A 69,753-nucleotide genomic window follows, 5' to 3' on the forward strand; every position below is an offset into this window, starting at 1 on the left:
CCCTCCAACAGTGCGGCGCCCCCCCACCGGCACTGTGAGTCACAGCCTGGATTATGGGGCTCAAGTCACATGAATGGGATTCATACTGAGAACTGTCGGCTTCCATCACGATAGCACTACATCCTGCGCTGCTTCTGGGAATGGGGAATGAGTGAGGGACGGTGGGGCACAACTGAAATGTTGGTTAGATAATGACGTAAACGCACGTCTGCTTTTCAGGTCACGCGGGGAGATTGTACGGATGAGAATTATACCTGCCACTTCTGTCAGAAGACCTTTCAGTACCAGCGCATGCTGAACAGGCATCTCAAGTGCCACAATGATGTCAAACGTCATCTATGCAACTTCTGTGGGAAAGGCTTCAATGACACATTCGACCTGAAGAGACACGTCCGAACACACACGGGTAAGGGAGCAGTCAGTCCCCTTTTCATTCGCTTGTCACTTTTCCTATTTGTGAAGGTGCCCTGGGTGTGTGCACATGAAGGATTTCGAGTTCTGGGCCCTCAGGGGGGAGATATTGCCCCTGGAGGGGGGCTCAGCGCAGATTCCCCAACATGGTCCCGGGGCTGAAGGGGTTAAATTACGAGGGTGGGTCACACAGACTGGGCTGGTATTCCCTCGAGTGTAGAAGGTTAAAGGGGGGGGATCTAATCGAGGGGTTTAAGATGATTTAAGCATTTGGTAGGGTCGATAGAGAGAAACTATTTCCTCTGGTGGGGGAGGTGGGGGGGAGCGGAGCCAGGCCGTTCAGGCTGATGTCAGGAAGCACGTCTTCACACAGAGGGGAGTGGAAATCTGGAGCACTCTCCCACCAACTAAAAATCTGTCAAGGTTGGGGGTGAATGGGAAATGTCACTGAGATTGATAGATTTTTGTTGGGTGAGGGGATTAAAGGTTACGGAACCGAGGTGGGTGGATGGAGTTAAGATACAGATCAGACATGAGCTGACTGAATGCAGGAACAGGCTTGAGGGGCTGAATGGCCTCATTCTATTCCTACATTTCTAATAACCGTCCCCCCCCCCGACGGTTGGCTCTCTCTCTGTCTGGCTCTCTCTCTGTCCATCTCTCTCTCTTTGTCTGTCTCTCTGTGTGTGTGTGTCTCTCTCTCCCTCTGTCTGTCTGTCTCTCTCTCTCTCTGTAACTGTCTCTCTCTGTATCTGTCTCTCACTCTCTGTCTGTCTCTCTCTCTCCCTCTCTGTCTCTCTCCCTCTCTCTCTCCCTCCCTCCCTCTCTCTCTGTCTCTCTCCCTCCCTCTCCCTCCCTCCCTCTCTGTCTCTCTCTCCCTCTCTGTCTCTCCCTCTCTCTCTGTCTCTCCCTCTCTCTCTGTCTCTCTCTCCCTCCCTCTCTGTCTCTCTCTCTCCCTCTCTGTCTCTCTCCCTCTCTCTCTCTCTCCCTCTCTCTCTCTCCCTCTCTCTCTGTCTCTCTCCCTCCCTCTCTCTCTCTCCCTCTCTCTCTGTCTCTCCCTCTCTCTCTGTCTCTCCCTCTCTCTCTGTCTCTCCCTCCCTCTCTGTCTCTCCCTCCCTCTCTGTCTCTCCCTCCCTCTCTGTCTCTCCCTCCCTCTCTGTCTCTCTCCCTCTCTCTGTCTCTCCCTCTCTGTCTCTCTCTCTGTCTTTCTCTGTCTCTCTCCCTCTCTCTGTCTCCCTCTTCCTCTCTGTCTCTCTCTCTCTGTCTTTCTCTGTCTCTCTCCCTCTCTCTCTCCCTCTCTCTCTCTCTCTGTCTCTATCCCTCTCTCTCTCTCTCTGTGTCTCTCTCTATCTCTCTGTTTCCTTTTACAATGCACCTCAAAACTGACCTCTGACTAAAATGCTCTCGTATCTCTTTTGTGAGTTACCATCTGATGTTATCTGAATTTTAACTAGGTTAAAGGTGCTTTCCATAAAAGTCACTAACAGCTGCCATTCTCTGAGCAGGAATCCGTCCATATAAATGCCACCTCTGTGATAAGGCCTTCACTCAGCGCTGCTCACTGGAGTCGCACCTCAAGAAGATCCACAGTGTCCACCAGTCTTACGCCTACAAGGAGCGGCGCACAAAGCTCTACGTGTGTGAGGATTGCGGCTTTACAGCCGAAAGCCAAGACGGCCACATTGTCCATGTGAAGGAAATGCACCCAAACAGCCCGCTGCTGCGAAAATCCTCAAAGAGGGTGGCGGCCGTGATGGAGAGCACCTTCAGCTCACTGCTGGACAGCAAGAGCACATAATCCCCAATCCCGCCCGCTGTCGTCGCAACTTACCACCTGCCGACAAGTCTGTCAATTCGGGACCTCTGAAAACCATCGTGCAGGGCACCAGCTTGCAGATTCACCGACCAGTGTACCTCGGCAGGACTGACATCGTATTTGCACTTCTGAAATTATCCCCAAAATCTGCGTCCACCCAATCTCCCTCCGGCTTGCAGTCCCGCTGGGGTACAGAGTTCCACAGTCAGTCACTCGCTCGAGTGTCACCAGAATGCGAGGAGGCCATTCAGCCCTTCCAAACCTGTTCTGATGCTTACTACGACCGGAGCTGACCTTTGTCTCATCTCCCATCTCAGTTCTGTGATCTCTACCCCAGCAACAATCTATTTTGAAATCTCCCCTGCCTGAACCCGGGCCTCAGCAGCCAGGGAGGGCAGCGAGCTCCAGGTTTCCATGTCTACCATTCATGTCAGCCCAGGCAGGCTATTCGACTGCGCGGGCATCGCTGCCCGATCCTGCCCTCGCCTAGCAACTCCCCATTTACAGGAGGAGTCGCTGGTTGATTGACCCACTGATTGCTGAGACACTGAGACATGACTGAGATCAGCTTTAACCCATAACAGACCGGGGTCGGAGGAAACTACATCCTATCACAGCCTGGTCAAATCCTGGAGGCAAAATGCACTTTTCCTTAAATGGAGAAATATACAAAATAATGTACATTCTTTATCTTATTGCTGGCTTGAAAAAGGTGCAAAAAAATGTTGTGGGTGATTTGTATAATTTTTTTAAGTACCCTGGACGCCACTCCCTGCTTGTAATATAATTGTTGGGATTATAGTTTGGGATAATCATGTATCAGGTTTTTATGCTCTTCCATTAACACTTGAAGCTAGGACAACTTGCAAGAGGTTTTTTTATAAACTGTGTATAGGAGGAAATGATAGTTTACAATACAGGTATTTTACTGAGATAGTTAGTTCTTTACGAGGAATGAAGCGACTCCATATCAGACACCCGCTGTCCCATCAAACACTCCCAGGACAGGTACAGCACGGGGTTAGATACAGAGTAAAGCTCCCTCGACACTGTCCCCATCAAACACTCCCAGGACAGGTACAGCACGGGGTTAGATACAGAGTAAAGCTCCATCTACACTGTCCCCATCAAACACTCCCAGGACAGGTACAGCACGGGGTTAGATACAGAGTAAAGCTCCCTCTACACTGTCCCCATCAAACACTCCCAGGACAGGTACAGCACGGGGTTAGATACAGAGTAAAGCTCCCTCTACACTGTCCCCATCAAACTCAAACACTCCCAGGACAGGTACAGCACGGGTTTAGATACAGAGTAAAGCTCCCACCTGAGAGGGTTATTTCTTTGTTTCAGAAAATTCTGAACTTTGACCTTGAATGGGGTGGGGATGGAGGTCAAGGAGCGACCTCAGAGGAACTGAAGCTTATAAGTTTATGGGAAACCAGGATTTAAGACTTCAAGCTGAATTTGGGACACCCAAATAACTCGCTCTTTGCGATAGAACAAAAGAGTCAAATGGTTTCAGGCACAATTCCGATTTTTAAAATATATCATACTGAATTGTAGTTTCCCGAGAATGCTCACTATCTCTGTAACCTCCTCCAGCCCCTACAACCCTCCCTATCTCCGTAACCTCCTCCAGCTCCTACACCCCTCACTATCTCTGTAACCTCCTCCAGCCCCTACACCCCTCCCTATCTCTGTAACCTCCTCTAGCCCCTACAACCCTCCCTATCTCTGTAATCTCCTCTAGCCCCTACACCCCTCCCTATCTCTGTAATCTCCTCCAGCCCCTACACCCCTCCCTATCTCTGTAACCTCCTCCAGCCCCTATGCCCCTCCCTATCTCTGTAACCTCCTCCATCCCCTACAACCCTCCGAGATCTCTGAGCTCCTCCAATTCCATCCCCTTGAGTATCCCCCGATTCCCATCGCTCCACTATTGGCAGCCATGCCTTCAGCTGCCTGGGGCTTAAGCTCTGGAAATCCCCCCCTCAACCTCTCCGCCTCTCTCCCTCCTCCTTTAAGACGCTCCTTAAAACTGACCTCTTTGACCGAGCTTTTGGTCACTTGTCCCTAATATCTCTGTATGTGGCTCGGAGTCAAATTGTATCTGATTGATGCTCCTGTGAAGCACCTTGCGGATGTTTTATAAATGCAATATGTCTTTTACATGAACAATTGTTTTGCAATTTGAGGAAAAGCTTTTTAAATGTATTTTTAAAGAACTATTTTGATGACCATTTACTACTGGGCCTTGTGGATCAAATTTATTTTTATAAGGGATTCATTGCAGATCTTTGAGAATAGCCAGCGAGATGTAATAGTTTCCAAGGCAAAGGACACAAGTCGGGGTTAGAACTGGCCTCCATGCACGGGGCCAGGGAGAGTCAACTACCCAGTGACTCCTGCTGGTGGGATTCAGGGTGTGCAATCAGGGTGTGCAAGTCGATAATAGGCCCTGAGCCAGTCAGTTTAATTTCGGTGGCGGGGAAGTTTCTAGAAACAATTATTCAGGATACAGTTAATAGACGCATGGAAAAATGTGGGTTGATAAGGAAGAGCCAGCATGGATTTTTAAAGGGAAATCGCGTTTAAGCTAATCTGCTGGCGTTTTTTGAAGATATAACAGAGAAGGTTGATGAGGGTGATGCTGATGGTGTGGTGTACATGGACTTCCAAAAGACATTTGACACAGTGCCACACAACAGGCTTGTGAGAAAAGTTAGTGCTCATGGAATAAAAGGGACGTTAGCAACATGGATACAGAATTGGCTGAGTAATAGGAAGCAGAGAGTAATGGTCAATGGATGTTTTTGGGGCTGGAGGAAGGTTTGTAGTGGAGTTCCCCAGGGGTCTGTATTGGGACCCTTGCTTTTCCTGATATATATTAATGAACTAGATCTTGATGTGCAGGGGACAATTTCAAAGTTTATGAATGATACAAAACTTTGAAGTATTGTAATCTGTGAGGAGGACAGTGCAGAACTTCAAAAGGACATAGACAAGTTGGTGGAGAGGGCAGATAGGTGGCAGATGAAGTTCAATGTGGAGAAATGTGAGGTGATTCCTTTTGGTAGGAAGAACAATATAAAATAAAGGGTACAATGCTAAAGCGGGTGCATGAACGGAGGGGCATGGGTGTATATGTGCATAAGTCATTAATGGTGGCAGAATGGGTGGAGTGAACAGTTAGTAAAGCAAATTGTATCCTGGGCTTATTAATAGGGGAATTCATTACAACAGCAGGGAGGTTATGGAGAGCTTGAAAAGATACTAGTTAGGCATCAGACTGGAGTATTGTGTACAGTTCTGGATGCCACACTTTAGGAAGGATGTGAACGCATTGGAGACAGTGCAGAAGAGGTTTACAAAAATGGTTCCAGGGATGAGAAACTTGAGTTATGAAGATAGATTGGAGAGGTTGGGACTGCTCTCCTTGGAGAGGAGAAGGCTAAGAGGAGATTTGATAGAGATGTTCAAAATCATGAGGGGGCTGGACAGAGTAGATAGGGAGAAACCGTTCCCGCCAGTAAAAGGATCAAGAACGAGAAGCAACAGATTTAAAGTGATTTGTAAAAGAAGCCAATGCGATGCGAGAAGAAACTTTTTCACACAGTGGGTGATTTGGGTCTGGAATGCACTGCCTGGAAGTGTGGGTGGAGGCAGGTTCAATCGAGGTATTCAAGAGGGCACTGGATGATTATCTAAATCGAAACAATGTGCAAGGGTATGGGGAAAAGGCAGGAGAACTGGCCTGTCATAATTCTCCTTTGGAGAGCTGGTGCAGACACGATGGGCCGAAAGGCCTCCTTCTGCACGGTAACAATTCTGTGATTGTGTGAGTTGTCAGTCCCTCCTACCCCACCTTCCCCAAATAGCAGGCTGTCACCCATTGTATAGGTGGAGCAAGAGAAGGGGACAAAGAGGGAGGTGGGCAGACTGAGTGTTCACTGTTAGAGGGCCAGTGCCTGGGTGGGGAGGGGTGTGCCCGCCTGGTCCAGAGTAAGTGCTGAGGGAGCGCTGCACTGTCGGAGGGTCAGTACTGAGGATGTGCTGCACTGTCGGAGGGTCAGTGCTGAGGGAGCGCCGCACTGTCGGAGGGTCAGTGCTGAGGGAGCGCCGCACTGTCGGAGGGTCAGTGCTGAGGGAGCGCCGCACTGTCGGAGGGTCAGTGCTGAGGGAGCGCCGTACTGTCGGAGCGTCAGTGCTGAGGGAGCGCCGCACTGTCGGAGGGTCAGTACTGAGGGAGCGCCGTACTGTCATAGGTGCCATTTTTCAGGATGAGACATTAAACAGAGGCCCCGTCTGCCCTCTCGGGTGGGGGTAAAAGATCCCACGGCCATTATTGGAAGAAGAGCAGGGGGGAGTTCTCCCCGGTGTCCTGGGGGCAATATTTATCCCTCAGTCACCCTGTCAAAAAGCTCCAAATCCCTCCCACTTCATCTTCTCACTCCTTGGATTTGGCAGTGCACACAATGGCTGCAAGATTTACTGATAATGACAACAGTCACTGTAATTGGCAATAACACATGGGTCACAAACTGAGGATGTGCTTAGCGCTGATGGTGTGCTTTTTAACATCTGTTCTTCCCCAGCAAGGTAGTGAAACAGTCAATGCTCAGGGAAATGTTTGAAGAAGATGGAGTTTGAACCCTTCCTAATAACGCTGCCCTGTGGCACTCCCGTGGATTGGCAGGAACTGTAAACCTGAAGACTGAGTAGCTGTGCTCTAATATTCTACTGCACTTGTTTTCATGAGAATCAAGTGTAAAATAAAGTGAAAGATGCACCTCGATTGCTGTGTTGCACAAAGGATTCTCAGCTGTATTTTCAAATCCCCTCCCTATCTCTGTAACCTCCTCCAGCCCCTACAACCCTCCCTATCTCTGTAACCTCCTCCAGCCCCTACAACCGTCCCTATCTCTGTAACCCCCTCCAGCCCCTACAACCCTCCCTATCTCTGTAACCCCCTCCAGCCCCTACAACCGTCCCTATCTCTGTAACCACCTCCAGCCCCTACACCCCTCCCTATCTCTGTAACCACCTCCAGCCCCTACAATCCTCCCTATCTCTGTAACCTCCTCCAGCCCCTACAACCCTCTCTATCTCTGTAATCTCCTCCAGCCCCTACAACCCTCTCTATCTCTGTAATCTCCTCCAGCCCCTACAACCCTCCCTATCTCTGTAATCTCCTCCAGCCCCTACAACCCTCTCTATCTCTGTAATCTCCTCCAGCCCCTACAACCCTCCCTATCTCTGTAACCTCCTCCAGCCCCTACACCCCTCCCTATCTCTGTAACCTCCTCCAGCCCCTACAACCCTCCGAGATCTCTGCGCTCCTCCAATTCTGGCCTCTTGAGCATCCCCCGATTCCCATCGCCCCACCATTGGCGGCCGTGCCTTCAGCTGTCTGGGGCCCTAAACTCTGGAATTCCCTCCCTAAACCTCTCCACCTCTCTCTCTCCTCCTTTGAGACGCTCCTTAAAATCTGACCTCTTTGACTGAGCTTTTGCCCACCTGTCCCTAATATCTCTGTATGTGGCTCGGGGTCAAATTTTGTCTGACTGACCTTCCTATGAAGCACTTTGAGATAGTTTTGCTACATTAAAGGTGCTAGATAAATGCAGGTTGTTGTTCATCCTCTATTGAACTTGCGGATCATTGCCTCTGAAGAGCTCATGTTCTTTGCATGTGGCAGCACTGACGAGCTCTTAGCTTTGGAACTGTACCCAATAAGAGGCAGTGCTGTGGAGAAGAACATACAGAAAATGAACAATATTTAAGGTGTGATTGCTCCATTCTGTATCCAGCACATCCCACAGTGAGCCCAATAAGTTTAATACTTTATCCACCTGAACAGAAGGAGGCCATTCAGCCCCTCCTTCAGCCTGTTACACAGCAACAGGAGGAGGCCATTCAGTCCCTCTTGAGCCTGTTACACAGGAACAGGAGGAGGCCATTCAGCCCTCTCCAGCCTGTTACACAGGAACAGAAGGAGGCCATTCAGCCCTCTCCAGCCTGTTACACAGGAACAGGAGGCCATTCAGCCCTCTCCAGCCTGTTACACAGGAACAGAAGGAGGCCATTCAGCTCCCTTGAACCTGTTCCTCCATTTAATAAGATGTAGAGCTGTTGTGATCTTAACTCCATCTACCTGCCCCCGTCCCGTAACCCTTAATCCCCTTACCCAACAAAAATCCATCAATCTCAGTTTCCACATTTCCAATTGACCCCCAGACTCGGCAGCTTTTTGGCGGGGGGAGAGTTCCAGATTTCCACACCGCTTTGTATGAGGAAGTGCTTCCTGACATCACCCCTGAAAGGCCTGGCTCCCATTTTAAGGTTCTGCCCCCTTGTTCTGGACTCCAACCCCCTCACCCACCCCTCACCCCCCACCAGAGGAAATAGTTTCTCTCTATCGACCCTATCGAATCCTTTAATCATCTTAAACCCCTCGATTAGATCCCCCCCCCTTTAACCTTCTACACTCGAGGGAATACAAGCCCAGTCTGTGTGACCCACCCTCGTAATTTAACCCCTTTTTAACTCTGGGGTCATTCTGAATCTACACTGCACCCCCTCCTAGGCCTTCTTTGCCCCCCTCTCCTTCCTGAGGTGCAGGGTCCAGGACTGAACGTGGTCACTCCAGATGGGGTCTCACCAGCCTGAGACCCCCCTCCACGGCAGGATTGATTTGATGTAACAAAGCTGGAGATGACCGGGTGCTGCTGCTCCTTAACCTGGGAATGTCATTCTGCTGCTGCGCCTGCACAGTGTGGAGCACAGGCTCCTGTACACGGTGAGAAGGGGCCGGGCGGCATGTCCAATGTGCTGTGGACCCCCCGCCGATGCTCATCGACCAAAAAGCTCCCCCTCATAGAACCAACGGTTTCATCTTGGCACTTGCACGGTTAAATAAACAAATAGGACACCAGGGATTTGGCAGTGCTGTTACCTGGCACCGAATCATATCTTGGCTTCTGTCGTCAGTCAGCACAACAGCCAGTGGCTGCGAGGTGGGGCTGCGACATATGACGGGCACCAGCAGCGAAGGGTACCGCCCTGATTCTTACACCTTGACCCCTCCAGCTGATCCCAGTTTAATTTAAACAGGAACCAATCTCCCCTGATAAACACACACCTCTCCTTAGCCCACGCCCCCTTGGATGATGCCACCACAGCAGCAGTGGTTGGGCATCGCTGGCTGGGCCCAGCATTTATTGCCCATCCCTAATTGCCCCTTGAGAAGGTGGGGGCGAGCTGCCTTCTTGAGCCGCTGCAGTCCGTGTGGTGTAGGTACACCCACCGTGCTGTTAGGGAGGGAGTCCCAGGACTTTGACCCAGCAACAGTGAAGGAACGGTGATTTATTTCTAAGTCAGGAAGGCACACAAAACAAAAAGATTGACAAGGACGATCCCAGAAACTGAGAGGTTAGAATGATCAGGAAAGATTGAACAGGCCGGGGCTCTTTCCTCTAGAAAAGAGACGGCCGAGGGGGTGACCTGATCGAGCTCTTTAAAATGATGGAGGGGGTTTCGATAGGGTCGACGTAGAGAAGATGTTTCCCCTTGTGGGGTGGGGGTGGGGGAGGGAGACCAGAACTAGGGGCCCATCGATATAAGACAGTCACTAATAAATCCGATCGGGAATTCAGGAGAAACTTCTTCACCCAGAGAGTGGGGAGAATGTGGGACTCGCTCCCACAGGGAGTGGGGAGAATGTGGGTCTCGCTCCCACAGGGAGTGGTCGAGGTGAATAGTATCGATACATTTAAGGGGGGGAAGCTGGATAAACACACGAGGGAGAAAGGAATAGAAGGATATGGTGATGGGGGGAGATGGAGAGGGGGAGGAGGCTCGTGTGGGGCACAAACACCGGCAGATGGGCCGAATGGCCTGCTTCGGCGCTGCGTCTCTTTTTGGAACCAGTGAACATGACCTCTGCTTGAAGGTAGCATTAGATTCAAATCTGATGTGTGGAAAGGTTATTTCAGTGAAGGAATGGTTAATCTATGGAACAAGCTCTCCAGCGAGATGGTGGGGGCTTCTAATGCTAATTCCTTCAAATCCAGATATGATCATAGCCGAACTTCATGCTCAATTGTATTTTCCTGCACTACCCCTGGTATCCAAAAATCTCTCAAAACTCTGACTTGAACATATGAGTGATTGAGCTTCCACAGTCCTCTGGGGTAGAGGATTCCAAATATTCACAACTGTCTGAGTGGAGAAAATTCTCCTCATCTCAGGCCAAAATGGCCAACCCCTTACCCTGAGGCTGTGGCACCGCACATGTCCCCCGTGTTTCAGGTTCTCCCTCTCAGCACCGACCCTGTCAAACCCTCCAAGAATTTCACACGCCTTCAATGTAATTACCTCTCATTCTCCTAAACTCCAGGGAATATATATAACATATACAGGCCCATTCTACTCAATCTCTCCCTTTAGTACAACCCCGCTCGTCCCGGGAATAAGCCATCGTTTTAACATTTCAGGTCAATGACCTTTCTTCAGGATCGCGGAACGTTCCAGATACAGCTCTGTTTGAAGCAAGGAGGTTTGAAGCAGAGCAAGAATACTGGAGAAGGTCTCTGGTCGGGAGGAGGGAAATGACAAGAGGGGTGATGCTGCACAGCAAAAGGAGATGGTAATGGGAGAGATAAAGAGAAGGGAGATGGTTTTCGGAGAAGGTGCAGTACCAATAGCAGAACCATCACCAACAGGCTGAACAATGGTTACCATACTGGATGGCTCACACAGGACACCCTGTGGCTAAAGTACAGAAAGCAGCTCAGAAAGTCTTGGATTCATATAGCGCCGCAGGACACCCCAGAGTGCTTCACAGCCAATGAAGTACTTTAGAAACGTAGTCACTGTTCTAACATAGGAAACGCGAAATCCAATGTGCCCACAGCAAGATCCCACAAACAGCAACGTGATAATGACCCAGATCATCTGTTTTTAGTGATGTTGGTTGAGGGATAAATATTGGCCCCAGGACACCGGGGAGAACTCCCCCCTGCTCTTCTTCCAATAGTGGCCGTGGGATCTTTTACCCCCACCCGAGAGGGCAGACGGGGCCTCGGTTTAATGTCTCATCCCGAAAGACGGCACCTCCGACAGTGCGGCACTCCCTCAGCACTGACCCTCCGACAGTGCAGCACTCCCTCAGTACTGACCCTCCGACAGTGCAGTACTCCCTCAGTACTGACCCTCCGACAGTGTGGGAATCTCAGTGCTGATCCTCCTCCTGGATCATGGAGCTCTGGTCTCTGGGTGGGCCTCAGAAGCACAAACGGTTGAATGAGGGTCAGTATTATTCTCTGGGGTCTTTGTGCGTATGACGTTTGCGATAGGGAGCATTTGGCATTTGACAGTTTAAGTGTTGGATGTGTGTATATAGAAGTGAATTGGGCCTGAACAGAGCATTTTCTTTTAACCGTAGTGAATTTTGCCCAGTTATTGAATAAAACTTAGAATGTTACACGCGTTGTAATCAGCACCTGGAAAAGGGACAAACAGATTGAGAATCTTTCTTCTTTTCAAACCTGTGTCTCACTGTGTACACCCATCACAGAATCATCTTTGATCTTTCTCTTTGGCAGCGAGGGGGACTTCACATCTCGAGCTCACATCCTCCCCGGGATGGGACTGGATTCAAACTCCTTCAAAAGATCAACAACAAGATCAAAGCGGCCTTAACTCAGTTAAACAATCCAAGGGGTTTTAGGGGAGTGAAAAATCAGACAAGCAATTGGCGCCAAGCCACACAAGGGAGTTTGGAGCATAATGGAGTGGGTGGGGAGGGTGGCAGATGAATGGGAGTCGGGGGCGAAGGGGAGTGAGGCAATGTTGGGAGGATTTGGGGAGAGCAAGGAAGAGTTGGAAATTAGGGGGGGGCCGGTGGGAAGGTAGGTGGTTTTGATGAGGTAGGGGTGGGGCATGTCTTTGGGTGGGTCGTGGGGATATTTGATTGGCGTGTTTATTGGAGGAGTGGGGATGTGGCGGGAGGAGGAGGGTGTTGAGCGATGAGGGAGCTGAGTGGGGGGGGGGGGGGGGGAGGGGGGGTCCTTGATGGGGAAGTTTGAGGTTGAGAGCATTAATGGGGATTTGATGAGGGGTTTTTGGGAGTGGGGTGTCGGGGGTGTGCGTGCAGGAGTTTGGGTCAGTGGGGTTTGATTGGGGGTTTTGTGGGGTGGGGGTGTTTGATGGAGGAGTTTTCGGGAGTAGTTTGATGTGGGAACTTAGATGTGATGGGGCTATTTGATGGGGGATGGGAATATTTGATGGGGGCTACAGCCTCTACAGCCCTCTGTGGTAAAGAATTCCACAGATTGACTACCCTCTGAGAGAAGAAGTTCCTCCTCATCTCTGTTTTAAATGGACACCCCCTTACTCTGAGATTACGCCCTCTGGTCCTAGACTCTCCCACAAGGGGAAACAACCTCTCAGCATCTACCCTGTCAAGGCCCCTAAGAATCTTATATGTTTCAATAAGGTCGCCTTTCATTCTTCTAAACTCCAATGAGTACAGACCCAACCTACTCAACCTCTCCTCATAAGAAAATCCCCCCATCCCCGGGATCAACCTAGTGAACCTTCTCTGGACTGCCTCCAATGCCAGTATATCTTTCCCTAGATAAGGGGACCAAAACTGTTCACAGTATTCTAGGTGTGGTCTAACTAGTGCCTTGTATAGTTTTAGCAAGACTTCCCTATTTTTATACTCCATTCTCTTTGAAATAAAGGCCAACATTCCATTTGCCTTCCCTATTACCTGCTGAACTTGTACGTTAGCTTTTTGTGATTCATGCATGAGGACCCCCAAATCCCTCTGTGCTGCAGCTTTCTGCAGTCTTTCTCCATTTAAATAATATTCAGCTCCTCTATTCTTCCTGTCAAAGTGCATAACCTCACATTTTCCCACATTATATTCCATCTGCCAAGTTTTTGCCCACTCACTTAACCTGTCTCTGTCCCTCTGTAGACTCGTGTCATCCTCACCACTTGCCTGGGGGTATTTGATGGTGTTGGGGCTATTTGATGGTGTTGGGGCTATTTGATGGGGGTGGGTCTATTTGATGAGGGTATTCGATTGGGTCTATTTGATAGGGCTATTTGATGAGGGTGGGGCTATTTGATGGGGGTATTCGATTGGGTCTATTTGATGGGGGTGGGTCTATTTGATGAGGGTGGGGCTATTTGATGGGGGTATTCCATTGGGTCTATTTGATGGGGCTATTTGATGGGGGTGGGGCTATTTGATGGGGATATTTGATGGGGCCGTGGCTATTTGATGGGGGTATTCGATTGGGTCTATTTGATGTGGATATGTGATGGGGGTGGGGCTATTTGATGGGGGTGGGGCTATTTGATGGGGGTGGGGTATTGATGGGGGTATTCGATTGGGTCTATTTGATGGGGGTGTGGCTATTTGATGGGGGTATTCGTTTGGGTCTATTTGATGGGGCTATTTGATGGGGCCGTGGCTATTTGATGGGGCCGTGGCTATTTGATGGGGGTATTCGATTGGGTCTATTTAATGGGGATATGTGATGGGGGTGGGGCTATTTGATGGGGGTGGGGTATTTGATGGGGGTATTCGATTGGGTCTATTTGATGGGGGTGTGGCTATTTGATGGGGATATTCGATTGGGTCTATTTGATGGGGTGGGGCTATTTGATGGGGGTGGGTCTATTTGATGGGGGTGGGGCTATTTGATGGGGGAGGGTCTATTTTATGGGGTGGGGCTATTTGATGGGGTGGGGCTATTCGATGGGGCTATTTGATGGGGGTGGGTCTATTTGATAGGGGTGCGTCTATTTGATGGGGGTGGGTCTATTTGATGGGGGTGGGGCTATTTGATGAGGGTGGGTCTACTTGATGCAGGTGGGGCTATTTGATGGGGGTGGGTCTATTTGATGTGGTGGGTCTATTTGATGGGGGTGGGGCTATTTGATGGGGTGGGGCTAGTTGATGGGGTGGGGCTAGTTGATGGGGGTGTTTGATGGGGATGGGGGTGTTTGATGGGGATGGGGGTGTTTGATGGGGGTGGGGCTGTTTGATGGGGGTGGGGCTATTTGATGGGGTGGGGCTATTTGATGGGGTAGGGCTATTTGATGGGGTGGGGCTATTTGATGGGGTAGGGCTATTTGATGGGGGTATTCGATTGGGTCTATTTGATGGGGATGGGGCTATTTGATGGGGGTGGGTCTATTTGATGGGAGTGGGGGTTTTGATGGGGCTATTTGATGGGTGTGGGTCTATTTGATGGGGTTGGGGATGTTTGACGGGGATGGTGTTTGATGGGGATGGGGGTGTTTGATGGGGGTGTTTGATGGGGATGGGGGTGTTTGATGGTGATGGGGGGTGTTTGATGGGGATGAGGGTGTTTGATGGGGATGGGGGTGTTTGATGGGGTTGGGGATGTTTGATGGGGTTGGGGATGTTTGATGGGGATGGGGGTGTTTGATGGGGATGGGGGTGTTTGATGGGGATGGGGGTGTTTGATGGGGATGGGGATGGGGGTGTTTGATGGTGATGGTGTTTGATGGGGATGGAGGTGTTTGATGGGGATGGTGTTTGATGGGGTTGGGTATGTTTGACGGGGATGGTGTTTGGTGGGGATGGGGGTGTTTGATGGGGGTGTTTGATGGGGATGGGGGTGTTTGATGGGGTGTTTGATGGGGTTGGGGGTGTTTGATGGGGTTGGTGTTTGATGGGGGTGTTTAATGGAGATGGGGGTGTTTAATGGGGGGCTTTTGGTGTGGGAGGGGGTCACATTGACATCATAGCCCTATGAACACGTCACTTCCTCTTCTGGCTCCGCGAAGCTCTGGTCAAACCTCCCGCCAAAAGCACCGCCCCGGTCAGCTGACCCGTCTCTCTGCAGGAGGCCGATGGTCAATCTGGAAATTTCTCTGAGATAAACTATGACTGATACCCGGCAACAAACATCCCCTCCCTCAGAAAATAAAGAAATATCACCGCCGCATTCGGTTGCTGCTGCTAAACCAAGGATTTATTCTAAATATATATATATATATTGTCTGAATCAGTCTCGAAGGAAAGATTTATCAGGTGCTGGTCTCACGGGTAGAAGAATGAGGAAAAAACAATTAATAAATACCGAAGTGGAGGTCGGCGATGGGAGGGGTGGGCGGGGAGAAACAATCGTCCATTCCACCTTAAGGAGGGGGCGGGGCTGACCCTGACCGACGCGGCGGTCGGCCAATCGGAAGCGGGCGGTCCCGGAGGACCGGTCGGGGGTAGCCAATCGGAGCGGGCAAGGGGCGGGATGCCAACGAGGCGTCCGCCGATACAAGAGAGGGTGGCGGCCGCGGCTGAACCTGTTGGACCTCCCAGCGACCAGTGGAACCCTCCCAGCTTCCAGGGCTCTGGCGAGAGCTCAGCAGGGGCAGGAATGGAGGAAAACACAGACCTGTTTGAGGGGGAAGACTCCAAGGTAAGTAACAACAACACAAATGAAACATGCCCTTACATATTTCATTTTTTTTTAAAAAAAACTCTTAAAATGCCTTTGCAGTCCTGTTTTTCTGCTGCTTAAAATGTGCAATTACGAAGTGGACGAGCTGCTCCCTGGAAGCTGCTGAGATTAATATGGAAAGACAAATCTCTTCAATCTTAACTTTTTTTTTAACATTTGGATTATAATCTAAAGCATTTAAATGTGTGTGTGTGTCCCCCACCCCCCTTTCTAGTTCCTGAGCAGTGGAACTAAAGCTGCCTCTGTCTGCTTGTTGTTACAACCATTCCACACATTATATCTGCTGTGCAATTTTTAACCAAAAGGGAAAAAAAATAATTCTGTCTCTTGTGTATTTATAAAATTGCTTTCTGGATTTGCAACGTGTCCCTTCTCATAATTGATGCTTTTCATCTCATTCTTGCCTCCCTTCCATTTATTTACAAAATAGTCTCTGCTGTGCATTTTAAAAATTGTCTATTGAGTGTGCAATTTGAAAATTATATCTGCTGGGCTATTTAAAAATTGCCCTTTGCATTTGCAATGTGCCCCCCCCTTTTTCTTTTTTGTTTTCTGATTTAATGCTTCTCACCATCTCATTCTTCCAAATGCTGTTTTTACATTGCTGCTTTTCTCTCTCTCTCTCTCTCTCCCCCCCCCACCCCATCTCTACAAATATGCAACCTCGAGTTGATTAGAATTTTATGTTTGCCCCTGATCGTCTTCCTCCTTAAATCCAAAAAAGAAAGATTATTTCGTGACCTTGCAGAAGGAGGGGGTGGGAGGAGGAGCCCTGAGAGCTGGTTGTTATGTGAAATTATGTGGGTCAAGTTGTGGAAACTGGGGCCCCAGTCTGGTAAGTAACCCAGTTCTAGATCTGCGGATTCACCTGAAGGACTGTCGTGTTGAGGGAGCTGCCCTATTTTAGAGAGAGACAATAACTCACCAGGGGCTCCTTCCAAACCCGTGACCTCGACCACGTAGAAGGACACGGGCAGCAGATAGACGGGAACACCACCACCTGCAAGTTCCCCTCCAAGTCACTCACCACCCTGACTTGGAAATATATTGGCCGTTCCTTCACTGTCACTGGGTCAAAATTCTGGAACTCCCTCCCTAACAGCACGGTGGTTGTACCTACACCACATGGGCTGCAGCGGTTCAAGAAGGCAGCTCACCCCCACCTTCTCAAGGGCAATTGGGGATGGGTGATAAAAGCAGGCTAGATGTCTATGTCCTGTGAAAGATTAAATAAAATAAAGGTATTAAAGGTTTCATATCTAGTCAGTCCCAGCGTCTTAATTTTCTCTTCTCCTCTCCTGTGGCTGAGGAGAATTTTGTAACTCGCCATTGCTTTCCCTCCTGAGTCTATACATTTGACTATGGGATGCTTCACACTTGAGTCCTATCTCATCTTTGCTGTGCATCTGGTACACATTTCTTTCCAGTAGAGGATGCTAGATAGCCTGGGCTGAACAGCCAGGACTGATTGCTGTAGTTGATTTAACACCCTCGCTTAACTCAGCACGGTTTGAGAGCCCTAGAGTCATCACGGCATAGAAGGAGCCCGTTTGAGACCATGTCGACTCTCCGCAGAGCAATGCCATTAGTCCCACTCCCCCATTCTCTATCCCTGTGAGGGCGTGCAGCTTGGATTTACCAGACTGGTACCTGCGTTCCTCGGGTTAAATTACAAGAAGCGATTAGGCTCGTACTCCCTGAGAGCTAAATGGTTAAGGTGTGACTCAATCAAACTTTTCCAGATATGAAGGGGAACAGATTGAAAATAAACAATTCATTTTATTTCTGCTGGCTGGGAGGGCCCCTGGGAAGAGGAGGAGGGTGGGGGGTGGGGGGGGGGGGGGTGCAGTGTCTATGAGTTGGAGCTAGACCCCTTCATGGGTGAGATTAGGAAACACTTTGACATGAAAAGGATGGTAGGAGTTGGAGCTCTTCCACAAACAGCAGTTAACCAGTTGTTAGTTTTAAATCTGTTGCGCTTGATGGATTTTTTTTTTTTTCCTTTCGTTACCCTAAGGGATTATGGGGTCCAGGCGGGTAAATGGAGTTGGGTTGCAGATCAGCCATGATCTGGTTGAAAAGTGGAACTGGCTCAAGGGGCTGAATGGCCTTCTGCTGCTGAGCAGCCTGTCTTGTGGTACCACATGGTCCCTGTTTGCTGGTTCTCAGTGAATGTGTCACCCTGGTGAAGCCTCTAGAGTCTGTGTTGCCCTGGCTACGATTGATATCTTGCCCTTAGACAGCGCAAAGTGGGAAGGTAAAATCGTGACTTGTGGTGCAGTCGTGAACATTCAGTGTAAACGATGTACACAGAATGCGGCCTCGTGCTTTTAATGGCCTTCTGGAAGGTTCTGTGTGGCTCCGTAAGTCACTTCCTATGCAAACTGCTCCCTGTATTTGGATACATATGAATTAGGAGCAGGAGTAGGCCATTCGGCCCCTCGAGGAATGCTCCTCCATTCAGTAAGACCACAGCTGATCTCATTGTGGCCTCAATGCCCCTGACCTACTGACCCCCAATAACCTTTGACTCACTTGTTAGTCAATAACCTATCTACCTCAGCCTTATAAAATATTCACTGAGCCTGCATCTAACACACACTCTCTGGGAAAGAGAGTTCCAATGATTCATGATGTTCTGAAAGAAACAAAATTCTCTTCTCTTCATCTCTGTCTTCAATGGGAGACCTCTTTATTTTTAAACTGTCCCCTGGTTCTCGTCTCTCCCACAAGAGGAAACATCCTCTCAGCCTCCACCCTGTCAAACCCACCCGCCCCCCCCTCAGGATCTTACATGTTTCAATAAGACCACCTCTCATTCTTCTAAACTCCAATGGGTACAGACTCAGCCTGTCCAGCCTTTCCTCATAAGATAAACCCCCACCCCCTCCCCATCTCAGGAATCAGCTGAGTGAACCTTTTCTGAACTGCTTCTAATACATTTATATCCTTTCTTAAATAAGGAGACAAAAACTGTACACAGTGCTCCAGATGTGGTCTCACCAACGCCCTGTACAGCTGCAGTAAAACATCCCTATTTTTATATTCCATTCCCCTTGCAATAAAGGACAACATCCCATTTACCTTCCTCATCACTTGCTGTACCTGCAGACTAACCTTTCCTGATTCATGCACCAGGACACCCAGATCCCTCTGTACCTCAGAGTTCTGCAATCTCTCGCTCCCTTTAAATAATACGCTGTTTTTCTATCCTTCCTGTCAAAGTTCACATTTTCCCACATTATACTCCATCTGCCAAATTTTTTCACACTCGCTCGACCTTGTTTATATTCCCGATGGCTATCGCCTATGTGAGTGAGAGACGTAGAGGGAGTTCAGCTGTGATGCACTCTGTGCTTCAATAGCTGCTTACGGCACCTGGGTGTTGGGTGCAGCAGGTAAGGCAGTAAGTGTGTGTCTGTTGTTGGGAATGGGCACAGGCCTCTGGTTTTTCTCCTTCTCCCTCACCCCCAAATGTATCTCAGCGAGTGGCCCATGTCTGCATGGATGGCTCCCAGGTGGTGTCACTGTTTGTGTGCGTCTACGATGCATTTGCTGGAAATTAACTCTGCTTTCGATCGAATGTAATTAATTTTCAGCACATGTTGACACTTGTAGACTCCCTGTGACTTTGTTTAACTAAGCAAGATCGGTTTGAGATCATCTGCGAATGTTGGTTAACGATTTTCCAACTGAGATCAACAGCAGGAGTGACGAACCTGCTCAAGATGTTTCTGTTGTGGAAACAGTGCTGGAAATTGTCAGAAGGGAGTGAACAGTCTTAATGTTCATTTTAAATAAGGTGTTTACAACATTCTCCCCTTTGGGTCTCTCAGCCCCTAGGGTTAGATACAGAGTAAAGCTCCCTCTACACTGTCCCCATCAAACACTCCCAGGGCAGGTACAGCATGGGGTTAGGTACAGAGTAAAGCTCCCTCTACACTGTCCCCATCAAACACTCCCAGGGCAGGTACAGCACGGGGTTAGGTACAGAGTAAAGCTCCCTCTACACTGTCCCCATCAAACACTCCCAGGGCAGGTACAGCACGGGGTTAGGTGCAGAGTAAAGCTCCCTCTACACTGTCCCCATCAAACACTCCCAGGACAGGGACAGCACGGGGATAGATACAGAGTAAAGCTCCCTCTACACTGTCCCCATCAAACACTCCCAGGACAGGTACAGCACGGGGTTAGATACAGAGTAAAGCTCCCTCTACACTGTCCCCATCAAACACTCCCAGGACAGGTACAGCACGGGGTTAGATACAGAATAAAGCTCCCTCTACACTGTCCCCATCAAACCCTCCTGCTCTGTGGGGTTCAGTATACCAGCAGGCTCCTGTGTTGGATGCACGGTGCAGAATACAATCAGCCGGCTGTGGCAATGATCCAATCTCGAGCCTGTGTGTGTGCTTTTTCTATGCAGTCACGGACTATGTCAGTGGATCTACAGACGGATTCATCACTACAGGTCGAGATCTCTGATGCAGTCAGTGAGAGAGATAAAGTGAAGTTCACAGTTCACACAAAGGTAAGTGTGAAGGGCAATAAACGGGTGCTGAAATATTGTGTTTACTGCGAGTGTGTGGCCCTCTAACGTAACCTGCAGAGTAACAGGAAGGGCTTTGCTTAACCAGGTCGCAACTCTCCATTAGGAGGTGATGCTGGAGCCTCGGGGAATGTTTGAGGGTTCAGTGTTTCCACTCCAGCGACTTGAGCACCACTCTCGAGGCTGATGCTTCAGTACTGAGGGAGCTCCGCACTGTCGGAGGGTCAGTGCTGAGGGAGAGCCGCACTGTCGGAGGGTCAGTGCTGAGGGAGTGCCGCACTGTCGGAGGTGCTGTCTTTCAGGATGAGACATTAAACCGAGGCCCCGTCTGCCCTCTCGGGTGGGTGTAAAAGATCCCACGGCCACCTTTGGAAGAAGAGCAGGGGGGAGTTCTCCCCGGTGTCCTGGGGCCGATATTTACCCCTCAACTAAATTCACTGGGTGTGGGGCGGGAATAAAAGATGATCTCGGTTGCTTGCTGTTTGTGGGATCTTGCTGTACATGACGGAGACACTGATTTTCATTTTTCCTCTTTGTCTCAGACAAACCTCGCTCACTTTAAGCAGCCGGAGTTCTCAGTAGTCCGTCAGCACGAAGAATTCATTTGGCTCCATGATGCCTATTTGGAAAATGAGGATTACGCTGGGATTATTGTGAGTGATTGAGACTAGAGTGTGTACAGGGCACAAAAGGGTTAAAATATTTGTGAATTTTGTCAAAGGTGACGCAAACACTCCCAGGACAGGTACAGCACAGGGTTAGATACAGAGTAAAGCTCCCTCTACACTGTCCCCATCAAACACTCCCAGGACAGGTACAGCACGGGGTTAGATACAGAGTAAAGCTCCCTCTACACTGTCCCCATCAAACACTCCCAGGACAGGTACAGCACGGGGTTAGATACAGAGTAAAGCTCCCTCTACACTGTCCCCATCAAACACTCCCAGGACAGGTAACAGCACGGGGTTAGATACAGAGTAAAGCTCCCTCTACACTGTCCCCATCAAACACTCCCAGGACAGGTACAAGGTTGAAGATGACCGAATACAATGTGTCGTCTGCCCTCTTCGGTGGATGTGAAAGATCCCACGGACACTATTTGAGGAAGAGCAGGTGGGAGTCCAATTTCCTGCCCCTGACCCTGGTGTCCTGGGACCAACGTTTATTGCCCAAAGAACCGATTGGCTGGCTTATTATTACAATGCTGTTTGCGGGATCTTGCTGTACGTGTAAAATTGTGGTCCTTGATTACAGATCCCTCCTGCCCCCCCAAAGCCGAACTTTGATGCGTCGAGGGAGAAGCTGCAGAAACTCGGAGAGGGGGACGGCTCGATGACCCGGGAGGAGTTTGCCAAGATGAAGCAAGAGCTGGAATCGTAAGCGGGAATGGGGAACGCCGGTGAAGTAGGGGGGGTGGGGTGGGGAAGGTTGTGTCCTGGACGCAGGGGCCCAAGTGTTTGCCTAATCCAACTGTGAACACCCATCCCAGCTCTTGCCTCTGTCTCCCTTCCCACTCGCCTGGTGTCTCTTGGACAGTGATGGCTCTTGGACAGCCTGCGGGACCGTCCATGGTTCCCTCGTCCAGATGTCAGAACAAGAACATTTGGGCTCTCGAGGATCCGGAAGATTCTGCCACCCACCTTTGTACGGGAGGGTTTGCCAGTGTAAGCTTTGACCGCCAGCCCTGACGCTACCTTCCCAAATCTGCAGGCCATTCGGCCCCTCTGGTGTTTCTGCTCCACTCGAGCCTCCTCCCACACCCCTCTCCACCTCCCCCCATCACCATACCCTTCTATTCCTTTCTCCCTCATGTGTTTATCCAGCTTCCCCCTTAAATGTATCGATACTATTCACCTCGACCACTCCCTGTGGGAGCGAGTCCCACATTCTCCCCACTCCCCGTGGGAGCGAGTCCCACATTCTCCCCACTCCCCGTGGGAGCGAGTCCCACATTCTCCCCACTCCCCGTGGGAGCGAGTCCCACATTCTCCCCACTCCCCGTGGGAGCGAGTCCCACATTCTCCCCACTCCCCGTGGGAGCGAGTCCCACATTCTCCCCACTCCCCGTGGGAGCGAGTCCCACATTCTCCCCACTCCCCGTGGGAGCGAGTCCCACATTCTCCCCACTCCCCGTGGGAGCGAGTCCCACATTCTCCCCACTCCCCGTGGGAGCGAGTCCCACATTCTCCCCACTCCCCGTGGGAGCGAGTCCCACATTCTCCCCACTCCCCGTGGGAGCGAGTCCCACATTCTCCCCACTCCCCGTGGGAGCGAGTCCCACATTCTCCCCACTCCCCGTGGGAGCGAGTCCCACATTCTCCCCACTCCCCGTGGGAGCGAGTCCCACATTCTCCCCACTCCCCGTGGGAGCGAGTCCCACATTCTCCCCACTCCCCGTGGGAGCGAGTCCCACATTCTCCCCACTCCCCGTGGGAGCGAGTCCCACATTCTCCCCACTCCCCGTGGGAGCGAGTCCCACATTCTCCCCACTCCCCGTGGGAGCGAGTCCCACATTCTCCCCACTCCCCGTGGGAGCGAGTCCCACATTCTCCCCACTCCCCGTGGGAGCGAGTCCCACATTCTCCCCACTCCCCGTGGGAGCGAGTCCCACATTCTCCCCACTCCCCGTGGGAGCGAGTCCCACATTCTCCCCACTCCCCGTGGGAGCGAGTCCCACATTCTCCCCACTCCCCGTGGGAGCGAGTCCCACATTCTCCCCACTCCCCGTGGGAGCGAGTCCCACATTCTCCCCACTCCCCGTGGGAGCGAGTCCCACATTCTCCCCACTCCCCGTGGGAGCGAGTCCCACATTCTCCCCACTCCCCGTGGGAGCGAGTCCCACATTCTCCCCACTCCCCGTGGGAGCGAGTCCCACATTCTCCCCACTCCCCGTGGGAGCGAGTCCCACATTCTCCCCACTCTCTGGGTGAAGGAGTTTCTCCTGAATTCCTCTATTCTCTATCTGTCTGTGTGTGTGTGTCTCTCTGACTCGTATTCTCCCTCTCTCTCTCTCTCACCGCAGCGAGTACCTGGCCATCTTTAAGAAGACGGTGGCGATGCACGAGGTTTTCCTGCAGCGTCTGGCTGCTCACCCGCAGCTCCGGAGGGACCACAACTTCTTTGTGTTTCTGGAGTATGATCAGGATGTAAGTCTGTCCTCCCCGGGGGGGTGGGAGGCTAGACAGAACAATGTGTCTCTACCATCCCCCACGTCATTTCTCCCATTGCCGAAATGGCAATTATGCTCTTGAACCACACAGTCCTGATCGCGTGGCTGGGACAGGTTCTCAAACCGGCACACAACACACCTGCACCTGTCTACATGCCTAGGAACGACTCTCCTGCTGGGCCCACAGCTTCCCTCAATCAGCATCGGGCTGAAATCAAGGTCATGGGTTTGAGCCCCACAATGCAGGCTGATGCTCCTGGCTCACTGCAGAGGGAGCACCGCACTGTCTGGGGTGGGCTGGGGGCGGGGCGGTCAGGGGTTCGGGATGAGACATTAAACCGAGGCCCCGTCTGCCCTCTCGGGTGGGTGTAAAAGATCCCACGGCCACTATTGGAAGAAGAGCAGGGGTGGGGAGTTCTCCCCAGTGTCCTGGGGCCAATATTTATCCCTCCACCAACATCACTAAAAACAGATGATCTGGGTCATTATCACATTGCTGTTTGTGGGATCTTGCTGTGTGTAAATTGGCTGCTGTGTTTCCTACATTACAACAGCGAGCACACTTTTTAAAAAAAAAAACAGTCCCTCATTGTCTGTGAAACCCTTTGGGACATCCTAAGGTGGTGACAGGAGCTGGAGAAATGAACAATCTTTCTCTCTTAACAGCTAAGTGTTCGTGGTAAGAACAGGAAGGAGATACTGGGTGGATTTCTGAAGAACATTGTGAAGACAGCTGATGAAGCACTAATAACTGGGATCTCTGGGATTAAGGTAACATCCTGACCTCGGGGCAGCCTTTGTCCCTGAATATTTTTAAAATGCTTGAGTTTGTTTCTGTTAAATCTGTAGGTAACAGGGTTTAATTGGTAAATAGAATAAATCTCCCTCTACACCGTCCCCATCAAACACTCCCAGGACAGGTACAGCACGGGGTTAGATACAGAGTAAAGCTCCCTCTACACTGTCCCCATCAAACGCTCCCAGGACAGGTACAGCACGGGGTTAGATACAGAGTAAAGCTCCCTCTACACTGTCCCCATCAAACACTCCCAGGACAGGCACAGCACGGGGTTAGATACAGAGTAAAGCTCCCTCTACACTGTCCCCATCAAACACTACCAGGACAGGTACAGCACGGGGTTAGATACAGAGTAAAGCTCCCTCTACACTGTCCCCATCAAACACTACCAGGACAGGTACAGCACGGGGTTAGATACAGAGTAAAGCTCCTTCCATGCAGCAATGTGCTGGAGATTAATTCTCTATTCAAGGGTCTTATGTGTCAAGCTGGGTTCCTGAGGGAAGTACTTGAAGCCTCTCCCTGGGGAATTAATTTTCCTAATTCAGTGATAACATTCTCTCCTCCTACAGGAAGTCGATGAGTTCTTTGAACACGAGCGAACCTTCCTAATTGAATATCACAATCGGGTCAAGGACGCCACATTGAAGGCAGACAAGAAAACTCGCTCGCACAAAAGTAGGTTTCTGCTTTGCTGTTGGCACCTCTTGGCAATCCTGAATGGTTACTGAATCTCATTGATGTTCACTCCGTGTTTTATCAACCCCTGGTCAGCGCTCCTCCTCACCAAACACTCCAGGCTCTTGGTCCTCCCAATTTCAACCCCACCTGTCCTCCCCGCCCCCAGCCATGCTGTTGAAATAGAGTTTCGTTAACCCGTTGCACAGGAAGGGAAGTGGCCATTCATTTCTCCTGGGGTCTGTTGGCTCTCCCATTCACTTCGATCACAGTTGGTCTGTATCTTAACCTGCCTTGGTTCTGTAACCCTGAATCCTCTTACCCAACAAAACTCCATCAGTCTCCGTTTTGACATTTTACAAATGGGCCTCAACAGAGAGTTCCGGATTTCCACTCCCCTCTGTGTGAGGAAGTGCTTCCTGACATCACCCCTGAACGGCCTGGCTCCCATTTTTAAGGTTCTGCCCCCTTGTTCTGCACCCGTTCTGGCCGCCCCGCACCAGAGGAATTCGGGTCTGAGAAACTATCGAATCGTTTAATCAACTTAAACCCCTCGATTAGATCCCCCCCTTAACCTTCTGCACTCGAGGGAATACCAGCCCAGTCTGTGCGACCCACCCTCGTAATTTAACCCCTTCAGCCCCGGGACCAAGCTGGTGAATCTGCGCTGAGCCCCCTCCAGGGGCAATATCTGCCCCCCTGAGGGGTGCAGGGCCCAGGACTGATCAGTGACTCTGGATGGGGGTCTGAGCAGAGTTTCATATAAACTGTAACCTAACGTCCAGCCCTTTGTATTGCAGCCGCTGAGATAAAGGGCAGCATTCCAGGAGACTTTGTCATTGATTTCTTCTTCCTGTTCGCCAGCTTTGAGTGATTTCTGTAGTTGCAACTCGAAATCCCTCTGCTCCTCCACAGCTCCCAGCGTCTCACCTTTCAGGAAATCTCCAGACTGCCTTCATCTGGTCTAATACTGAATAACCTCACACTTCCCTAGGCTGAACTCCTCCTGTCTGCCACAGTCGAGTCTGCTTCAATGCCCCTTGGCCACCCAACTGGGTGTCATTGGCAAACGTGGAGCTAACCCTAGCTATTGGTTTGCGAAAGCCGTTTTGTAAATACTGTGGGCCGCAGAGCAGAGAGAGACCATTCCTGTCCTCTGGCTCGTGTCGCTGGTTAGCATTTGTTGCCCATTCCTGTATGCCCTTAAACTGTGTAGAGGGGCAGTTAAGGGTCACCCCACGTTGCTGTGGGCCTGGAGTCACATATAGGCCAGACTGGGTAAGGACGGCAGATTTCCTTCCCCGAAAGTGATTTTTTTTACCACAAATTAGTTTCCGTAGTCACTAGTACTTTATAATTCCAGATTTATTCATTGAATTTAAATTCCACCGGCTGCTGTAGCGGGATTTGATTCTGTGTCCCCAGAGCATTAGCCTGGGCTAGTGGATTGTTCACTAGATGAGGGTGTAGTGTTAATGTCACTACACTATTGTCTTCCCCCACTATCTACAGTGAACTCTATCAGCCACCAGGAACTGAAACTGTGTCTCTCTCTCGCTCCACAGATGTAGCTGAGGATTACATTCCAATCTCTTCTGCCTTATCTGGTCTGGGAACTCTGGACTCTAACCCACTCAGCAAGTACGAAAGCATTCATTTTTTTCCCTGATTATTATGGTGTGTGATGGCTGTAGGTGGGCAAGTAACTGTTCACCCTGGCTTGAGTCTGAGGGGTAATATGTTTTAGCCACACTCCAGAGACTGAGGCAGTGCTGTACTGTCAGAGGTGCTGTCTTTCGGATGAGGTGTTAAAGTGAGGCCCCTGTCTACCCTCTTGGGTGGTGTTTTTTTTTAAAGTTTGACGGCCACAATTGCAAGAAGAGCAGGTGGCGTTCCCCTGGAGTCCTGGGGCCAATATTTATCTCTCAATCAACATCACTCAAAACAGATAATCTGGGTCATGCACAGCAAATTCCCACACAGCATTGTGATAAATTGTTATTGAGGTTCACTGAACCGTGTAGAGGGAGCTTTACTCTGTATATAACCCCGTGCTGTACCTGTCCTGGGAGTGTTTGATGGGGACGGTGTAGAGGGAGCTTTACCCTGTATCTAACCCCGTGCTGTACCTGTCCTGGGAGTGTTTGATGGGGACAGTGTAGAGGAAGCTTTACTCTGTATCTAACCCCGTGCTGTACCTGTCCTGGGAGTGTTTGATGGAGACAGTGTAGAGGGAGCTTTACCCTGTATCTAACCCCGTGCTGTACCTGTCCTGGGAGTGTTTGATGGAGACAGTGTAGAGGGAGCTTTACCCTGTATCTAACCCCGTGCTGTACCTGTCCTGGGAGTGTTTGATGGAGACAGTGTAGAGGAAGCTTTACTCTGTATCTAACCCCGTGCTGTACCTGTCCTGGGAGTGTTTGATAGGGACAGTGTAGAGGGAGATTTACTCTGTATCTAACCCCATGTTGTACCTGGACTGTCTGTTTGGGACACTTATTTTATTTGAGAAATTTGGGAGTTTCTAACTTCAAGATCTTAAACTAGTTTCTTGGAACGTGCGCAGAGGGGCTGTCATCAGAATTTGCCCATCCCGTATCCAGGCTTCCAAGAAGCACCTGGGTCTGGTTGGTGCTTTGCACTGGGGCCAAGACCACTTCGGAAGGTGCGGTCTCTGGCTATCCTGGGGGCACCAGACTGTAGACTGCTCTGTTTAGGGCAGTGTCTGCCAGACAGGCAGCTGGAGGAAGCTGCTGACTTTGAACCTCGCATTCTAATCAAGCAATGAGGTCAACTTCCCCATTCACATTTTCTCTTTTTTCTTTGCAGAAACTTCCTCAAACTTGCAGAACTTTTTGAGAAACTCCGGGTAAGAAGGAATACATTGCTCTTGTTGGTGCTTGTCTCTCGTGCCTGTATCCATGTCCAGATTACCCTCCTGTCTGACTCTCTCTCCAGCAAGTCAATGGCTTACTAAAACAATTCTATTGCTCTCTGCAGAAATTGGAAGGTCGTGTGGCATCTGATGAAGACTTGAAGCTTTCGGACTTGTTGAGATATTACATGAGAGATTCACAGGCAGCAAAAGTGAGTTTCTTCCTCCTTTTGTGACCCTCTGTGTATATTTCCAAGCACCCACACTCTCACTCCACATCCAACAACTGACTCTCACTGGGGTACAGGGTCCCCCTCCTCTCCTGAAGGTGCTGACTCTCACTGGGGTACAGGGTCCCCCTCCTCTCCTGAAGGTGCTGACTCTCACTGGGGTACAGGGTCCCCCTCCTCTCCTGAAGGTGCTGACTCTCACTGGGGTACAGGGTTCCCCTCCTCTCCTGAAGGCGCTGACTCTCACTGGGGTACAGGTCCCCCTCCTCTCCTGAAGGTGCTGACCCTCACTGGGGTATGGGGTCCCCCTCCTCTCCTGAAGGTATTGATTCTCTGGGTGTTTCTGCTCTGCATGAACCTCCTCCCACCCCATTTTTCATCTCCCCCCCCATCACCATATCCTTCTATTCCTTTCTCCCTCATGGGTTTATCCAGCTTCCCCCTTAAATGTATCGATACTATTCACCTCGACCACTCCCTGTGGGAGCGAGTCCCACATTCTCCCCACTTCCTGTGGGAGCGAGTTCCACATTATCCCCACTCTCTGGGTGAAGAAATTTCTCCTGAATCCCTCTCAACCAACTGGGATGGTAATCTGAAATGGAAATAAATGAGAAAATTCACCCTCTGAGTATTGTCGACATCTTGGTCACATAAGGAGCAGCTTGAGGCTGTACAAGTCACTGGCCATGTCGATCTGTGATTTGGTGATTAGATGAAGTGTTTGGTTATGCACTGGGCTACCCCAGTGTGTTCTGGTGTAATCGCTGTAACCACCCCCACCTCCTGCCACAATCTCTATAAGTTACTGCTTCTCCAGGGAGAAACGTGCTGCAAGTTAGATAGCGAGACTTTGCAGTGTGAGACCTGTGTGAACTTAAGAAATAGGACCAGGGGTAGACCATTCAGCCCATCAAGCCTGCTTTGCCATTCAGTACAATCATGGCTGATCATTGGCTTCAACTCCACTTTCCCGCCTGCTCCCCATATCCCTCGCTTCCCTGGAGAGACCAAAAACCTGCCTGTCCCAGCCTTGAATGTGTTCAACGATGGAGCATCTACAACACTCTGGGATCGAGAACTCCAATGACACTCAACCATTTTTGAGTGAAGGAATTTCTCCCCATCAGTCCTCAACGATCAGCCACTTATCCTGAGACTGCGCCCCCATGTTCTGGGCTGCCCAGTTGCCCTCCCTCTGCCCTCCAATCCATGTCTTTGTTACCTCCAGATGACTCCCACAGCCGGCCACTCCATAAACTTCAGCTCCTCCAAAGCTTTGCACCAAATTCCCATCGCTCCACCATTGGCGGCCGTGCCTTCAGCTGCCTGGAGCCCTGAGCTCTGGGATTCCCTCCTTAAACCTCTCCGCCTTGGTGCCTTTAAAACTGGCCTCTTTAACCAGAGTTTTTGGGCCCCAGTCTTTCGTATCAAATTTTGTATCTTATTTCACGCTCTTTTGTTGTGAAGCACCTTGGGGAGGTCTTACTCTGTTAAAGATGATCTATAAACTTTGAGTTTATTTTTGCTTAGGACCTTCTGTACCGGAGAGCTCGCTCTCTGTCCGATTACGAAAATGCCAACAAAGCCCTGGACCGAGCCCGCATGAAGAACAAGGATGTGAAGCACGCGGAGGCCAATCAGCTGCTCTCCTGTCAGAAATTCGAGAAGCTCTCTGAATCAGCCAAGCAAGGTAACTGGCACCTTGGCTGTTTCCTCTGAGCTTGTTTCTGACGCCCTGCTTGTTATTTTGTGTGTGTGTGTGTGTGTGTGTGTGTGTGTGTATACACACACTTTTTGAAAAAGGAAAGATGATTGGTTCGATGCGTTTCAGGGGCGAGCAGGTGACCAGAAAGCTGCTCCAGGGCTCCCCTGCTGGGACCATGCGGCATTGTCTGATCTCTGCCAAGCTGACTGACGATATCATGGAGTGGATCACGGGGAAGTGAATACCCTCCATGATCCCAGTAGAAAATGCTTGCATACGTACCGGGAGGGTCGGTGCTGAGGGAGCGCGGCCCTGTCGGAGGTGCCATCTTTCATGATGAAACATTTAAACCGAGGCCCCGTCTGCCCTCTCGGGTGGGGGTAAAAGATCCCACGGCCACTATTAGAAGAAGAGCATGGGGGAGTTCTCCCCGGTGTCCTGGGGCCAATATTTATCCCTCGACCAACGCCCACTAAAAACAGATGATCTGGGTCATTATCACATTGCTGCTTGTGGGATCTTGCTGTGTGTAAATTGGCTGCTGTGTTTCCTACATTACAACAGTGACCACACTTCAAAAAAAAAGCCCTTCGTTGTGTGTGAAACACTTTGGGACATCCTGAGGCGGTGACAGGAGCTGGAGGGATGGAGTTTTTTTTCCCTGTCTTTCCTCCTGCCCTGCCCCACAGTCACTCCCTCCTTTAACGCTGCCTGTGCTGCCCCATCCAGCCCTGACTTGGCATCTAGTGGGGATGGATGGGCAATTCAAAGGGGCAGATCGGGGTTTAGTCTTCCAATTTGTATTTTCTCAGGAAACTCTGATCCAAAACTCTTTCTTTTCACGTAGAACTCACAGACTTTAAAGTTCGAAGAGTCTCTGCCTTTCGGAAGAACATGATTGAAATGACTGAGCTGGAGCTAAAACATGCTAAGGTAGGTACTAGACATTGGTGCAGACAAGTCCCTGGATAACTCTAAGCTGTGTCTGTGCTGATTAGAATTACAGATAGAAATGTCGTCACTCAATTGATTGAGCTGGAACATGTTAGCTAAAGGAAGAGGAGCTGAATTCTGTGGCTACTTTCCAAAAAACACAAACCAGCCTGCGCTGGAAGAGAGATTTGCAGGATTTATGGAGGGGGTGAAAGCTGGGGAATGCGCAACTAAATTAATCTGCTCTTTTTGAAAGAGCCAGCACAGTTTGATGGGATGAATGGCCTCCTGTTTTTAAGAATCTCATTTCTGTATGCTTTGGGTGTTTTATTTCCTCTGCGCATGCCTTTCCCATCCCTGGGAGCTCCTCCAGCCCCTCTGGTTTCCATCGCTCCACCATTGGCAGCTGTGTCTTCAGCTGCCTGGGGCTCTAAGCTCTGGAATTCCCTCCCTGAACCCCTCCCCTCTTTTTTTAAGACACCCCCTTTAGAACTGAGTGGAATTTGGTCCCCTGTCCTGAATATCTCGTTGTGTGGCTCGGGGACAAATTTCTGTCTGATTTACATTCCTGTGAAGCACCTTGAGGATGTTTTTACTGTTAAAAGGTGCTAGATCAATGCAGGTTGCTGGGGTGCTGTTGTGATCTTTTGTGAAGTAACTTTTTTTATTCGTGTCTCTGCATTTCCAGGCCAACCTGTTACTACTGAGGAACTGCCTGAGTTCATTGCGAGGGGAACAGTAGCCTCCCCAGAGCTTCACTACACGGTGTTGAGAGAGGAGCAGCTTTCTGTCACCCTACCCCCACCCACCAACAAAAAAAACTTTTTATTTTTCGTGTTAGAATTGTTTTGGCAGCTGAGAAATGAAAACCAGCTGGGAGGTTGGAGAATGCAATGTGGTTCTGCCAGTCATTGGATGTGACTTTCTCTCACCCCCGCCGAGTTAGGGGTTGTTTCCTTCTGCATGTGACTGGGGAGGGAGGGTGACTGACTCCATCATTAGGGGATGTTGAACATGCAGCTTCTGTGTAGGAAGGCTGACCCTGCACAGTCCCACTCTCCCCACCCCCCATTCGAAGGGGTGTTCGTGTAGGTCGCCTGAGGGAAGTATCTCCCTGACCAGACGCTGGGTGCTGTCCACTTTTTCCAACTCTTGTTTAGACCACAACTCCTCCAGCTCACCTGATTGCGGCCTGTTTACTGAACTGCCCTGGCAGTTGATGCTAGACGACTGCAGTACTTCAGTACTGTAGGTCTACTTCGGCAACAATGATATCTTTATCCCACAATGTACCTTTTATCAGTGGGTAACCTCCGAAGACAAGATACCCCTTTTTATTTTTGCCCACCACATGGGGAACAATGGCAGATGAGCCTGTGACAAGCCCCAGCACTAGTTCTGACTATATCCAGTGGCAGTATGTGCACGGTTGCAAGTGGACTGATAAGAACTGGGAGGCCCTCTTTCTTCAGCATAAACTTCAACTCCTTGTAACAAAGAATTTTTTTAAACCACTGGAGGGGGCACTTTAGGCCAGAGTGCGGCGAGAGCTTCACTATCTAACCTTCATGCTGTACCTGTCTTTGGAATGTTTGATGGGATCAGTGTAGAGGGAGTTTTACACTCACCCTGGCAGTGGTTGATGTTTTTTTTGGGATTGACACTCCCTCAGTGATTGAAGGAACACTATGTCTGTGGAGGGAGTGGGTGCAGCAAACAGCAGTGCTTGCTGCTGGACAGTATTTGGTAGATATTGCTGAAGGTATTGTCAATTTTGTGTTGACCTGCACAAATGACTAGTAGACTGTTGTTCTCCAATCCCTTTGATATTGTTAACAGGCAAGCCTTGCTGCATGTCTAGTCACATTCAATGAAATTATTTAATTTACTAGGTCTAAAATTAAATGCACTATGTGAAAGATTAAATTCCAAAATCAAATTTTGAACACAAACTGAGCTTAAATGAAGGGAACAGTAAAGTAAGGACTTGAGCCCCAGGCTGTTGTGTAATTGTTTGAAGTCGATTTAAACTTATGTAAAGGTCTTCAATTTGTAAATAAAATATCAAGCGGAAAATCAAACCGGTGTTTGAATTATTGTGCAGTTTAATGGAAGGTCATCTTAACCAATTCAGGTTGAGTTTGTGCAGCTTTTTATCTTGATGTTTGAAGCAGCTCCTAGCAAGTATCCTTGCAGAGTGTGTGTGTGTATATATATATATATATATATATATATATATATAGACAGCTGGGAAGATGCAAGGACATCATCATGGTCTGAAGGCTTAACTGTACCTTGAGAGATACAAAAACAACCATGTGGCACATCCAGCAGGGGTGTTGTCTGCTAATATTTTTATTGGAACTGATTACATAGCAAGATTCAAAAGTGTGAAGCTATATAAACTAGCTATCATGTGTCCCCTGCATTCCATCAGCAATAGTTGACTGGCTGAAAAGAGTTTGGGGGGGAAATGTCTATTTTCCCCTTCCAAGTTTATGAATCTGCCACATCATGAAGCTTCCTTTCCAGCTCCTGTATCATTACAGCAACAGAACCTGGTTCATCCAGTACATGACTGAATTAAACAGACTGTCCCAACCATCTCCCTCACATTTAGAACTTGTTTATACAGCATTATTTACAACCTCAGAACATGGTAAAGAACACTTGTGCTGCACCTGTCCTGGGAGTGTTTGATGGGGACAGTGTAGAGGGAGCTTTACTCTGTATCTAACCCCGTGCTGTACCTGTCCTGGGAGTGAGGTAAAAGTTATACCATCAAGTATAAAACCAAATTACAAATGAAACAGGACACAAGATACCCATAATAAGTTTATTTTGATGGTTAATAATGCTGCTTCCACATTAGTAACTGTCAGGTCCATTATCCTACCCAAATGATTAACCATCTGCAAGATACACTAATGATTCACACTTCTCAATTGGCAGTCCCTAACCCCCCCCCACCCCCACACATTAATGAAAATTTGGTCACATGATACATGCAGTGAGATTGAGGTCAGCCCTCAGCACAGGAAATATCTTGTTAAAACATCAGGAATGCTTGCAAAAAAAATGTGAATGACACATGGAATGAACTGCAGAAGAACCAATCAAATCACAGAGGCCCCTGCCCACTCACTGATTTCCATCAGGGAAAGGCATTTGGAATTTTTCAAAAAGGGAGGTGCAGTCTTTAAACAACCGAGTGCACCAAAGGTGTATGAAATGAGGCTTGCATGATTAATGATCTAAAAACAATCCAGCCATCTCCATTCCTGAAGCTGAGGGGGCAGCCGCTATTTCATCCAGACTGAAGTCAGAACTCCCAACTACACCATAAGGAATCGCTGCGACAAGTTAATTTGGCCATCGGTGTTTAACAAAATCAATACCCATGAGGTCCCTCCCCAACTTGCTCCACTTCAAATCCCGGACTTGGCCATGTGAAAAAAACAAAGAATAATAATTTGCCATCAAGTCTCTCTACAGACCCTCCTAGCCCCTGATGAACAGCACTGTTTTGTTTGCTCCAGAACTTTCTATTTAGGTCCTGTCAATTACTGGTCCTGATCACAAATAGGTTAAGTAAAAGTCAGATGGGAAGTCAAAGACACATATACAAACGGAAGGTACTCCGCAAGCCAAAAAACCCACAGCACATGACTTAAAAACATGGAAGCTCAATGTACTGGCACTAGATTAGCCTTTGAGATTCAAATGCAACGACACCAGATCCCAGTTTCAATCCCAGTTCACTGCGGTCCAATAACTCTTCAATGGCTGTCACCTGCCACTCATGCTTGACCCCTGCAATGAAACAGATCAGTTTAAGATAAAGCAGCATCTTTGACACGCTCAAATAACACATGATACCCACTCTGCCCTCCCCCCGCCCTAAAGGTACCAACTGAGACCTCAAGACTCAGGCCAAAGCTGGAAGCTCCTGCGTCAGCCCAGAATGGAGTGGCCAAGCCTCCTCCCCATCTAGTAGCTTAGCAACAAGCCCAGTGTGTTTTAAAAGGATCATGAGCATTGTGGGAAGCCTTTATTGCCAGCACATGGACCACAAGGCTGAGAGGTTCCACTACAATCCACACAGGTGCCTGCACACTGCATTAAATTCAACTGTCTCTCCCATTGCTCAAAGATTTTCACAACGGTCTATGCCTCAATGGGAACGTACTGCAGCCTGATGAAGTGAGCCGTTACGTTACACACTGGGGAATCAGGCATCTAGTCGGAGTGTTCCCTCTTCAGCAGTCTCAGGTCTTTCAATGACCCAGTGAAGGTTAAAGTCTTTAGGAGCTCACATTATCAAATACTTCAGAATTAACAAGAGCAAACAGAACAGGGAGTGTGCCGTACCAGTGAATTTTTTCCTGATTGCATCCTTGGAACTGGCATAGATCATCTTCCGACTAACACTTGCTCCATCGGGAGCCCTGTTGAGAAAAACAAACTGTTAAAGGCACCTTTAACAAGAGCCTGTGTATCCAGCTTCCCCCTTCAATGCATCTATCCCATTCACCTCAACCACACACTGGGAGCGAGTTCCACATTCACCCCACTCTCTGGGAGAAGTTTCTCCCGAATCCCCCATTGGATTTACTGGTGACTATATATTGATGGCCCACGTTCTGGCTCCCACCCCACAGCACATTTTAACTCGAGCCTCCACACCGCCCCCCCCACCCCCCACCAACTCAACTATTCCTGGATTCACCAGAGAGCAACTTCCAGCTTGCCCAATGATTCAAGCCCAGAAAACACAGCTTCTCAGCACCGTCATTCAGATCAATCAGGACAGGAGGGCAGCAAGAACAGACTGGCTCTCAACCAGTTCAACAATGGACAGCTTGGCTGTCAGTCCAATCGTGTGGGGCACGTGGCACTGCCAAGCCTGCTGTATATCCGACTTAGTGGCAGCTGACTGACCAACACTGATATCCTACACCCTTAACACAAGGGAATCTGTCAGTGGCTCCTGGAAACTCATCATGTGAGATAGTCAATGATATAAAAGGAGTTTGAAATTGAATGTTGCTGCTGTAGGTAAATGTGGATTACGCTCTTAAGGACTTATATCATTCACATTTCCCATGCAAACACCGATTTGATAGACTTAAGTAGACTCTATGTGCCAATGACTGTGCAGGAAGTGGTGCCCATCTCTTTCCTCCCAGGTGTACCATTCAGTGCCTGAGGGGTCTCAGTCTCCAAAGTCAAATTTCACAAACTCCTTTTGTATCATTGACTATCTCACATGATGGAGTTTCCAGGAGCCACAGAGATTTCCTAGTGTTAAGAGTGTAGGGTATTGGTCTTGGTCAGTCAGGTGCCACTGCACCAGGGATAGGAGCAGGCATCTGTTTTCCCCTATCCTGTGCCATTCAATGAACATGGCCAGCTTGCTTACCAATGGATGAAGATCAGCTCTTCCTTCTTGGTCTCTTTTGTCTCAAAGGATGCATCATAGAGAGCATAGCAGCAATCTTCTTTTGGAAGCATATCAATAAAGGCCTGCAGAGGGTCGCAAACTGTTCCGTTCTGAACATCTCCAACCAGAATCTCCTTCCCCTCATGCACAACTATTTTCTCATTGGCATTGTCCAATCTAAACAGGACTGCCTTCTTCCTCTTCTTCATCTCCTCCTGGCTGCATGATTTTCGCACTTTCATATCATTGAAGCAGCTGACAACTTCGTCAGAGACTTTAACACCAGATGCCTGGAAAAAGATTTAAAAACACACACTTACAGCTTCAGACATTCACAAGCGTTAATGGAGGTAGAAAGCTTGCCCACTAACCCAGTATGTGATTGCTGTTCACAGGCAATTTGTAACAAGGATGTTGATAGCTAGCAGACAATTTAGACAGATGACTCAGCATGTGCTGATATGATGCATGTCAATTTGCTATCAGGGAATGCTGACAGAGCCAATACTGGCAAGAGGGTCATTTTCAAAAGTGAATTGGATGAACATCTGAGCACAACATCCACCCTGTCCAGCACCCTCCTCAACCTTCTTATTCAATATCATCTCATTCTTCTAAACTCAACCTTTCCTCATAAGCCCCTTCATCCCAGGAATCAGCTGAGTGAACCTTCTCTCAACTACAATTATATCCCTCAAGTAAGGAGACCAAAACTGCACAGTACTCAACACTGTACAGCTGTAGCAATGCTTCCCTACTTTAATACTCAATTGCTCTTGCTGGCCAGCATTCCATTTGACTATTTACTTGCTGTCCCCACATACTAACCTTTCCCACTTCATGTACAAGGACACCCAGATCCCTCTGCACCGCAGCATTCTGCAGTCCCCCATTTAAATATTGTGCTATTCTGTCCTGTCAAACTGGACCACCTCACAATGAGTCTGCAAATGTATCTCCCTCAGCTTGCTTTTCCATCTGTGTCACCAAATCTGCCTACAACAGTCAGTCCATTCACTGAGCCAGAATGTAAACAGTGGAGGCCCCAGCACTGAGCAGTATTGGTCTCCTTATACAAAGATGGATGTAAATGCATTAGAAGCAGTTCAGAGATGGTTTACTAGGCTAATACCAGGAATGGGCAGGTTGTCTTACGAGGAAAGCTTGGACAGGTTAGGCTTGTATCCACTGGAGTTTAAAAGAGTAAGAGGCAACTTGATTGAAACCTTTAAGATCCTGAGGGGTCTTAACAGGGTGGATGTGGAGATGTTTCCTCTTGTGGGAGAATCTAGAACTAGGTCACTGTTTAAAAATAAGGGGTCACTCATTTAAAACAGATGAAGAGAAATTTTTTCAGAGGGTTGTGAGTCTCCCAAACTCTCTTCCTCGAAAGGTGGTGGAAGCAGAGTCTTTGAACTTTTAAGGCAGAGGTGGTTAGATTCTTGATTAACAAGGGAGTGAACAGTTATCGGGGGTAGATGGGAATGCGGAGTTGAGGTTACACTCAGATCAGCCATGATCGTATTGAATGGCTGAGCAGGCTCGAGGGGCTGAATGGCCTACTCCTGCTCCTAATTCAGTACGTTCATATGATCCCAGTGGCACTCCAATCATTACAGTTTGCCAACCTGAGTGACCTATTCATCCCAACAGTTTCCTATTAGTCTACCCTCTATCCATGCTGATATACATCACCCTCAACACCACAATCTCTTTTCTTGTGTAGTAACCTTTCACAAGGTACCTTATCGAATGCATATTGGAAATCCAAATTTATCAAACAATTTCCCTTCCACCAAAGCCACCTTGATTCTGCCTGATTGTTTGATTTTCCAAATGTCCTGCTACGACCTCCTTAGCGGATTCTAGCAGGGTCCCGGTCTGATAAATCTCTTCTGCACCCTCTCCAAGGCCTAACAGTACAGCACCCAGAGTCAGTTAATACTGGAGTCTAACTAGTCGTTTAGAAAAGGTTTCACTGAACTTGTGTTTTGCTGGACAGCCTTCAGGAAGACAGGGAAAACAGCTGCTTCCAGAGCCACAAGACATCTCCAGTTGTTCAATTGTTGAGATAAGCTTCCATAAAAGCAGTCGTTACCCAATTCCTGCCCTAGGCTGTGCAGTAAACCCAGCCCAGTCACACCACACATGTTCACATTCCAGGAGCAACCACTGTATAGTTCTGGAATGCAGTGCTCCCCTGGATGTTATCCAGCAACATAGGAGCTTGAGTCGGCAAGTGGGAACAGGACTGAACACTGCCTGGCTAGACTTGTAAGCACCTGTGATATTGCAGATTGCCCGGGGGTGGAGGCAGGCAGAGGAAGAGAGTCACACGAAGCAGTCAAATGAACACAGTTTGGGGCGGGGGGGGGGGGGGAGAGAGAGAGAGAGAGAGAGAGAGAGAGAGGAGGAGGAGGTGGAAAGTAGTCTATTCACCATCATAGCAGATTAAACCCATGCCAAAGTCAAAATGGCAGCTGAGTGTCCTGGTTAAACAGATGCTGTATACATCAGCCTCTTGAGCAGTCCCTGATTTGACAGCTATGCTCTGGAATTCCCTCCCTAAACCTCACCACCTCTTACATGGCTCCTTAATACTGTTGCTCACTAGCCCCCCTGTCACATGACTTCCCAATAGTGTCCCAATCACCTTTCCGGGAAGTGCCTGGGCTGGCCACCTGAGAAGTTGTAAACCTCAGGAAGGACAGAAAATGGAAGTTAGCCCAAGGAATGTTAGGTCTTGCATTAGGATAGGGTTAAACAAGGCAGGGGACTGTCAATAAACAATGGGATTCTAAGAAGCATAGATAAACAGAGCTTGGAGTGTACATCTACAAATTCCTGAAAGGTGACTGGCCAAGCAGATAAGGTGGCTAAGTAGGCAGAGCCCTACTCTAAAAGCAGGGGCTAGAACTGTACCGAACACTAGTCAGACCACATACAATTCTGGTCACATTACAGGAAGGATGCGATCACACTAGAGAGGATACAGAGATTTACAAGGCTGTTGCCAGGACTGGAGCATGAGGAAAGATTGGATTGGCTGGGACCAGAGGCTGATAGGAGATACGAGGGGTGTGGATAGATTGGATAGCAAGGACCCATTTCCCTTAGCAGAGAGGTCAATAACCAGGGGGCAGATTTAAAGTTAATTGATAGAAGGATTAAGGGAAAAGCTGTGGCTCAGTTCATAGCACCCTCGCCTTTGAATCAGAGGGTTGTGGGTTCATGTCCCACTCCCGGAAACCAAGAACTGTGATTGTACTCGAAAAGAGTTGCAATCTGTGACTGTTGATAACTCGAAAGAGTTTGAGTATTCTCTCCCCTCCCCCGCCCAGAGGGTGGTGGGGATCTGGAACTCTCTGCCTGAGGGGGCAGTAGAGGCAGAAACCTTCATCGAGTTTCAAAAAAACACTGATTATGGACCAAAAGCTGGAATAGGCTAGATAACCTATTTAACCATCAGTCAGCTACAAGGAGAGTGTGTGGGGCTATAAGATTCTCCTCTTCTTTAGGCGCTAGTTACAGATTTCCGGGATTACACAACTCATTTGCTGCTTTGCAGATTTTAGAGCACAGACCAATGACAAACACATTGCTGAGTTGCCCTGCACTGTCATCTGGATACCACACTGAGGACAAAGGCTTTGTTCATAAAAATCAAACCTTTCCTTTTTTGCACAAGTAACATGTTACCGGCTGGAACAGAAGCAATCACGAGGCCGGTGAATTAGTGAGCTAGCTTCAAACAAGTTGAACTGAACTGTCTGGGCTGATGATGCACTGTTTTCAGAATGACCTTATTAGGGCAAAGTATTTGACACTTCAGTTACTGGAGTTTCGATTTCACTGGATTTTACAGCCAGCAATTCCATTGTGTGGAGACAAGTGCATCATCGATTATCACAGTCGCAGCAGTTACAAACCTCAATGATGCTTTGACTGTAACTAGCATCATTATCATCATCTAACTGCCACAATCAATTGCTCCATCAGCAGGAACTTGTTTTTAAGCAGCTAGCCAAATCCAAGTGACCCAGAGACATTGCAGAACTAAAGGGGAAACAGCACTTTCACAAGAGCCCAAGTTCCGGGAAAGCATTTATTGAAGGTTTAAGATAGTTAGCAGATTCTTGCCTAATCATACTGGGCAACTCAGAGGGATGACAATGGGTGAGGTCGGCAGTAAGGAGTTCAGGAGGAAAAGCTCCCAGCAACAAAAAAAAAAATCTGCAGCCAACGAACATTCTGCTTACTCATCACTGAAAGAACCAGAAAGGGCTGCCCCAACAAGCCCTCCAAATCTGCCAGCCCTCAGACACAGGCTCTGGTACCCTGGTACCTACCCAGCCTCCAGCCCAATCATTTGCTCTCACATCCCTGCAGTTCTTCAATCCTGACCCCACCCACGGTGCTCACAAAGGGAACCTTTTTTTTAAAAAACTGCTACAACAACACAAGACAAGGTTTCATCCACCCCACCCACCCCCTCAAATCTTTCCAAACCCACTTAATCTAAAAACACCAAACATAAACAGCAACAATGATAGCAAATCCAGAGGAAGGGTGGGGGATTTTAAGTCAACATGCTACACGTGGTAACCAGAACTGGAAATCAAGCAGGGATCCAGAATCAGGTACACAGACCAGCAACCAGCCTCCATTTTAATCAGGAGAACCTCCCGATTGAAACCAGCGGTGCAACAACACAACACCCAGTTAATTAAAAACCTCTAGGAAATGAAAAAAATAAAAACAGCCCAAAATTATCCCCATCCCTTCAGGTGCCAGCAGATCCAATTAGGCACATCTCCAACGCCCAATTTCCTTTCGCCCGTCTCCACAAAGCCAAGAACGTTAATGCAACCTCCCATCAAAAAGCCATTTTAAAATAACGCAGCCTCCATGTTCGACACAGCCCTCGCCCCAGCGGGATTGGGGGGGGGAACAATATTCTGCAACAGAAAATTAATACCATCCAGCAGATTTTGCAACAGCCAAGATTTTAATTAGTTAAAACGCACCATTTAAAAAAGCACAAAAGACCGACACCTTTTGCAAAAGGGTTTCAAAATATAAAAATGATGCAAGGCCACTCAATTGACGATGCTGGGCTGGAGGGCAATTATACAATGGTGCCGGGTATGAAGATTTTTAAATAAAAATCCAAAGTGGCAAAATGATTACTTTGGAAGATTGATCGAAACCTTGAAATCTCATCAAGATTGCAAACAAAGATTGAATATAAATCTAATTGAAGTCATCCCCAGAATAACCCAACTGCCCAGCAACATCTTATTAGACATCTATAAAAAATAAAAATTTGCCCCAGTGTGATGCACATTTCAATTGCCATTTTATCACAGGGAATTGACATAAAGGGAGGTGCAGTCAGCAGTTTTGGGGCCGGGTAGCAAAACATTTTTTTTAAACGAAAAAAAACAGTAAATTTTGTGTTAAAAACTAGAGTTAACCTTCCCGCGGGGCAAGTAACGGTGCACGGCGTGGGAGAGCGGATTCCGCATCCGCAAACGGGAAGCAAGCGGGCTGCTCAAGGGTGGGGCCGGCAGCCGAAGGAAGAAACACACATACAACCACCCAGAGGGAGGGAGGGGAAAAAAAAACATAACCGACCGCCGGACCAACAAAAGAAATGAGAGCGGGCGGCGGGAACCGAGAAATTTAACAGCGAAGACAAAGGGAAATGGAACGTTGGCCCGGGCTTTAGAACGCGGCCCGGATGGCGCGCCCGCCCGCACCCCACCCCAGCACCACCCACCCACTCAAATCCCTGGGTCGCGCATACGCAGTGGCCAACCCCCCCCACCCCCATACACAAACCCCGCGCGCCGGGTGGGGAGCGCGTGACCCCAATTCCTCTCTCCCCAAACAACTTTTGATTGGTCGGTCGGTCGCTCCCGCGGGGTTTCCCTCCCTTCTCCCCCACGGGGGTCGCTCCCGTATAAAAACCCCCGTCACCAACACCCCCCACCCCACACTCCCCCCTCCTCCCTCCCTCTTCGCCGAGTCCAACCGCCGGCGCCATTTTAACGAGCGCTCGGAGGGAGAGAGAGAGAAGCCGCCTCCGTTCATTCGCCCGCAGCCCAACCCCACCCAATCCAGCCGGTTCTGCTCGACAAGAAGAAACACCACGAATTTGAAAACAAAAAATTTCCCCCCCTCCCCAAACATTTTACCCCCATCGCCCTCAAATCCTCACCATTGTATCCCGATTTTGTTAATGCGAGGCTCTCTCGCTCTCCTCCTTCACGCGCGCGCTGCTCTCGAAGGGCAAAACGGTTGGGGAAAAAAAAAGCGAACACAAAAGGAACTTCTCTCTCTGGGTTTCGGAAGCCTTCCCCCCCCGCGCTCCGCAACCAACTGAGAGCGAGGGAACCAGAAAGAGAGAGAGAGAGAAAAGGGGGAAGAAACCAAAACGTCGCCTTCCACTCCCCTTTATAAAAAAAAAGGGAGGTTGGCTGCGTGCGCAGCTTCATTCCTCCTCCTCCTCCTCCACCCCCCGGCGGTGCTGGGGGCGGGGCCGCGAGGAGGCCACGCCCACCCCACAAAACTTATGTTTTTTTTAAATCCTTCCCCACCCTCCAACCCTAACCCTTCCAATTTAATATCTTCCTCTACCCCACCAAGCCTCTCATTGTGATAAGGTCGTTTTTGTTTTTGATTTTTTTTCTCCCCCCCCCATTCCCTCAATCCCTTATGTTTGTTAACCCTCCGCCTACAACTCCCAGGCGGCTTCGCGCGAGGTGCTGGACTACAACTTCCGGCGGGCGTCGCGGAGGTGGGAGTGGAAGCTCCACCCCTCCTCCCCCTCTCTCTCTCGCGCAAGCGCCTGGCCTACAACTCCCAAGCCCCCCTCACGGCGCGCGCGCGGGTTGGGGGGGGGGGGGTGGGGGCAGTGGATTCTGGGAAAGCGAGTCCCTCCGCCCGGGGCCGCCGTGGACCGAAGCGGGCGAGGAGACTACAACTCCCAGGATGCCGCGCGCGCGCGCCGAACGGCCGGGGGGAGGGAGGGGTTCTTCTTGTTCTTATAATTCGATTTTTCGCCTGGAATTCGGGATTTTGAGCCGCGAAAACGGAGACCAGAGGTGATGGGGGCCGCCGAGGGAGGGAAAACCGTCGAGTTTGGTGGAAAATGCGCCGATTTTAATTTTACCTCAGGATTGCAAACGGGTTAAAGTGAAGGCGGCCAATGGCTGCCCTGGGAGAGGAGCTTCTGGCCATATATGGCCAAGAGATTGCAACTGGGATGGCGTGAGCCCAAAATGAACCTGTTACTTCCTTATTAGGAAATCATGCACAGCCATTATTTATATATATATTGATATATACCCACAGATAAGAACCCCACCGTCCTGGACAGTAATAGGTGATCATCTCTGGGTGATAACATTATCATCTAATCTCATGCCAGGACCAACCTAGTTCATCACTTCCCTTCATTACTATTAATCGTATTCCAACCTTTCACTCCATATGCACCTGCTAGCAACAAACCTCCATCCTTTTTTATATTCATCACAGCAATTGCCTCGCCTTCCCTCACCAAGCCAAATTCCTCCTTCATCCAAATTCACCCTTGCCTGGATTGTGCATGGTTCCCCCGACCCCCCCACCCCACCCCCGCCACCTCCTCCTCTCCGTATCGCCCCGGAGAATGTGCACAAAAAAAAAAGATTTCTGGAACTGAGAGGGATATAATTCATCAGGAAAGGATGATCAGGCTGGGGCTTTTTTTCCCTAGAAAAGTGAAGACTTCGGGGGTGACCTGCCTTGCGAACATACGATATGCCCCTTGACGTTCAATGGCATTACCCTCACTGAATCCCCCACTGTCAACATCCTGGGGGTTACCACTGACCAGAAACTGAACTGGATTAGCCATATAAATACTGTGGCTACAAGAGCAGGTCAGAGGCTGGGAATCCTGTGGTGAGTAACTCACTTCCTGACTCCCCAAAGCCTGTCCACCATCTACAAGGCACAAGTTAGGAGTGTGATGGAATACTCCCCACTTGCCTGGATGAGTGTAGCTCCCACAGCACTCAGGCTTGACACCGTCCAGAACAAAGCAGCTTGTTTGATTGGCAACCCATCCACAAACATTCACTCCCTCCACCACCGACGCACAGTAGCAGCAGTGTGTGTACCATCTACTAGATGCACTGCTGGAATTCACCAAGACTCCTTAGGCAGCACCTTCCAAACCCACGACCACTACCATCTAGAAGGATAAGGGCAGCAGATAGATGGGAACACCACCACCTGTAAGTTCCCCTCCAAGTCACTCACCATCCTGACTTGGAAATATATCGGCCGTTTCTTCACTGTCGCTGGGTCAAAATCCTGGGACTCCCTCCCTAACAGCACTGTGGGTGTACCTACACCACATGGACTGCAGCAGTTCAAGAAGGCAGCTCACCACCACCCTCTCAAGGGCAGCTAGGGATGGGCAGTAAATGCTGGCCCAGCCAGCAAAGTCCACTTCCCATGAATGAATAAAAAAAGAGCAGAAGTAGGCCATTCGGCCCCTCGAGGCTTCCGCGTCATTCAATAAGATCATGGCTGATCTGTTTGTGTTTCAATTTCCACGTTCCCATCGACCCCTGATAACCTTTGATTCCTTTGCCTGACAAGAATCTATCTACCTCTGGCTTAAAAATGTTCAATGACCCCGCATCACCGCCTTCTGAGGCAGAGAGTTTCAAAGTCGCACAACCCTCTGAGAGAAAATTTCTCCTCATCTCTCCTAAAAGAGCAGCCCCTAATTTTAAAACAGTGACCGCTAGTTCTGGACTCACCCACAAGAGGGAGCATCCTTTCCACATCCACCTTGTCAAGACCAAGGTCTTGAAAAATGATCGGGTCGTTTCAATGGGGTACTTGTGGGGGAGACTTGACTAGGGGCCATCGATATAAGACAGTCACTAATAAATCCAACCAGGGATTCAGGAGAAGGTTTTTCACCCAGAGAGTGGGGAGAATGTGGAACTCGCTCCCATAGGTAGCGGTCGAGGTGAATAGTATCGATACATTTAAGGGGGAAGCTGGATAAACACGAGGGAGAAAGGAAAGAATAGGAGGATATGGTGATGGGCTATAGGTCCTTGTTACAAACTCGTTCCCTAGCTCCTGACTCCAGCCCTCTCCCTGGCAGATATCTGGGGCTGAACCAGACTCTTCACAACCTTGGTGTTATATTCGACCCCGGGATGAGCTCCTGACCTCATATCTGCACCGTCACTAAGACCGCTTATATCTACCTCTGCGACTTCACCTTGTCTCTGCTCATCTGCTACTGAAACCCTTATCCATGCATTTTCTACCTCTAGATTTGACAATTCCAATGCACCAAAGCCTCCACCTTTCTACAAAAAGTGCTGGAAATACTCAGCCAGTCAGGCAGCATCTGTGGAGAGAAGCAAAGTCACGTTTATCAGAATCGTTGGAAAGGTCATTGACCTGAAACATTAACTCCTTTTCTCTCCACAGATGCTGCCTCGCCTACTGAATATTTCCAGCACTTTTGCTTTTTGTTTCAGATTTCCAGCAGCCGTAGTGTTTTGCTTTTGCCCCACATTTCTGCCTTCCATAAACTAGAGCTCATCCAAAACTCTGCTGCCTGTTTCTTAACTCAAGTCCTGCCCGGGCGTCACCCCTGTGATTCCTGAACTACATTGGCTCCCGTTTAAGCAACACATCAATTTTGAAATGATGATCCTTGTTTCCATATCCTTCCATGGCCATCTTGCCCCCTCCCTATCTCTGTGACCTCCTCCCGCCCTAATATCCTCCGAGATGCCTGTATCTCTGGCCTCTTGAGCAACCCTCAGATTACCATTGCTCCATCATTGATGGCTGGAAGCCCTGGAATTCCCTCGATAAACCCCTCCTCCTCCTCCAATTTCTCTCTTTCTCTCTCTCTTTCCTCTAAAATGCTCCGAAAATCTATCGCTTTTGGCCACCAGTCCCCAATATCTACTTATTTGGCTCGGGGTCAAACATTGCTTTATAACGCTCATGCCGACTGTCTTGGGACATTTTTATTAAGTTAAAGTCACTACACCACAGAAGGTGGCTATTTGGCCTGTCAAGCCCATGCTGGTGCTATATAGGTGCTATATAAATACCAGTTGTTGTTGTGGAATGTGATGAAATAGGATGGGAGGAGGCTCATATGGAGCAGAAAGGTTGGCAAAGACCAATAGGGCTGGATGGCCTGTTTCTGTAGGCTTGATGCAAACTATAACTTGACAATTGTCGGACTTAAACTCTTCTTGCTGCTCACAGGAAATGAACACGGAATCTACTCCATGGGTCAAGATTCCAACGTTCACTCCCGCTTAATCCACTGAACTACATTAATTGGCAGACTGATATTTTGTCACACCTCGTGTGACACAATGTGAAGACCTCACAGCTGGTGCAGTGACTCATGATTCCTCAATATCGACCTGCTGCCTGACTCAACCTTTGTCAGTTTTTCTAAACAGTATACAGCGTCCCGGTGTATTTGACTAGCAACCCAGGCAGGTTCATAATCCCGCTGATGGCAAGTTAATGAACTGTATTAAATAAGTCTGGGAATGTCTGAGGGTACAAGAAGTGATTGAATAAAAAAGTTTGGATTCGACTCTCCGAACCGTTCCTCTGAATTAGCAGAGAATAAGGCCCAGCCAATTTGGTCCCTGCAAGATCCCACACACAGGAATGTGTTTTTTGTTGGTTGAGAGATAAGTATTGGCAAGGACGCCAGGAAGGCCTCCCCCCCTCTTTACATTCACCGTGATTTACACACAATCTATCGGCCATTCAGCCCTCCTATTCTGCGCCATACTCCTGCTCTCTCCGCATACTCCTTAAAGCCTTTAAAGCCCAGAAACCTGCAACTTTCACAGTTTTTTTGTATGTGCCCTCCCAGGTCTCTCTTGTCCCCGCACCCCTGTTAAAGTTGTAACATTTAGATCAAATTGCCTTCTCTCATCCTACCTCTGAACTTGAATCACTTCACACTTCTTGGTGTTGAACTGTACCTGCCGTGTGTCTGCCCACTTCACCAGCCTGCCTCTGTGTGTTCTGAAGTCTGTTACTATCTCCTGTGTCTGTGACATTTCCCGGTTTGAGAACTGTGAAATTACGTCCCGTCAACCAACGTCCAACTCATTAATAAATTATCACAAGGAGCAAGTGACCCCAGCACCACTGTATACCTCCCTCCAATCTGAAAAAACAACCACTCCTCTCCAATCTGCTGTCGCTCCACTTCCACGCTTCAGTCAGTTTTGTATCCTTCCTACCACCGTTCCTTTAATCCAACGAGTTTTAACTTTGCTAACAAGTCTATTATGAGGTACTTTATTAAACACCCTTTGAAAATCTGTACACAACATCAACCGCACTGCCCTCGTCAACCTTCTCCATTACTTCAGCAAAGAACTCAATTGAGTTTGTCAAACGCAATTCCTCTTAAACAAACCCATGCTGACTTTTATTTGTTAACTCATATTTTTTGCAAGATCTGTCTGTATCCCTATATCCCTGTCCTCCTCTTCCTGATTTAGACTCTTATTTTCCAAGGAATACGAAGTCTCCTTATCCCTCCTGCCAAAGTACTTAACAATATTAGATTTCAATTGCCATTTACATGCAGAATGGACCCTGTCATGGTCCTCCTCACTGTTAAAACCTTTGAAGGTTGTGAGGTGTCACAACAGCGGGTCATAGCCTCGAATTACTTATGGACATATTGAATTTTTAAGTAAGACATGTTTTTTTAAAAAAGGCCATACAAGCAAAAGCTGGCTGAGACTGTAAAGTAACCACTTGCTGGAAAATTCCTATGTGGATTATACTTGACCAACTAGTCCAGAGAATGGAATGTTGCACCTAAAAAGGTGTCACGGCCTACTTCAGACAGAGACACTTCAAAGAGAAAGATGCAATGCAAAAACCAAACTGTAATCTCCTGTGGTTACGGAGACAATGAAGGCTGATTACCATCTGAGCAGAAACTATCTCCTGTGACTGTGGACATGATGTGAGTTGAAAAGAATGCAGTTCTGAGTGAAAGACATGTTTGGTTTTTTTCCCCTTCCAGGAATACACAAGGAAAGGCGTTAAAAAGCCAACTGCAACCCCGGTCCCTGTGTGCTAGTTTTGGTGCTCCAGGCCTGGTGTATGAGCGTGTGCTGTGAAAGTCACTGCTGAAGAACATCAACTAGGCATCCCTGAGCTTGCAGGTAAAAGAAGTCCTCTCTCTCTCTGATTGGTGGAGGCAATCACAAGTCAGCAAAGCCACCGTCAAAAAGGAAACAGGACAACCCCCTTCAGCTAACCTGAAGAACCAAGAATATCCAAACCAACTGTTCAACTGCCAAAGTCATCTCCACCGGAATCACCCAAATTAACGGCCATGGTGTATGCCTTTTTTCTCACCTTTATTTCTGGCCTCACTCCTCATTTCTAATCTGTGAGTACGTGTTTTGCATTTTATTATTTTGTCTCACGTTTTAGTAACTAATAAATTCACTCTTTCTTTGACTCAAGAAAGCCTGGCTAAAATTGGCGCCTTTTAAAACACAAATACATCTAGACTGGGAAAAGATGTCCACCAGGGAAGGGGTCCTTTTTAAATGAACCTCGTTGCGACCAGTCGAGGGGGGTCGAACAAAGAAGGAGAGTCAGTTCATCCTTCCTCACCCGGGGATCATCGCGAAGTGGGGGAAACTCGCCAGGGGACCGGTCACAACAGAGGCATTAGAGAAGGTGCAAAAAAGATTCACCAGAAGGGTTCCAGGGATGAGGAACTTAAGTTACACAGATGGATTGAAGAAGTTTGGACCCTTTTCCTCAGGCTGAGAAATTTGATAGAGATGTTCAAAATCACGAGGGGTCTGGACAGAGTAGGTAGGGAGGAACCATTCCCATTGCCGGGAGGATCAACAACCAGAGGGCACAGATTTCTGGTGACTGGAGAAAGAAGCCACAGCGATATGAGGATAAACATTTTCACCCAGCGAGTGGTTAGGATCTGGAATGCGCTGCCTGAGCCTGTGGTAGAGGCAGGTGGAGGCTTTCCAAGCGAAATTGGATCACCATCTTAAGAGGAAAAGTTTGCAGGGCTACGAGGGAAAGGCCGGGGAGTGGGATTAGGCGACTTGCTGTTGCAGAGGTCCGGAGGGGCCAAATGGCCTCCTTCTGTGCTGCCGCCATTCTCTGATTCTAACTGGAACCCCCGCCGATTTGGCGTCATCCGAAAGTTCTGAAATTATACTTCTGATTCCTGAATCCAAATTGTTCAGGTGAATAGTGAGCAGGCGTGCTCCCAGCTCACCGATACTTGTAGAGCCACCATTCCCAGCTTTTGCCAGCCTGAGTAACTACTCTTAACCCGTTCTCTCTGTCTCCTGCCCTCCAGCCAGCTCACAATCCATTCTGAATCTTGTCCGAACACAACTTCTTCTGGGACCTTAGTCATGTGTGGTACTGTATCGAGGGCCTTTTGAAAAAAACCATGACTATTGCATCCTTACCAATCCCCTTATCTTAAAATTCTATTGCTTTTTCAAAAAATTCAATATGGTTAGCCAAGTATATGACTTCTCCTTTTGAAATCTGTGCTGATGATTTGTTATATTTTCAGTTTGTATATGTTTCTCTTCTATCATGACCTTTCCTACCACTGTTATCAAGCTATCTGGCCTGTGGTTTCCTGGACTTGTTCTGTCTCACAATTTAAATATGAGAATTGCATTAGGTGGGCCGGTGGGGGCCTGGGATTAACATCTGGTCTGTCCGACAGCTCGGCACTCCCTCAGCACCAGAGCACTGGGAGTGCCGCCATGGGTTTGATGCAGAAGCCTCAGGCAATGGGCACTTTGAGGGCAGATTTGGGTGTGGGGAATGGTAATAATAAAACAGGCTAGAGGGGAGGGAGGACACAGCTGCAAACAGAAAATAGTTAACAATGAAAAGAGTGTAGAGATGGGGAATGGATTCCTACTGATGACAAAAGGACCATTTGCAAACGGTAGGCTGGCCAAACTCACTGTTTATACAGATCAGAGATGAACACAATGCTGACAGTCTGTTATTTCCTTGTGACACAGCACACAATAAAACCTAAAACTGCCCCGCACAGATACTAGGCATTGGTCAATAGCATGTTTGTTTGAGTAGCTGAAACTCGCTGCCTTCATTCCCACTCATTGCACACATATGGGGATCTGAATGTTTACCCCAGGTCAGTCTTTCAACTGCCAGTACATGTTAGCCAAGATGCAGTGGGCCACGTTCCTACCCTCTGGCGTCAGAAGGTTGGGGGTTCCAATATCCACTGCACAGACTTGAGTCTGTAAACCAAGCTGACAATCCCTGGTGCAAGTACTGAGGGAGTGCAGCGCCCTCACAGGGTCAGTACTGAGGGAGTGCAGCACCCTCACAGGGTCAGTACTGAGGGAGTGCAGCGCCCTCACAGGGTCAGTACTGAGGGAGTGCAGCACCCTCACAGGGTCAGTACTGAGGGAGTGCAGCGCCCTCACAGGGTCAGTACTGAGGGAGTGCAGCGCCCTCACAGGGTCAGTACTGAGGGAGTGCAGCGCCCTCACAGGGTCAGTACTGAGGGAGTGCAGCGCCCTCACAGGGTCAGTACTGAGGGGGTGCAGCGCCCTCACAGGGTCAGTACTGAGGGGGTGCAGCGCCCTCACAGGGTCAGTACTGAGGGGGTGCAGCGCCCTCACAGGGTCAGTACTGAGGAGGTGCAGCACCCTCACAGGGTCAGTACTGAGGGAGTGCAGCACCCTCACAGGGTCAGCACTGAGGGAGTGCAGCACCCTCACAGGGTCAGTACTGAGGGAGTGCAGCACCCTCACAGGGTCAGTACTGAGGGAGAGCCGCACTGTCAGAGGGTTAGTACTGAGGGAGCCCTACACTGTCGGAGGGTCAGTGCTGAGGGAGCGCCGCACTGTCGGAGGGTCAGTGCTGAGGGAGCGCCGCACTGTCGGAGGGTCAGTGCTGAGGGAGCGCCGCACTGTCGGAGGGTCAGTGCTGAGGGATCGCCGCACTGTCGGAGGGTCAGTGCTGAGGGAGCGCCGCACTGTCGGAGGGTCAGTGCTGAGGGAGCGCCGCACTGTCGGAGGGTCAGTGCTGAGGGAGCGCCGCACTGTGGGAGGGTCAGTGCTGAGGGAGCGCCGCACTGTCGGAGGGTCAGTGCTGAGGGAGCGCCGCACTGTCGGAGGGTCAGTGCTGAGGGAGCGCCGCACTGTCGGAGGGTCAGTACTGAGGGAGCGCCACACAGTCGGACAGGTAGTGCTGAGGGAGCGCCGCACTGTCAGAGGGTCAGTGCTGTGGGAGCACCACACTGTGGGAGGGTCAGTGCTGAGGGAGCGCCACACTGTCGGAGGGTCAGTGCTGAGGGAGCGCCGCACTGTCGGAGGGTCAGTACTGAGGGAGCGCCGCACTGTGGGAGGGTGAGTGCTGAGGGAGCGCTGCACTGTCAGAGGGTCGGTGCTGAGGGAGCGCCGCACTGTTGGAGGGTCAGTGCTGAGGGAGCGACCCAGAGTCAAGAGTTCTACACACTGAGCCATGATTGTCACCAAACTAGCTGTTGTTCAGTCTAATGGTTAACTTCTACATTAAACCAGCTTGATGACCTTGTATATCATTCTTTATATTTGCCGATATACTCGGTACTCACAGTTTAAGCAACTTAACTTAATTTGATTAAACAATCTTCTCAATTGCGATAATAAAAGCGCGCTGAGTAAATTCTACTGGCCCCTTGATGGCCATTATAGGTATGTGCCATGACAGACTCTACCAAAGTACACTTCACTGTACATCATGCAAGCCCTGACTCGCACTCCGACCTCTGTACCCTGTGTTAACCTCATAAATTTGTGGCTTTATGACCCAAACCAGAGAGAGCCCCACAGCTCAGCAGGTTATTTGGCCCATCTGTTTGAGTGAGAGCTATCAAAATTAGTCCCAAAATTCTCCCCTCCCGCTCATACCCCACAGCCCTGCAATTTCCTTTAGTATTTATCCAATTCCCCCCTTTTGAAAGTTCCTGTTGAATCTGCTTCCACCGCCCTTTCAGGCAGCGCCTTCCAGATCACAACAACTCGCTGTGTTAAAAAAAACATTCCCCTCATCTCCCCCTCTGGCTCTTTTCCCGATTCTCTTCAATCTGTGTCCCTCTGGTTACTGACCCTCCTGCCACTGGAAACAGTTTCTCCTTATTCACTCGATCCAAACCCCTTCCTGATTTTGAACGCCTCGATTCAATCTCCCCCTTAACCTTCTCTGCTCTAAGGAGAACAATCCCAGCTTCTCCCAGTCTCTCCACATGAACTGAGGTCCCTCATGCCTGAGAACATTCCGGTAAATCTCCTCCGCACCCTCTCCAAGACTTTCACATGCTTCCTAAAGTGTGGGGCCCAGAATTGGAGACAATATTCCAGCTGAGGCCTAACCAGTGTTTATGAAGAGTAGTCATAGAGGATTGTTCACTGCAACTTCCCGAACTAAATAAGTGCAGTAGACGTCATCTAATTCTGTTAGCTGTGGCGCAACATTGCCATCTACTGGACAGTGGGTAGCTTATCTCATTTACTTCCTTTGACAAGTGGTTCTCATGTTCTTCTCTTTTCATGCCCTCTGATGACAATAGCCATACTCATTTCCTCAAGCAAATTTTAAGCTACTTTCCAAAAAGCATCAGCCCAACGTCAGTCAGAGCGACCCAGAAATCATGTCAAAGATCCCATTGTGCAAACAACAACAACTCATATTTGTATAGCACCGTTAACGTAGTGAAATATCCCAAGGTGCTTCAGAGAAGCCTTTAAAACAATGTATGACCCTGAGCCGCATGTGGAGAACTCGGTCAAAGAGGTTGGTTTTTAAGGGGCGTCTTAAAGGGGGAGAGAGAGAGAGAGGTGGAGAGGTTTACAGAAGGAATTCCAGAGCTTAGGGCCGGCCGCCAATGGTGGAGCGATGGGAATTTGGAATTAATAAGAGGCTAGAATTAGAGCACGCAGAGGATTGCGGGATTGAAGGAGCCTACAGAGAGATGGAGGGGCAAAGCCCCCTGGAGGGGTTTAAGAACCTGAATGGGAATTTTAAAATCAAGATATTGCGTGACCGGGAGCCAACGTTGGCCAGCGAGCACAGGGGGGACAAGACTTGCTCCAAGTTAAGACACGAGAAGCAGAGTTTTTGCATGATATCAATTTTTATGGAGGGTAATCATGTTAAGTCCAAGTCTCCAAGTCTGACCTTGTTTTAACCACTCCTTCATTGGCTCTGGACTTAAAGTTCTGGAATTCCCTTTCTGCCCCTGTCTCCTCCTTCGAGACAATCCTGAAAACCCCCTTGACAAGGTGACTCACATGTCTCCGTGTTCAGCAGTCTGTTCCCAGTCTGGTACTGTGTCCCTGAGCAAACAATATCCCCGGAGAAGTCCCCAGAAATTCTTCCACAAAAACCTTTAATTCCCCCTGTTTGGTGGGGGAATTCAATGCATGAGTGAGGTACAGCACAGAGTAAGTAGTATACATAAGAGCATAAGAAATAGGAGCAGGAGTGGGCCATTCGGCCCCTCGAGCCTGCCCCGCCATTCAATAAGATCATGGCTGACCTGCCCCAGGCCTCAACTCCTCTTTCGTGCCAGCTCCTCATAGCCCTCAACTCCCCGATATTTCAAAAATCTATCTACCTCCTCTTCAAATAATTTCAGTGATCTAGCCTCCACAACCCTCTGGGGTGGAGAATTCCAGACATTCCCCACCCTCTGAGAGAAGAAATTCCTTCGCATCTCAGTTTTAAATGAGTGTCCCCTTATTCTGTAACTATGTCCCCTAGTTGGAGATTCCCCCACTAGTGGAAACATCTTCTCAACATCCACCCTGTCAAACCCGATCAGAATCTTGTAGGTTTCAATAAGATCACCCCTCATTTTTCTAAACTCTAATGAATAAAGGCCTAACCTGTTTAGCCGTTCTTGATAAGTCAACCCCATCATCCCAGGAATCAGCCTAGTGAATCTCTTTTGAACTGCGTCCAATGTCAGTAAATCCTTTCTTAAATACAGGGACCAAAACAGTAGACAGTACTCCAGGTGCGGCCTCACCAACACCCTGTACAGCTGTAGCAAGACTTCCCTATTTTTAATCACCAACCCCCTAGCAATACAGGCCAAAATTCCATTTGCCTTCTTAAGTGGCCTTAGACTAAGGGGTCTGCTAAATGTCCGAATAATAAATGCATAAGAGAGACCTCTCTGTTATTATTAATATTACCATTAACTATAACTTAGCTTTCACAGCTCTATAGCTGTTCCCAAAGTTATGACGCTGATTCAAAGGCTTACGATGTTGACCACATGCAACATTCACGACTTGTTGAAAATAGGCGTTGTTAAAAAAGAAGCCTAATTACTGCTTTAACCAGCTTTAAAAGGATTTCCTGTATTTTCTGAAAAGAAACTTCTGCATTATGTTTAATCTGGCAGTCTGTATTCTCCATTTCGTGTGAGGTGTCACCAAACTTCAGAGCAGCTCAAAGAAGGTTCAATTGACTGATACCTGGGATGAGAGGGGTTATCTTATGAGGAAAGGTTGACAGGCTGGGCCTGTGTCCATTGGAGTTCAGAAGAATGAAAGGTGATCTTATTGAAACATATGAGATCCTGAGGGGGGCTGGTTTGACAGGGCGGAGGCTGAGATGTTTCCCCTCATTGGGGAGACTAGAACCAGGGGACACAGTTTAAAAATATGGGGTCTTCCATTTAAGACAGAGATGAGGAGAATTTTTCTTCTATCAAAGGATCGTGAGTCTGTGGATCCCCCCAGGGTCAGTCAGAGTCATTGGATATTTTTAAGGCAGAGGTAGATTCTTCACTAACAAGGGTGTTAAAAGTTATTAGAGGTAGGCAGGAAAGTGAAATTGAGATTATAATCAGATCAGCCATGATCTTATTGAAATCTTATTGAATAGAGGAGTAGGCTCAAGGGGCCGAGTGGCCTACTTCTGCTCCTAATTTGTATGTATGTTCACATTGTAAGGAACATATCTTTTTGTTTCTGTTGGACCGTGGATTAAAATTACAATGGCTGCAGTTTGAAAGACATGTCCACTGGAACAGGATGAGAGATATATAGAATGTTGCAGTCCTGGAACAGAGTGTGCCATGAAAGACAGGATGGTGCTGGAAAGGAGCCCTGGACCAAGGGAGCTGCCTGGCAACAACGTTTTAATTGGCTGCTGACCAGGTGACTAGGTTTTGTGTGAGGGCAGCGCAGCAGAATAGCTCCTAGCATGAAAGGGACAAGACATAAAACCTCTTTCTCCTGTGCGTGGAAAATTCCAGTAATTCCACAATAGTAGCTAACTGGCTTTTTCTCCTCATCTCTAACTTGCTCTCTCTCTGAAAACCCCTGTCAAGAGGCAATGGGGAAAATCACTGTTAGAGACATTGAAAGGCAAGTGCTCAACCAGTGAACTACAGACTGAAAGTACTGGAAGACCACATAGTGCCATCAACAAGAACTGAAAGCAATTTGGAAGACATCAATCAAAATCAACACATTGAATTCTGTCCTATTGGTGCTATTGAACTGTTTTATCCCACCCTTAAAATCCACGTTTGTGTGTCTTATGTGTGTGTGTGTGTTTGTGTATAGGGGTTTAAGAAGGGGTGGAGTTGAAGTTATTGAGTTAGAAGTTAGCAGTTCATATTTCTTTCTTTTGCCACCAGTTGAGGACAATTTGTTAACAACAGTTATTTATTTGCAGCGCACTATCCCCAGTGAGTCATGACAAAGTTTGGGGGCTCGGGTCTGGGATATTTTGGAACAAAAGACAACAACGATTCGGGTGTAGATTCACTAAGTAACAAAAACTGGAAGGAAACACTAGGTTTATACTGTCAAAAATAAGGTGGCTTGGAAACTTCTAAAGCTTTCCTGCAAGTGGAAGAGATGTCCTTGATAATTTTACAAGGGGTCCCAAAAGCCAGGTTAATCGAATTGGTGAGTAAACTCAGAGTAGGATTGCCTCCCAAAGCTAGGAAGGCAGAGATAATCGAAGAGTTGGCACAGCATTTGAAATTGGAAGTTCTCCAAGAGGTGGTTCACTGAAATGGGCTCAAATTCTATTGCAAATAAAAAAATTGGAACGAGAGGCAGCAGAAAAGGAAAGAGAAAGGGCATTCCAAAGGGAACAGGCAGAAAAGGGCATTCCGAAGGGAACAGGCAGAAAAGGGCATTCCGAAGGGAACAGGCAGAAAAGGGCATTCCAAAGGGAACAGGCAGAAAAGGAAAGAGAAAGGACATTTCAAAGGGAGTTAGAAATGGCAAAGTTAGAAAAGGAGGAAAGAGAAAAAGAGAGAGAATTCCAGCTTAAAATGCTGACAGTTAAAAAAGAGACACCAGGAGGTGAGGCAGGATATATTCTGGATCATAACCCAGTGGAGAGATGTTTAAATTTGTACAAACTCTTCCAAGGTTTGAGGAAAGGGATGTTGAAGCATTCTTCATTTCATTTGAGAAGATAGATAAACAGATGAACTGGCCAAAGGAAAACTGGACATTGCCCATGCAGAGCGAATTGACAGGTAGAGCACAGGAAATTTATGCTTCACTGTTAGAGGAGGTTTCTAGGGATTATGATGTGGTGAAAAAGGCCATTTTGACCGCTTATGAGTTGGTCCCTGAAGCATACAGGCCAAAGTTTCAAAATTTAAGGAAACAGCCTGGGAAAACTTACATTGAATCTGCAAGGATTAAGCAAAGTAGTTTTGACAGGTGGATACGAACATTAGGAGTTGGAACTACCTATGATGTTCTCAGAGAGACCATTCTCTTGGAAGAATTTAAAAACTCCTTACCTTCTGTAATAAGAACCCATGTTGAAGACCGAAGCGTTGCAACTACTAGACAGGCAGCAGTAGTGACTGACGATTATGAGCTGATCCATAAAATGTAACCTTTTTCCCATCACCCCTATAAATTTGAAAAAAGATAGAAAGCGGGAGAGCGAAAGGAAGGCAGGTAGCCAGGGTAAAGAATGGATAGCTGGGAATACTTTGAGATCTCCTCCCCAGATCAGGAAGGAAGGTGCTGAGGGTGAAGGTGAAACTCGAAGGCCTAAGTGTTTCCATTGTAATAAAGCGGGACACATTCGTTCAGAATGCTGAAAGTTGCAAGGGAAGCCCATGGGACTTATTGGAGTTCATAAGAGTGAGTCCGAAACGGGAACTCAAAGAGAAAATGCCATATGGTCTGGAGGTAAAAACTGCTATGAATGCAGGTGAAGTGAATGAGGTAGATAAGAGATATAAAGGGTTTTTGTCTAAAGGAAAGATAACCCCTTTTTCATCAAATGATGCAGCTAAACCATAACTATATTAAGGGACACAGGAGCTACTCAAACTCTTTTGCTGGAGAAGGATAGTTTTCCCTCCAGAGAGCTCAATGAAAGCTGAAGTATTGGTAAACAGGATAAGTGGAGAGTATATCCCAGTTCCATTGGACTGAGTCCAACTGGAGTGTGATTTGTTGTCTGGGTCAGTGGTTGAGGAGTGGTTAAGAAATTACCCGTGGATAGAGTTGATTTACTCCTGGGGAATGATTTGGCAGGAGTGAAGGTTATAGCTTTGCCCATAATTATGGAAAGTCTGAGAGAGGCTAAAGAGACAGAGCAGTTACAAGAACAAGTCCCTGGTATTTTTCCATCATGTTTGGTGACCAGAGCAATGGCTAAACAAAGTCCGTCACCAGAGTTCACAGTAATACCACGAGCAGATGTTGAGTAGCCGAAACTTTCTTTAAGGATGAGGATAGTTCAAAGGAAGTGTTTGGTGGGTTTTCATTAATCAAGGCTCAGAAAGCAGACCCAGAGTTAAACAAGTTAGCACAGTCAGCTCACACTGAAGCTGAGGCGGAAGGAGTTCCGGAGTGCTATTACCTTAAAAACGGAGCTCTGATGAGGAAGTGGAGATACCCTCACAGACTTGTGGATGAGGAATGGACGTTTGTTCATCAGATAGTGGGACCGCCCAAATATCGTAAGGAGATATTGCGAGTAGCACATGAAATTCCTATGGCAAGTCGTGTAGGAATATGGGAAACCCAAGCATCGATAAACAGGCATTTTGCCTGGCCAAGACTTCTTAAGGATGTAGTGCAATTTTGTAAAACGTGTCATCCATGTCAGGTAGTAGGTAAACCTCAACATGTAATCAAACCAGCACCTTTAATACCCATACCAGTTTTTGAAGAACTCTTCAGTCAGGTATTAGTAGATTGTGCAGAACCATTACCCAAAACGAAAGCAGGATATCAGTATATCCTTACAATCATGGATACGACGACCCGATTTCCAGAAGCTAGCCCTTTAAGGACAATTACAGCTAAGGTGGTAGTGGAAAAGTTAACTCCATTTTTCACTCGTTATGGCCTACCAATTGAAGTACAAGCTGACCAAGGTTCTAACTTCATGTCTAAAATTTTCCAGGACATAATCAGCAGTTTGAGTATTAAACAACTAAAGTCTACCGCCAATCACCCACAGCCACAGGGAGCTTTAGAGAGATACCATCAGACTCTCAAAACCATGATTAAGACCTATTGCCATGAATACCCAAAGGATTGGGACAAAGGATTAGATTTCTTACTATTTGCTACCAGAGATTCCCCAAATAAATCTACTGGATTTAAAAACAAAAAGCTAAAAGCTACTGCGGATGCTGGAAATCCAAAACAAAACAAAAACAGAATTACCTGGAAAAACTCAGCAAGTCTGGCAGCATCGGCGGAGAAGAAATCAGTTAACGTTTCGAGCCTTCATGGCCCTTCGGCAGAACTGCAGCATAGTTTCAACAAGGGAGAAATATAAATTGGTTTAAGGTGGGTGGGGGGGGGGAAGAGACACATTGAGGGTGTGGTGTGAGCAGATAATCAAAAGATGTCACAGACAAAAGGGTCAAAGAGGTGTTGAAGGTGGTGGTCTTTGTCTGAGAAAAGTGCTAATTAAGAATGGAAAGCAGGATATTCAAAGTACAGCTCTAGTGGGGGTGGGGTGGAAAGACTGAAGGTTTTAGTTTTAGATTTAAAAATAATGGAAATAGGTGGGGAAAGAAGAATCTATATAAATTATTGAAAAAAAAGGCGGGTGGGGGGGGAAAAGAAACGGGGTGGGGATGGGGGGAGGGGGAGTTTAAGATCTAAAGTTGTTGAATTCAATATTCAGCCCAGAGGGCTGTAAAGTGCCTAGTCGGAAGATGAGGTGCTGTTCCTCCAGTTTGCGTTGGGCTTCACTGGAACAATGCAGCAAGCCAAGGACAGACATGTTGGCAAGAGAAAGCAGATGCAACACCTGCCCCTTCACTTCCTCTCTCCTCATCGTCCAAGGGCCCAAACACTCCTTTCAAGTGAAGCAGCATTTCACTTGCATTTCCCCTAACTTAGTCTACTGCATTCGTTGCTCCCAATGCGGTCTCCTCTACATTGGAGAGACCAAACGCAAACTGGGCGACCGTTTTGCGGAACACCTGCGGTCTGTCCGCAAGAAAGACCCAAACCTCCCTGTCGCTTGCCATTTTAACACTCCACCCTGTTCTCTTGCCAACATGTCTGTCCTTGGCCTGCTGCATTGTTCCAGTGAAGCCCAACGCAAACTGGAGGAACAGCACCTCATCTTCCGACTAGGCACTTTACAGCCCTCTGGGCTGAATATTGAATTCAACAACTTTAGATCTTAAACTCCCCCTCCCCCCATCCCCACCCCGTTTCTTTTCCCCCCCCACCCGCCTTTTTTTTCAATAATTTATATAGATTCTTCTTTCCCCACCTATTTCCATTATTTTTAAATCTAAAACTAAAACCTTTAGTCTTTCCACCCCACCCCCACTAGAGCTGTACTTTGAATATCCTGCTTTCCATTCTTAATTAGCACTTTTCTCAGACAAAGACCACCACCTTCAACACCTCTTTGACCCTTTTGTCTGTGACATCTTTTGATTATCTGCTCACACCACACCCTCAATGTGTCTCTTCCCCCCCCCCACCCACCTTAAACCAATTTATATTTCTCCCTTGTTGAAACTATGCTGCAGTTCTGCTGAAGGGCCATGAAGGCTCGAAACGTTAACTGATTTCTTCTCCGCCGATGCTGCCAGACTTGCTGAGTTTTTCCAGGTAATTCTGTTTTTGTTTTCTACTGGATTTAGTCTATTTGAATTGATCTATGGTCATGAAATAAGAGATCCATTAAAAGTGATTAAGGAAAAGTTCCTAAAGCAGAAAGACGAATCCTCTATGTTGGATTACGTTATCCATGTTTCTAGAAAGACTCACAGGAGCATGTAAAGTAGCACGAGAGCATTTAAAAACTTCCTAAGCCAAAATGAAAGAATGGGGCAGGCAAACACGCTACAACTAGAACATTCCAAGCAGGTATTATTACCTTTGCAGGATGAATGCCTGAAAGTGAAGTTCAGTGACCCCTATAAGATAGTTAGGAGAGTTAGTAAAGTGACTTATCTGGTAGATACTCCTGAGCCTAGGGAGAAGAAACGGTTATGTCACATAAACATGTTGAAGCAATATCAGAGAAGATGATGAGACAGAGCAAGTGTGCCAGGTGGTAGGAGTAGTGGAGGATGACAGGGACAGTAAGGGCAAGGTAGGAAGAGAAGTAGACAGTGCCCAAAGCGAACCTCCTACAATTTGACTAGCCAATACGACAATATTGGGACAGTTAGAGACTGTGCTCTCATATTTAGAGGAAGGACCAGGGGAACATCTAATAAAGTTACTCAGGAAGTATAAGGGAATTTGTAGGGATACACTCGGATGTATTACGTTAGCTAAACATGATTTGAACGTAGGAGACCCAGTGCCAATATAACAACATCATTATCGGTTGAGCCCAGAAAAACAAGCTAGAAACAGAGATCCAATATATGGTGGAAAATCAATTGATTGAGCCTAGCCAAAGTGACTGGAGTTCACCGCTGGTGCTGGTTCCTAAGCCAGATGGATCCACTAGATTTTGTATAGACTACAGGGAAGTGAATGTAGTAACGAGGACAGATTCGTACCCAATTCCTCGGTTAGAAGATTGCTTCGATAGGGTTGGCAGTGCCTCATTTCTTTCTGAAATTAATCTATTGAAAGGGTGCTGGCAAGCGTCAGTAACATCAAGGGCTAAGAAATACCTGTCTTTGTTACACCAAGTGGGTTGTGTCAATGTCTAGTCATGCCATTTGGGTTTAAAAACGCTCCAGCTACATTTCAGAGACTTATGAATCAAGTCGTAGCTGAAGTACCTAACTGTGCGGTTTATTTAGAGGATGTTGTAATATATAGTAACACGTGGGAAGAACATATAAAGCAATTAGAGGACCTGTTTAAGAATTGCAGTTGGCTGACTTAGTCATAAGTCTGGCCAAAAGCGAATTTGCAAAAGCAAGGGTTTATATATATATCTATATTACCAAGGTCACATTGTAGGACAAGGGCAAGTGTTGTCAAGAACAGCAAAAGTGAACGCTCTAATAGAATTTCCCATTCCTAAAACTTAACGAGAAATCATGAGGTTTTTGTGAATGTGTTGGTTTTATAGGAAGCTTGTGCCTAACTTCAGCACAGTAGCTGTACCTCTCACCAATTTGTTAAGGAAACAGCAAAGGTGGTATGGTCAGCAGAATGCCAAGCAGCCTTTGAAAAGCTGAAGGCAATCTTAATAAATGAACCAGTGTTGGCCACCCCTGACTTTACCAAACCATTTAAAATGGCCATTGATGCTAGTGACTTGGGGGTAGGTGCAGTCCTATTACAAGATGATAAATTAGGGATAGAGAAGTGAGTGGGGTACTTTTCCAAGAAACTAAATCAATATCAGAGAAAGTACTCTACAGTAGAAAAAGAAACTCTCGCATTGTTGTTGTCTGTTCAACATTTTGAAGTTTATGTCCGACGCGATAACAAAGAAACACGAATCTACACTGACCATAATCCGCTGGCATTCATTGAAAAGTTTAACACTCGAAATGCAAGCCTGCTTAGATGGAGTCTATTGTTTCAATCATTCAATGTAAAGATGGTTCACATTACCGGAAAAGATAATGTGATCATGGATGCATTGTCCTGGGTGCAAAATACTAAAATAAGTTAAAGGGGTAAGAAATGCTGAAGATTGGATAAGGGGGAGGAAGGATGAATGAAAGTAAGTCTTGTGTTTTGTTGCCCATGTGTCACATACCTTAATGAAACGTATTTTTGAAATGGCGTTTCATCTCTTTTAAGGGTGTAAAGAACATATCTTTTTATTTCTGTTGAACTGCTGTAAAGAACATGAAAGCTGCTCTTACAGCATGTAAGGATGGGCAATAAATGCTGGCCTAGCCAGTGATGCCCACATTGCATGAATGAATTTTAAAAATGTGCCAGTCCAAGTTCTGTTTCAGAGTTTCTCCTTTGCGAGTTTGAGACAATACAGACTGGTCTGTAAAGAGAACGGAATACAAAAAACTGCGCTTCCTGAACAGTGCAATGATATGATTTATAAATGGTGTAATGGGCTGCTATCATGTGACCTTTCATCTGCAGTGATAGGCACATTTGCAGTCTTCTATACAAACTGACTCTTCTGTTTTTCAATTCTATTCCTTTCAAAATTAAGCCCAGTGCTTGGTTTTAAAAATGGTTTTATTAAGCCGTCCATTTATGCAATGATTGTCTGATTTTGTTTTGTGCATGGCCTTGTGTCTCTGAAAAAGGTATTTTCATCTCTTGCTAAAAGCCACAGCAATCTTTCGGAAATATTTCTAGAATTACTTTAAGTTGAGCAGTTTGTCACTGCTGATGGTGTAGTTATCCCTAGTTCTCACACTGTGGATGTATGGAAAGACATGAATCATACATGAGTCAGGGAGCTGTGTTCATCCCCTTGGAATTGCAAAATGTGCAGGGTGTGGTCACAAATTAGTAAAGCCATACTACTGCCTTCCATAGAACTCCTTTTTATAAAACTCTTATTAATATAATATTCTGAGGTGGCTTGACAGGGTAGATGCTGAGAGGCTGTATCCTCTTGTGAGGGAATCTAGAACAAGGGAGCACATTTTCAAAATGACGCGTGGCCCATTTAAGGTGGAGATGAGGAATTTGTTCTCTCAGAGGGTTGTTAGTCTGTGGAATTCTCTTCCTGAAGCGAGCAGTGGACACTGGGTCATTGAATATATCTAAGGCTCAGGTAGACAGACCTATTGATCAACAAGGGTGTCAAGGGTTATGGGGGCAGTCAGGAAAGCGGAGTTTAGGCCACAATCAGATCAGTCTTGATCTTATTGAACGACCACGCAGGCTCGAGGGTTGAATGGCTGTTAAACTACAAATTGAAATATAGTGGAGTGCCTGTCTTTGAATTAGAACACGGAGCAGAGCGGGAGGGCATTTGGCCCATCGTGTCTGTGCTGGTGCCTTGCCTGATTCCTCCCAAGTTTGCAATGTCCACCGCCAAGGGCAACGGGCGCATGGGATCATATCTTCCAACTGACAGAGAGAAGTGGATAGAGACTTGATGAGGTGGGGCTGGGGCTGCAAACTTGGGAGAACAATGGGACTAATTGAGCACTTCTTTCAAAGGGATAGCAGAGGGGGACAGAGCGGCCTCCCTCAGTGTTATGTCATTTTATGCTTCTATGCAAAATCCATTACTCTTTATTTAAATGTTTATTTGTGTGAAGCGAGTCTAACGACTAGAGCTTGGAACCACAACTCGGAACTGGCCCTAGAGGCGGGAAAATGGCCAACAGATCTCGCGCCAAAAATAAAACCCAGTTGACCCGGAAGCCACCGCCTCAGAACTTAACCCTTCAATTTGTAGATGGAAAATACGTTGTCTTTGTGATTAACATAGATCTGGTAATAGTGCGATGGAATAATATAGGTTTGAAATGTTAAAAAGTTCATTATAAGCAGAATTTATTTTTGCTGCGGGGTCATTCACCCAGAATGCTCCAGGCGCCTATAAAACACGTGACCGGCCGGCGCTCGGCCATTTTGCTGCAGCTTCTAAAGGTAAGTGGCAGGGTTGGGAGTGCGGGGCGGGGGGCGCAATCTATTGCCATCCGACCAAACCCTCACCTCTTTCCCTCTCCATTCCCCTCTTGGCAGCTTGGGCTGCCTCCGAGCTTTCACCCGGTGCGTTTATTTCCCCCCGATGGCGTTTCTCCTCTCGATGATGAGCACTTTCACAGACCTGTAATGAAACTCCCTGTGATTATACTTTGTTTGTTCTGAGATGGGAGCAGCCTGTTTAACGTTTATTTTCTTCCCTATAACTTGGTGGAAGCTTTTCCTGTGTCTTAAAAGTCTCAAAAAGTTTTGCAGGCTGGATTAATCCCTGCATTGTAAAGTCCACATTCCCTCCTTTTGACTCGCCATGTGTTTGCCCCATAGACTCCTGAGCATACAACACTTAGGAAGTTGTTTTATAGTTTTGCAATGTTTAAATCTTTGTTATGTTTTGCCATAATAGGTTTTTTTTTGCAAGTATTTATTCTGGAGTGTGGTTTGAACTTTTTTTTTTTAAAAATCACCGTTTTGCAACTTGTTTAATGCTAATGAATCCTGTTTTAAGAGTTTTCTGAAACCCAGACATAGTTTCTAATGCTCCTCTATGTAATATATTTTGTGGAGCTTCCTAAGATTTATGGCCTTGTGTGTGGGTTTGTACTAGATTTAATTAAGAACTTAAATCTGAAATTTAGTTTTGCATTTCAGATTCGGGCATGATGGTGTCTTGTCAGTGCAGGTAATATTCTTGTGCATTTTGCAACTCCATACATCCCTGACTTGGATGTATTTTAATTTGTCTCGTGACTGACACTGGAAACCTTTGTGAACATTCGGGCTTGTGTAATCTTGTAATGAATCCGGAGCAGTGATGTGACCACAATGCTACGATGATGTTTATGAATTCTCTCTTTCTGTATATATTTCATGTAGATGCTTATCCTGTTGACTGAGTAGCACTAAACTGCCCCCTGCCACCCTAAAAATCAGGTTACTAATTGAAAGTTGCCAGGCAGCTACATGTTCCAGAAAAGCCATGTCAGCCATGCTTGATGTAAAGCCCCTCCCTGAGCTGTTTGCCTGTTCTGGTAGACCTACCTTTTCTTTGTTCAGCCAGGGTTTTGGTTTCTACAAGGGCAAAAAAAAACCCCTGATGTTGGTATAGGAATCTCAACTTTGCCGGTGTTAAATTGTGAAACGTTTCATTACTTTACAGGCTCCTTCTTGGTCTGGCCCACGTGCAGTCCCGAGGTGAGGTGAGCATTTTTGTCTATCTCTTGTTCAATGCAAAGCTAGGAGCCGTGAGTCTAAAGCAGCCACAAATAATCCGGTAGCCCCAGGTTGTGGAGCTTGTTCCACAGGAAGCAATTGAGGCAGATATTTTTAGAAAGGAAAGACTGCTATGTGAGAGGTAAGGGAGCTGTGTTGAACTTCAGATGGGTGGAATAGGAGGAAACTAGTGTAGGTTAGTTGGCCTGAATAGGCAGTTTTTAAGCTTTGATGTTAGGGTGTTTTCACAAACTCTGGCAGATTGTCCACATTGCTGCTTCCCAGAGCTACTGGATCAGTTTGCAATCCTTAATGCTTTTGTCAAGGTTCAGGCTAAGTGGCAGAGGGGCTGTTTTCACCCTCCAGTTACATGAGGTGGGATTGCAGAATCTCTGGCCCAGGAGGGCAGGCTTGCTTCATGGTAGGTGTGGAGACTCCTCCACCATCATCAGACCAGTTGGGGTCACAACAACTTGGTGGCAAATTCTAGTTTGCACCCTGTGGTTTGTTTGGTTTGAATCCTGTGGGGTGGTTTGAGCCATTCTCAACTGAATCCAAAGTCCCCAGAGATTTTGGTTGAGAAATTGGGAAAGTGGGCTTGTATCTTTTTGGGGAGGGGGAGGTGCTTGTTGCCATCAGTTTGAAAGATGTAGGAGTGAGGACCAGCTGAACAATGAGGGGTTTGAGCTCACTACCCAGCTAAATCCTGCCCGGCCTGGTGAGAGTAGAGCTTGCCGAGTGATGTGTGGCCTTGCTGTTCCAATGATGATCAATAACAGACAAGCATATATCTGAATTGAAGTTGATGCTGAACTTGTGCTGAGAACAGCAGCAGGCACTTGAGTCTTTGCCCCTGGTGGTCAGGTACCCCAGTGATCATTAACGTTCCCGTTTCTCTCTTGACAGGTTCTGGACTTCACTGTGACCTTGCAGCAAGTACTGAGGATTTCTTCTCTCACCCAGGTAGGAATGGTTGGGGAAGAAGCAGGACTTGGCAGGGTAATTGGGCATTGCCTTCCTGGAGCTGCTGGTGTTGTCACAGATTCTCAGTAATATGGGGGGTGGTCTGTGTGTTTCAGTAGCCCATGGGTGTCCATGCATTATTGTCAGTGAAGCTTGGGAGTGGAGATGACCCAGATTCTAACTTTTGATGTCTCTGGAGAGCCATTCGAGCTTTCCATTTACAGCAGGTGTAGCTGAGCCGACCATCTCCTTCTGTGTACTGATTCAGACTTTGCCCCTTCATTGCACCATGAATTCCATTAGAGAGTATACCAGGACGCGTTCTGTATAAAGACTGAAATTCCTTTTTAACCCCTCTAAACAGAATTAAGCCCAGTGGTGAGTGTTGAATTAATTCAGGGGACCATCACCCTGACAGTGTACTGAGGTGTAGGCCAGGTAACAACACTAGCATTTGGCGCTCTTGGGCAAGGCTGTGTCCATGGAGGCAGCTCCGGGAGGTTTACTTGCATCAAATGATGTCGTGTAATAAGTCTCGTTCGTCTGAAAGCTGATGCTGAACAAAAGCATGGTGGAGTTCTGATGGTGCAGCCACTCGGACGGCCCAGACTGCAGGGGAGTGTGCTGGGTTAGTGAACTTGTCTTTCTCTCCCTTTGCAGGCTAGCTGGAAATGACCTGGGATGATACCAACTGGAACAAGCAGTGGGTAAGTGAAGATCTTGGCAAATAGAGAATGGCTCCTCTAGGAATGATCGGGGGGTGGGGGGCAGGGGTGAAACGTGTAGGGTAGGATGTTGTAGTTAACTGCCCTTCCCTTGTGGTAGGGAATGGAAAACCTCTCATCTGGTATTTCTGCTGGTGATCCACCTGGGGATGCATGGATTAAGATTTGGGTTCAGTGGATGTGACCCCACCCAGCAAGTAGTTCACAAACAGGAGCGGAGGTGGCCTGATATGCAGCATTACTACCCTCCTGGGGGGGTGGGGAGTGGTGTGCTGTTAAATGGTTTGAAAGGATGATAACGGGCATTGGCCTGTGAGTGGACGACAGATCTTGTCGAATGATGCACTGAAGTCACCAAAGCCCTGATCAAACCAGCTGGCCTTTTGGTGCGTTTTCAACACTACCCCTGCACCCATTTACCACCATCTTCTCTGTTTCAGGTACGACATTGAAGTGTGCAAAAGCAGTGATGCCAGGCAAGTGTGTGCCTATTGGAAATCTGATCCAGACTCAGCAGTGACATTGTGGTGACTCATGCTGTTGAAGACCTGGCCTCCTCATGACAGTCTCTGGGATGCCAGTTGCACTCATGCCTTGCTTGAGGGGTAGTTACTCCATGTAACTCTACATGGAGTGTGTCACCTCCTTGAGGCAACACTGGCCTGTGCTTGGGCCCAGCTGACCACTATCACAGTAAGGTTGGCACAGTTTGAAACTGAACTGAAGGCTCAGTTAAGCAGTTGTCTGTTTGACTCATGCCTCTGCTGACTTGTTGATCACAAATTGGTCCCTGCTCCCTGCAATTTCCTCAGCTCTACAGATTTAAGTCCTTTTGGTCATTCGCAAGTTACTATTGAATCTGCTTCCACCATTTAGGGCAGTGTATTTCAGATAATAGTCTTTGGGGCTGAGAATTTCTTTCCATACCCCCTGCTTACCAGGGTCTGTCCTCGGGATGATGTTAATCCACGTCTTACATGCTGTAAAGAGGCAGAACCTGCAAAGGTGAACCCACTGTCTCACAGTATGAAATGAGGATAGCTTGTTCTCTGAACAGTCTGATTGGACAAAGTGGCTGCTAATGGGGGTGCAGATTAGGCAGGAGAGTACTTCTTTCAGTGCTGTGTGCTTTTTTTCAAGGTGACTGAAGACAGGCCGGTGTTACAGACATGAACCAGGTGAGCGGCGTTTTTAATCTGATGGGGCAGCGTCACCTGCTTGTTTTGGTTTGTAAGCTGACAGCAGTGAATTTGGGCTGGTTTTGATCCATGTAACGAGGGACTTCCAGCCCCCCTCTTTCTCCCCACTGACACTTTGGGGTGTGTAAACATTGGGCAGACCCTCTCTGGGGAAAGGTGATGGCTGCCTTCTCTACTGTGGTCAGTGGACACTTTGCTCTGTCCCTGCTCCTCTTGAGTGGTCTTATGCTACCCTCAGGCCACCATGGCAGTGAGGGGCCTTTTTTCTCTCCCTTCTCCTCCCCCTCCCCCACTCATTCAGTTCAAGTGACATCAGGGTCATTGTAACCCCTAACTATTCCTCTGCTTCAGAGGAACCAGAGCTAAGGACTTGTCCAATTTACTGTTGAGTGGGTAGCTCCTGTAAAATAGAGAACCCCCAGAGTGTTTTCCAGAGGCTGCTGTCCTGAGCATCTGTTCTCATAGGTGACACTGCTCTTCTCTCTAAACACCACAGTCCTGTGATGATTATTCTTAGCTCACTTTGACCCTGTGTGAAAAGAGATTGAACACCCTGAGTGACTCCAGACTCCGCTTGAGTTCAGAGGCTCCACTGGTTTTAGTTGTTGACCACCATTTTTTCATTCCCTTTCAGCCGGAACATTGAGTCGGAGGTTGTCCCACTGACTCGGTGAGTGTTTATGATGCATGACCCACTCCACAAAGATTTCAACTCTGATCTAGGCTGATCCCAATACCAGTGCGTTGCAGTCAGGGCCAGTACTGAGGGAATGTCATGCAGTCTTTCAGAGGAGACATTAAACCAAGACCACATCTGCTCCCTCAGATGAAAGATCCCATGGCTGTTTTGGAAGAGCTGGGTGGGGCGGGGGAGTTCTCCAGTATTTAATATTTGTCCCTCAACCGGCATCAGTAAACATAAAAAATACTGATGATCTCTGACAGTTTGTAGAGTTTCCCAGCCCACAATTCGTTGTCGGGTTTGTGTTATAAACGGTGACTACTTTTACTGAAGCCATTTGAGAAAGATCCTGTAGAAATGAGTTACTAACTTGAACCTTTTTAATGCTGCAGCAAAGTGATGATTTTTTTTAGTGGAATTTCGTTCGGCTGAACTATTGTGATGTTACCAAAAAAACTGATGCAGCATGAACTGGGGTGTGCTGGGGCTGTCAGAGAGAAAACTCTGTACTGATTCCTTTTTGTCTCCTTCCAGGACAAGCGGAGTGGTTATGAACCTCTGCATTAAAACCAGGTGGGTATCTGATTGGTTTGGAAGTACAGTGTCTTATCATTCATTCAGCTACGAAATGGTCAGTGAGGACCAGATCATCCTCTGGCTTTGACTCAGTCCAGCTCCTAGTGGCCAAAT

At 47.9% G+C, this 69,753-nt stretch overlaps 3 protein-coding genes, 1 long non-coding RNA gene and 1 other non-coding gene across 5 annotated transcripts in view; 4 read left to right on the forward strand and 1 right to left on the reverse strand.

The window, feature by feature from the left end:
* The window catches only part of LOC144675892 (putative transcription factor Ovo-like 1), a 3,604-nt gene extending 964 nt beyond the window's left edge, over positions 1 to 2,640 (forward strand). Inside the window, exons 2-3 of the mRNA XM_078536433.1 lie at positions 220 to 406; positions 1,917 to 2,640. Coding sequence (XP_078392559.1) covers positions 220 to 406; positions 1,917 to 2,209 — 480 coding nt within the window. The 3' untranslated portion in view covers positions 2,210 to 2,640. The remainder of the gene's footprint in view (positions 1 to 219; positions 407 to 1,916) is intronic.
* Positions 2,641 to 15,490: 12,850 nt separating this feature from the next.
* LOC144675897 (sorting nexin-32-like) lies at positions 15,491 to 32,760 on the forward strand. Its single transcript, XM_078536438.1, has 13 exons — positions 15,491 to 15,696; positions 20,165 to 20,269; positions 20,830 to 20,940; positions 21,542 to 21,663; positions 23,310 to 23,433; positions 24,123 to 24,227; positions 24,828 to 24,933; positions 26,499 to 26,574; positions 27,763 to 27,802; positions 27,934 to 28,020; positions 29,572 to 29,731; positions 30,594 to 30,679; positions 31,368 to 32,760. Exons 1-13 carry the CDS (start codon positions 15,529 to 15,531, stop codon positions 31,419 to 31,421), a joined length of 1,344 nt encoding a protein of 447 aa, XP_078392564.1. The 5' UTR covers positions 15,491 to 15,528; the 3' UTR covers positions 31,422 to 32,760.
* Positions 32,761 to 33,501: 741 nt separating this feature from the next.
* LOC144675893 (cofilin-2-like) lies at positions 33,502 to 42,593 on the reverse strand. Its single transcript, XM_078536434.1, has 4 exons — positions 42,346 to 42,593; positions 36,102 to 36,412; positions 35,051 to 35,127; positions 33,502 to 34,492 (listed from the first exon to the last, which is right to left on the reverse strand). Exons 1-4 carry the CDS (start codon positions 42,346 to 42,348, stop codon positions 34,380 to 34,382), a joined length of 504 nt encoding a protein of 167 aa, XP_078392560.1. The 5' UTR covers positions 42,349 to 42,593; the 3' UTR covers positions 33,502 to 34,379.
* A 22,738-nt stretch (positions 42,594 to 65,331) lies between these two features.
* LOC144675895 (uncharacterized) lies at positions 65,332 to 67,209 on the forward strand. The gene is made up of 3 exons (XR_013575192.1): positions 65,332 to 65,481; positions 66,401 to 66,457; positions 67,118 to 67,209. It is a non-coding gene; the product is annotated as an uncharacterized LOC144675895 (long non-coding RNA).
* Positions 67,210 to 68,129: 920 nt separating this feature from the next.
* Positions 68,130 to 68,250, forward strand: LOC144675900 (small nucleolar RNA SNORD22). Its single transcript, XR_013575195.1, has one exon. It is a non-coding gene; the product is annotated as a small nucleolar RNA SNORD22 (small nucleolar RNA).
* Positions 68,251 to 69,753: the final 1,503 nt, after the last annotated feature.

This window comes from Cetorhinus maximus, unplaced genomic scaffold (genome assembly GCF_964194155.1).
Source record: "Cetorhinus maximus unplaced genomic scaffold, sCetMax3.hap1.1 HAP1_SCAFFOLD_1215, whole genome shotgun sequence".
NCBI lineage: Eukaryota > Metazoa > Chordata > Chondrichthyes > Lamniformes > Cetorhinidae > Cetorhinus > Cetorhinus maximus.

Excerpts from the sequence above, each read along its gene's own strand:
- LOC144675893 (XM_078536434.1), bottom strand. Across the intron at positions 35,128-36,101 it reads GAGCTGATCTTCATCCATTG|GGCTCCCGATGGAGCAAGTG; the intron begins GTAAGCAAGCTG and ends TTTTCTCAACAG. Across the intron at positions 34,493-35,050 it reads AATCAGGAAAAAATTCACTG|GGGTCAAGCATGAGTGGCAG; the intron begins GTACGGCACACT and ends GTTTCATTGCAG.
- LOC144675897 (XM_078536438.1), top strand. The coding sequence starts at position 15,529 with ATGCCAACGAGGCGTCCGCCGATACAAGAGAGGGTGGCGGCCGCGGCT. Across the intron at positions 21,664-23,309 it reads ATGAAGCAAGAGCTGGAATC|CGAGTACCTGGCCATCTTTA; the intron begins GTAAGCGGGAAT and ends CTCTCACCGCAG. Across the intron at positions 28,021-29,571 it reads GAGATTCACAGGCAGCAAAA|GACCTTCTGTACCGGAGAGC; the intron begins GTGAGTTTCTTC and ends ATTTTTGCTTAG.